The 72,089-nt window shown below is 40.3% G+C and overlaps 1 protein-coding gene across 3 annotated transcripts; it reads right to left on the bottom strand.

Moving 5' to 3' along the window:
• Positions 1-18,813: 18,813 nt before the first annotated feature.
• On the bottom strand, positions 18,814-25,037 carry pex10 (peroxisomal biogenesis factor 10). 3 transcript variants are annotated; one of them, XM_071533928.1, is made up of 6 exons: positions 24,754-25,037; positions 23,916-23,996; positions 22,380-22,795; positions 21,373-21,580; positions 19,872-19,993; positions 18,814-19,190 (listed from the first exon to the last, which is right to left on the bottom strand). In XM_071533928.1, the coding sequence occupies exons 1-6, from the start codon at positions 24,863-24,865 to the stop codon at positions 19,122-19,124; spliced, it is 1,008 nt and encodes a 335-aa protein (XP_071390029.1). In that variant the 5' UTR covers positions 24,866-25,037; the 3' UTR covers positions 18,814-19,121. The 3 variants fall into 3 exon arrangements, with proteins under 3 accessions (XP_071390029.1, XP_071390032.1, XP_071390030.1); XM_071533931.1 differs by having other exon boundaries at positions 19,872-19,991; positions 21,377-21,580; XM_071533929.1 differs by having other exon boundaries at positions 19,872-20,007; positions 21,408-21,580.
• Between the last annotated feature and the right edge of the window lie 47,052 nt (positions 25,038-72,089).

Below are 72,089 nucleotides of genomic sequence, written 5' to 3'. Positions count from 1 at the left end.
ACACACTGCTTTTTGTAAGACGTCAAAAGCCAAAAAGGTTGGAAACCACTGGTTTCATCTTTAACAATGTGTTGTATTTTAAAAGCTTGTTATATTATCCATTGTGTCAAATCTCCATCTGAAAAGAACTAAAGCTGTCAAATAAATGTAGTGGAGTAGAAAGTACAATATTTCCCTCTGAAATGTAGTGGAGTGGAAGTATAAAGTAGCATCAAATGGAAATACTCAAGTAAAGTACAAGTATCTCAAAATTGTACTTAAATGCAGTACTTGAGTAAATGTACTTAGTTACTTTCCACCACTGACATCATAGTGAGTCCTATCAATGTGATGTAAATTATATGAACAGGGTTCCCACTGGTTATGGAATCTGTGGAATATCTTGGAATTTAGAAAGGTGTAGGCTATTACAAACAGGGGAAGTCAGGTTGTTCACCCTGTTAGAAAAACAACATTAACAAAGAAGAAAGGACAGAAAAATATTTTTAGGTCAAGGAAGCATTCTTGACTTAGTTATGGAAAGTCATGGAAAAGGCATGGCATTTAACACCAGGGCCACGGTGAGAACCCTTTATGAAGACTGGGTTGTTAAAAAAATATATATGATATTTGCATGCCTGTAAGATTCCATAGAGTTTCACTTACTTCAGTCATTAAATAGTAAGATCAAAACCACAGAGGGTTCAGGATGTCTACAGGTTTCTGAATGTCAAATTTAAGGATTGACCACAATAAAGAAACAATGCTGGAAAAACCAGCCTGTTTCTAGCTGTGAAACTAAGAAAGAAAGAAAAAGGAAAGAAAAATGAAATCCAGGAAATTAATTAAGGGGCATGAAGTCAAGTACTATTGTACTACTATACTAACCCTGTTCTGTATTCATTTAAGAACGGAAATTAAACACAAAGAAACCTGCCATTGCTTGGTGAAAAAATGAGACCTCGAACAAGAAACTGGTAACACTTTACAATAAGGGTCACTAAGTTAAGGGTTAGTTAATGCTTAATAAGCATTAACTAACCCTTAATTAACAGTTAACTAATGTGTCTGGTAATCATTTACTAATGGTGTTCATGTTAACTAAGGTATTAATTTATTCATTATTTAATAGTCATATTTATAAACAATTAGATAATATGTAAATTAATACCTTAGTTAACATGAACACATTAGTAAATTACACATTAGTTAACTGTTAATTAAGGGTTAGTTAATGCTTATTAAGCATTAACTAACCCTTATTAAGCATTAACTAACCCTTAACTTAGTGACCCTTATTGTAAAGTGTTACCAAGAAATTTTAATAATTTTTAAGGCCTTAAGGTCATTTATGTGCCTTTTCCCCTTGCACAGCTATTTGCACAGCATTTTTCCAATGACACTGGATCTACAGTGTGTATCAGTCTATCCATCCATCTAGCCATCTAGGCACTGCATCTAAACTTTTGAGGAAGAGACAGCAACATAGAAGTGATTTCAAGCTGTATTCAGGCAGAAAGTTGCAGTGCTGGGTGCATGGTATGTTATGGTGGGGAAGACTACAGTACAGAGAGCTGCTCTGAAGCTCCACTCTATAGATTCCTGGTGAGAGTTCAGCTAATAGGCCTCTTTATGGCACTGGTGAACTTTGACCTACAACTGAAAGCCTCATTGTCACTGGTACACTGGCTGTTTTACATAGGGTTAGATCAATATATGGGGCTGATATTGACCAGTGTCATCCACCTCTGATATGATGCAGTGTGATATTTATTGTAGAATTGATCAATTCTACATTGGTTGCCTATGGGAAGACCTTAACCTGAATTGACTCTAGTGAGACATTTTGATCACATTCCACACAAGAATGCATGGATTTGTTTCATTAATCGTATTCCTGTTGTTATGATCATCGATTCAATTGGAGTTCAATTGACAGTTTTAGTATCACATCTAAATGCAGGCTTTTGTCATCTGGTATATCGACAGTGACGAATGGGCAAAAAACAAAAAAGCTTTTGGTCATGTTTAGCATTGAGAGATTCTCAAAATATAAAGTTAGGTGCACTCTCGGTACAAATGTCAGTTATTGACAACTTCAACCCAGCAATATCAGTATCGGCCTTCAGGAGCGGTCTTACCATTAGGCGAAGGTAGGCGACGGCCTTGGGCCCCGGCAGCCAGAGGGCCCCACAAAAGACAAGAATAAAACTAATGTCAACTTAGTTTTAATCAATTTTAAAGAAATGTACTTACTAAAAAACTATGCAACTTCTAGTGAGATTTTGCCACTTGACTTTAAACTCATTTTCCTTACCACTGCATCAGTAGCTGAGCTAGAAGTTAAAAAAAAAATTCGGGGGGCCCATGCTTGCCTTTGCCCAGGGCCCCCAAAACATTAAGTCTGCCCCTGTCGACCTTAAAAAACCTTATTGGTCAAACCCTAGTTTAACACTACATGCAGTTTGAAGGACATAAAACAATATGAGTTCAATTTGACCCTTTGAAGGAATAATGGGCAGATGTGAATTGCCTCTGACTGGGTGGTTGGTTGATTGAGTGTTGCTATGGAAACCCATACAGATGACAAACACAGTCGGTTTCATACCACCCCACAGTATGCACTCGGTACTGAAGAACTGAACTCCACTGGTCTACAAATTGAGTCAAAGCTTAAATATAGCTTCATAGAATATATCCATGCTTTGTATATATACTAAAATGTGATCAACAATATTTTCTACTTTAGGCGACCTAGGCTATATGAAGATAACAACTTTACATATCCTGTTTTCTGAACACTAAGTGAAACCCGTAAGAATTACCTACCTATTGGACTGTAGTGCTCCCGGCTATCTAGAGGGGCTCTACAGTGAATTAGGCCCGGGTGGAAAATAACCAGAATTATCCATAATGTTTTCAAGCATCACTATCTACTGTATGCATATAAAAAATGTAGGCTACTAACAATTACCTCTTAGTTTTTTATCTTGCTGCATTTATGTTTGTCATTCAGTTTGGTCAGACAGTTTTTGTCGCGTTAAAAGATCCCTGGTTTAGTTTTCTCTTTGCTTCCCGTTGCTCGAAGTCATGTTTCTTGGAACACAGAGTGTGGTTTTGAACAAGCAACAACAACAACAACAACAACAAAAAACAATGTGCTGGCTTGATGGTCCCACCTCTAAGATTCCCATCACGGCAATCATGACTCAGGATTTTGGGGTGGCACCTGGGGTGGTAAGTCAGTTTCCAGGGGTGGCCCTTGCCACCCCCTAAACACGCCCCTGAGCATCATTCCAGCATGCAGGTGTTTCTTTCTTTTTCATGTGAGTATTTGACTCAAATGTGAGCAGATTTAGCTATGTTTTGCAAACATTCCGAACTATTAAGGTGAGTCAATTTCAATTAAAATTTTGTGACAAGGCAATGCCGTCGGGTGTAGAGGGAAAGTCATCGGCAGCCTCTGGACAATGGGCTTGAAACCTGATAGTGCTGGCACTATCCTTGGGTGAAAGCCAGGGTCCAGATATCAGAGGTCATCTGTTAGTCTCAACAGGGCCAATAGAATGCCTTCTCCACGTAGCAAAAACCAGCCACCAGTAGACAAAGGTCGCATTTACACTAGAGAATAAAGTGGCATTGACATATTTGGCTTCCAAGACAGCTCTAAGTCAGAGAGAGATATTTTGGTTTGGTGGATGTGAAGTCAAATCTAAACTTCTTTCCTGATATACAGCTTTCTCTTTCTCCATAAAGACAAATGTGAACAGTTAGTGTGGACAGTTAGTTTGCTTGAGTATACTGTGGTTCTCAACGTGGGGTCAGGGGACCATCGGGGTCCTTGAGGGGGTTCCAGGGGGTCCCCAGCAAATTGATGAATTGTTAAACTTCACCATTATTTAATTTACAAGAAGTTAACACAATTAGACAATGTAGAAGAATGACTGTTTTGGTTATAGTTTCACTGTTATTTCTCTACCAACAATACAGATAGTCGTGGAATTCTGGACAAAATCATATCTGACAATAAATATATTCTCAGATTTGTATCCGAGAGACAATATCTCATCAAATGGGGGTTTCGTGGCCCTAATGTGGACTAAATTAGTGGTCCTTGATATGAAAAAGGTTGAGAATAACTGCTGTAAATGAGGCTTTGGGGTCTGGTGCATGTGATTCCTCCATCTGGACTTTTTGATCATGTGAACAGCTAGTAATTCACATATCTAAATCTGCACATCTGACCATGTTATCTACATCTGTATATTCAATATGTTTTATGAGGTATAGTAAGGTATATATAGGAATAGTTATGCATCTGCACGCCTTCTGTCCCGCTACATCATAAACATATGTTGTAAAATTGTTTTCTTCATATTCCCATATTCTCTCTCATTTGCAGGAGTGATTCTGGGATTTGACCTTTAGGGGGGCAAAAAGAATGTGTGCACGCTGAAAATGTTGATTAAATATAATATCAGTTTCATTTTTTTTTTTTACATATTCTAAACATAATGAATGAAAAACAAAACATGCAAATATCTCTTTTAAACAATATTTTTATTTGAAAATAACTGTATGTGCATTGTAATCATGACATCATATGGAAGCCCATTTCCGCCAGTGTGATGAAAAAAAAAGATCCTATAAGTCCATTTAATGAGAAACTTTCTCAAAATAATGACTTAGTATCTCAAAATAATGAGAAACATTCTCAAAATAATGACTTAGTATCTCAAAATAATGAGAAACTTTCTCAAAATAATGACTTAGTATCTCAAAATAATGAGTTAGTATCTCAAAATAATGAGAAACCTTCTCAAAATAATGAGTTAGTATCTCAAAATAATGAGTTAGTATCTCAAAGATACTAAGTCATTATTTTGAGAAAGTTTCTCATTATTTTGAGATACTAAGTCATTGTTTTGAGAAAGTTTCTCATTATTTTGAGATACTAACTCATTGTTTTGAGAAAGTTTCTCATTATTTTGAGATACTAAGGCATTATTTTGAGAAAGTTTCTTATTATTTTGAGATACTAAGGCATTATTTTGAGAAAGTTTCTCATTATAATGACTTACAGGACCATTTTTTCATCACACTGGTGGAAATGGGCTTCCATAACATCAAGACTAGGAAGAATAGGAAAGCATTCCTGTGCTTCATCATCAGTGCAAATGGCCTGCACTTATCAAACCCACATGTTACATTATCTAATGCTGGCTGCAGAATCAAAGCATCACATTAGCTGCAGGACAGTTTGGGCTCGCCGCGTCTCCTCAGGTGACGCCTCGTCCTCTGAGCTCTCTAGCTCTTCATCTTCTTCAAACGCGACTTGTGGATCCTCTTCATCTGACAGGTCTATGTCTGACTCTCCCTCCGCACTTCTCGTTAAAATTCTCTCCGCCTCTGGCTGTGAGCCGTCTCCTACAAGTTTGGGTGTAACAGCCAAAAAAAAAGGGTCAGTGAATCCTGATTTCCACTACAGTGTAAATATTATAGTCTCTTGGTTAGTGTAAAAATGGTTGAACTTCTCTCAAAACTGAATGGAAGGGTTCCTAAGAAGTTCAGATACAAGACAAAATTGAAAATGTGTACAATTTTGTAAAGCCAGGAAGCCAGTTCCCAAGTTCCCACCCCCATAGGTGAGGTGTCATTGAAATGCTTAGGATGTCTTCTTCAAGGTGCAACAGGATGCAGCATGGTAGCATGCGGGTGTTATTTACCGAAGTGTTTATTTTCACTGTGTTAACATTCATAGTTTTCTGCCCCATTATAGCTGATTATAAATCCATAATAATACATATATTATCACCTAATGTTGTGTTAGATCTTTTTATCAACTTCAGTTCTTGTGAACATTACAAGTTTTGAACTTCTATTTGCTATTTATGGCCTGTAGGCCTCATTGACCTGAGCTCATACAACTCGTTTTTGAGTAAAAAAAAAGCATAATGTATGGATTATTTTGACTATAACAAATACTCAGATGAAACATATTGTGCTATTTATCACAGACTACTTTGTGTCAAAGTTTAACAAGGACATTTGTTTTGAAACTATTTCAAATTTTTAAATAGTGGCACAAAATAACATCTGTTGTGTTCCCGGTCAAAACTGACCGGTATGATTTTATTAGTAAAGAAAGGACATAGGCCCAAAACTACACATGAAAACTTTACTGCATCTTCACTGTCAGTTTCCTGGCCTCTCTCATGATCAAAGATAAGATCAAGAGCCTCACATACAGTATATTGTTTGGTCATTGTGTTGCCACAGAATGAATTGTGAGCAAGGCCTCAAAAAAGCTTTAAATACCAGAGCTGCGAGAAAAGTTCTAAGATAAAACACCCAAAATTGAATGAAAGTTATCAACATTTATTTTGTGTGTTCAGACGCCCTGTATGGACAAAGTCATGGAACCTTATGACAATCAGATTAAATGAACTACATTTTTCAGAGAGAAAACTTGCAAAGCTGTGAGCTCCCTCTAGTGGCCGTTCTCCAGTACATCATGATTCTCTGGGTCAACCTGCTGTTCCTCCAGCTGGTTCTCTTCCAGCAGCTCCTGTCTGAGTTCTCTCCTCCACCAACTGACCCAGCAGACCAGCAGCCACCTGGGCCTGACCGCCTGGTGAAGGACACACCAGTCCCTCCACTGTAGGGATGCCAGCTGAGAAGGACACTAGGCCACAAGATACAAGATAGAAGAGAGGAAGAGGAAGAAAAAGAGAGGCCATATACAATCAGTTTTTAAAGGTTTGTGGTAAAGGTGATGAAGAGTGTGCATCTGACTTAGGTATAATTCAATAACTTCTCAAATCCAAACATGACCAAAAGCTCTTTGTTTGTTCGTTTTTTTGCACATACATCACTGTTAATATACCAGCTGGGTTTTTGAAGGCAGTACTGATACCAGTATTTCTGAAGCTGCCGATGGATATTTAATCTTTAAACCACTTTCATGCCAAAACACAAACAAAACAAAACAATGGTGGCCTAAAGCACAAACCATGTCACTCATGTCAATGTCCTGGGTTCAAATCTAGCCCAGGACCTTTGTCACATATCATCCCCTCTCTCTCCCAATCTTTCCTTTCTCTCTCTACTGTGATCTGTCCAATAACGTCAAAAAGTACCAAAAAAAACCCCCATCTTCTATCATCATCATCTTCCGCTACTGGTGGCTTCAATCCAAAAATATCAGTGTCAGCCTTCAAAAACACAAATCGGTCGAACCAATGTGATGGCACGTTTCAAATGTGGGATATTCCATTTTGCAACGAATCTTTTCAAATGCAAATCTACCAGAGGTGTGGCCAAGTCCACTTTGCTCGAGTCCCAAGTCAGTCTCAAGTCTTGAGGCACAAGTCTCAAGTCAAGTCCCAAGTCTAAATGTAGATCACCAAATCAAGTTCAAGTCAAGTCCATGTCATTAATGTCAAGTCTCAAGTCTAAATGTAGAACAGCAAGTCAAGTCAGAACAAATCAAGAGTCCAGTATCAATTTAATATCTTAAAGAAAACTAAATATCTAGGACTTTTCAATGCAATATGGTTTTAATAGGATAAAAACTTGGTAAGAGCATCATGAGATTGATTTCTATTTCAACTTCAATAAATTCAATCATTCCATACAAATTCAGAAAACAGAATTTAAATTCAGTCGTCTGCTGGAACAAATCTCATCACTTTCAATCTAAGTCATTTACACAAACACAAGATCTCAAATCAAGACTTTAGTCCCAAGTCACCAGAACCCAAGTCAAACCAAGTCTCAAGTCTTCTCTTCATGCATGAAGTTGAGTCTCAAGCTATGAAAACCGGGACTTGAGTCTGACTCGTGTCCAAGTCATGTGACTCGAGACCCCACCTCAGGCATCTACGCATGCATGCAAAAGCGCACACACACAGTCACACATGCAAATCACCAAACTCACTTAACATGCTGTATAACAAGCTTTACTCCTCCCAATAGATCCCTGCATTCTCCTTCTCTCCACTAAGTGGCGCCCTCTCTGCACAAATATCTGTGGGTAGCATCTTCCAATGCTTTCCTCTGTTGCCACCTCCCAAAAGACATTCAGTCAAAATTTCTTTTTAGGATGTTTTTGAACACATTTTACAGATACTGGCATATTAATGATGTGAGAGAATGGGAGGAAGGCCAGCAGACATCCATCATCCCTGTGTTTAATTGACGTGATTGAGCTTGGGGACAGGTGCTAGCACCGATAGCATCTGCTTCCGCGTTCAGCCCTATTCGCAATGGGCGGGAAAACCTGATTAGCCCCAATGACAGCAGTGTAAATGAATTGGCTGGTTGTCAACAGGAGGCGAGGTTCTATGTCTAGAGTGTGTTGGGAGTGAAGGTTTGGGACGTAAACACTTATGAGTGCTGTCAGTCGGTCCGGACCAAGAGACCGCTCTAGAAAGTCATTATGCTTCATTTACATGCTATTGTCCTTTTTGGAGAACATCTGTTCGACTTCAGCACACACACATCGCAGCCTGGATAGGTGTGTGTGTGTATGTACGCCAACACTGGACAGTCCTGCTATGTAAAAACGAAGAGATCTGAAGACTGAATCCTTCAGCAACAAACAAGCCAGTTCTCTAAGCTTTGGGCTAAAACTGGGCTTTTTTTTGTTTTGTTTTATTGTTTTATTGTTTACTAAACAAAAATAATAATACAACATAAAAACACACAGAAATGACAGAAAACCTAAACATAACAAATGTAAAAGAAAGTATATTAACTAGACAGAATAGAGATCACAGCCCAGTTATGAAGAAAAAAAGGTAGAGAAAGTCTAACTGATATAAACAAATGCAGGTACAGTCATATAAGCTTATACATAAATAAAATGTATAAAGTTACATAAAAGAACAGAACATAATAAAGTATTATACACTCCATTTACAGTTTTTATAAATAAAGCCAATACACAAGGCAAAAAAAGTCGGTACACAGCTTACAGGGACTTAGAAACGACTATAAATGGGCCTGCGTTGATAAAAAGGGAAATGTTCATAAATCAATATCCATCGGTCCAATAATCATACATTTTGGTATATATAATGCACGATAGGAAACAACTACCCGAAGGCATTTTAGTTTAACTAATATTAAAAAATCTCTTTGACCACCCATGTCAACGATATTGGATTTTACGCCGTTTTGAATAATTTGAAAAACAGTTGTTTAACATGAAAAGTCAGTTTAACATGAAAAGGCGTCTTGATGGAGAAATCAAAACACAGTGAATGAAGTTCTCTGTAGACTTTAGTGACTTCCAGCAGTGAAATCCAGCAAGCAGTTATATCTTGAAAATTGTTCATTTTGTTGATTTTATTTGAAATTAATACATCATTCCCAACGCTTGGCTCCCTTGTTGATGTCAGAATTCAGGAATAAATCGGGGTCCATTGCCAAAACCCAAGTAGTATTTACCATCTAAAAGCTGAGGTGACACTATTTCCTCGTAGGAAGCTCGTATCTACCATCTTTTCCATATCACATGAACCAGCCACGGATTATCCACTGGGCCGATTGGGCCGGTGCCCGGGGCCTCCGACCTCTAGGGGCCTCCAAAACCCCACCAACTGTGGCCTCATCCTGTCTTTGCTTTTTTTTTTTTTTTTTTTTTAAATCAAATCAAATAAATGATTTGAGTGCGTGTGTGTTGAAATACGAACCAATTAATGCAGAGTTACTTTATTTGCTAATAAAAAAAAATATTATGATTGGTTTGCTGGCTGTGTCTGTATCATGATGATGACGATGACGAGAGCCGGTGACACGTGGCCGTGGGAATCTTAGCTAAGACAGAACAGACGACGTTAAAGTTAGCTGCTAAGTAACAAACATGGATAAAAAACGATGGAGCAGCAAAGCGAAAGGCTGAAAAACAAAAGGATAGCAGAGAATTGTACTTCGGAAAAACATACCGACTATCTCAACTCTTTTCAAAAGTCGGCTCGCTAGCAAAGAGCCTGACGAGGATGATGCTAATATTGACAGCGAAGAGGAGGACTGTAACCCAGCAGCCACTACTAGTTCAGCTGTCCCACCTCGACTTGAACCAGACCAGCAACCAAGAGGACCTGAGCATCAGCATGACGCTGAGGCAGAGAACCAGAGCCCTGCGACAGCCACCTGTTCAACTGCCCCATCCCCATCTCCACTTGAGCCCTTCTACACCGACGCGGAGGCCCAGCCCGACACCGAAGCGGATGGCAGAGACCTGGTGGTGGGTACTAGTTAGCAGCCCCACCTCAACTTGAACCTGACAAACCGCAACCAGGACCTAAGCATGGATCACCGATGAAGGATTGGTTCAACAGTCAAGGAAGTACAGGTTACATATATTATTATTACGCAGAGCAGTATGAATCGATCGCAGCGCGCGCGTGTGTGTGTGTGTGTGTGTGTGTGATTGATGGAATAATCTGAATCATAGAACTGTATTGGTGGAGGTGGGGCAGTATGTGCTTGCGTATGCCATTGAGCTGCACGCTGTAGGGTAATTCGTTAATATTGTTGCCGCTGGCCCAGGAAAGTATTGTTGCAATCATGTGGTGTAAATCCTGTATGATAGAAGATATCTACAGGTGTTGATATTGTCCTTAAGGTTGTGATCAAAGGCTGTAGCCTGTCAGTGTAAATCCTGTATAAACTACAGGTATTTCCAACAGATAGTATGCTACTACTGGGGGGGGGGCCTCCAAGAGTTTGTGCCCAGGGGCCTCTGCATTCTTAATCCGTGCTTGACATGAACACAGCGTTAGCCCAGTTCTGCATTCTAGAATGTTTGTCTGAATCTGGCCTAAGTGACTTTGCAAGGTTAACAACAAATATGCAGAGCTGGAAAGTAACTAAGTACATTTACTCAAATACTGTACTTAAGTACAATTTTGAGGTACTTGTACTTTACTTGAGTGTTACCATTTTATGCTACTTTATACTTCTACTCCACTACATTTCAGAGGGAAATATTGTACTTTCTACTCCACTGCCTTTATTTGATAACTTAAGTTACTAGTTACTTTGCAGATTCAGATTATTAATACAAAATATATAATCAACTAATAAATCGTGATGTATTATTATAGATTACTGTAAGATACCCAGCAGTATATAAAGTAGTGGAAATCAGCCCCACCTTTTCCAGCTGCAACATTAAAGTGATGCTTACACATTAATGCATCAATAATTATGATTCAATAATATAATATATACTGTATTATTCTGAAATGGGCCATTCTGCATAATGAGTACTTTTACTTTTGTTGCTTTACGTACATTTTGATGCTAATACTTTTGTACTTTTACTTAAGTAACATTTTGAATGCAGGACTTTTACTTGTAACAGAGTATTTTTATACTGTGGTATTTCTACTTTTACTTAAGTAAAAGATCTGAGTACTTCTTCCACCACTGCAAATATGTAGCCCTGGACTAACTGTTGCCGTGTAGCTTATCCCATAGTCAGGAGGAACAAAGACCCTCCAGACAGACAGATATACAGAATATTTCAGATGATCCTCGATAACTAAACAATCCACAAAAGATGTTGGAACAAGTCTGCTCACTTCCCATTCCTTCCATTGCGCACAAGACACTTAACAGAGTTTCAGACCCGTGCCAAGTTAGTGCCAAATGTAGATTTATTTACATCTAGCCTGAGGACAACAGTCTAAAGACACATGGAATCAAGTTAAAGGATGAAGAACAACATCCTGTTGTAATGCTCTTGGGTTACTGGAAGTTTAACAGCCTATGATTACAGTCTTGTGAGTTTTCTTGACATCAACTGTGAGGAACATCGACAAGTATCAACTAAAAACACAATCCCCATGTCAGTATAGTGCCAACTGTTGAGGCACTGTCACCGCACTGCTGGCTTTGTGTATTTATTTAGTGGTCTGGAGACATTTTTTCACTCCTAAATTGAATGAATGAGCCTTTGATCCAGGAAATAACAATACATGACAGCTAAATACCTTTGAAACAAAAAAAACAAACAAAAAACAACAATGTAGAAGTCAAATTTCTTGGGAAATTTTGGATTGGGGCTTCAAGCCAAGGTGATTTCAACCTACGCCCAGGGATCATATATCATGATAGATAAGAGAACATATACTGTAATGAGAAGTACACTAGATAAGATATTGTGAGAGATAACCCATTTTTATGATCTTGCTTTTAATTAATTCCACCTTTTTATTTTAACACCATTGTTATTAATTCATACTTCTTTCATTTTTCTTATACTTGTTTTATATTTCTTATACTCGTTTTATGCTTTTTATATCTAGGATTGTTCTTTATTATTATTTTTTTTTTTATACTTGTACTTGTTTTATTCTTTTTATATCTAGGATTGTTCTTTATTATTTTTAATTTATTTTATTATTATACCTGTTTTATATTTCTTATACTTGTTTTATGCTTTTTATATCTAGGATTGTTCTTTATTATTATTTTTTTTTTATACTTGTACTTGTTTTATGCTTTTTATATCTAGGATTGTTCTTTATTATTTTTAATTTATTTTATTATTATACCTGTTTTATATTTCTTATACTTGTTTTATGCTTTTTATATCTAGGATTGTTCTTTATTATTTTCAATTTATTTTATACGTACTTGTTTTATGCTTTTTATATCTAGGATTGTTCTTTATTATTTTCAATGTATTTTATACTTGTACTTGTTTTATGCTTTTTATATCTAGGATTGTTCTATATTATTATTATTATTTTTTTGTTCTTTATTTATTTTCTCTGGGCTGCATTTTATGATATGAAAGGTGCTATATAAATAAAGTTTATTATTATTATTATTATTATAACAGAAAGGTTTATGGCTGCTACAGTCAAGCCCAACTCTAGTACAGCCTCGCCTACAGAGGGACAGTGTGACTCTTTCATCAAGTAAATTGTGAAGGAGATAATAAACTTGCAGTGCATTGCAGAGCATTGCATTGCAGAGAACACTTTGAAGATGGACTGAGCAGCTATGTCAAAAATCTTCTGTCTGGAGAATATTTTACTAGGGTCTAGAGATAATTACCAGTAAAACCAGGAAAGACTCTAATCCAGTGACAGGGTTTTCCATTCCATGCTTTTCCCAAACCTTAATTTATGGACTGGATTTGCTTTGGATTTTTGTATGCGTTTCTGAATTTGCATCATTTCTGAAAGATGCAAACAATTTCTCTTAATGCATTTGCATTGGGCCCATATGCGTTTGCACCCCTTGGCCACTGTACTAAAATACATTTTCTACCATGAAAAGAATACAATGAACACTGAATGCTTGGAATTGTTTGAATTTTGATTTTTTTTTTTTTAAACTTTGTTTATTGGGTTTTGCAAGAACATATAATTGTGTCATCAGAGCATTTATAAAAAGTAAAAAGGTACATATTCCTTCTATAAAAAGACATTATAAAAAAGTGACAATTGACATATTGCTAAACACCAAAACAGCTTACAAAGACTTAGAAAACTAAAATAACACAACCACAAACAAACACAAAAAAAAAAGTCAGCTACTAGTAAACTGTCAGTAATAGACACTAACAGTCAGTACAGCAGCATATCACCCACACCACAACAAACACAATATTGATACTCCTCCAGACCGCAAAAGTTGCTTCAATCAGGAATGAGTGGGAAATTTATCCTCTGAACAAATTGGAAGAATGGACCCCATATTTTCCCAAATTTATTGGAGGAGCCACTTAATGAAAGTCTGAGTTTTTTCCAATCTAAGAAAATAAAGAATGTCTCTTATCCAGTGGGTATGAGAAGGAGATACAGTTGATTTCCAATTGGTCAAGATTAATCTTCTAGCCAGTAGGGTGACAAAAGCTAAGACGTCTTTTTTGGATGTAGGGAGGGAAGGCAATGAGGGGAAGACCCTAAGAAATGATCAAATTTAAGGCACAAAATGTTAGCTACTGGCAGTGCCAATCCAAAAATACTGATACTAGTATCGGCCTTCAAAAAAACATATCGGTCAAGCCCTAGTAGGAACCATGCAAAATAACTTGCTTAAACTACATACCTTTCCCCTACATTGGTTCAATAGTGGTGGCCCCCCATTCTATTGGATGGAAATACTACTATAGTTTATACCTGCTGAGGAAGGTATCTGTCTGGGCCTGCTGACAGAACAGCTCAAAGATGACAGCCCAGTGCTCAGTAAGTGCTGTCTGTACTGCAGTCTGTACTGCAGTCTGGCCTTGAATTGGAGGAGCAAAGTCTGGAAGCAATGCAGCTGGAGGCCGAATCTGTGGAAGGCTACAAACCTACAGGAACACACACCAACACACAAAAGTCAAAAATGATAGGTGCAATATGTCAAATTTTACTTTTCCATTACTTAAAATGACCATAATATAGGCTACTGTATATATATCTGTGTGGGGTGATAGGGTTGTCGATACAGAAATACAGTAAAAATAATAATAATAATGATAACTTTATTTGTATAGCACTTTTCTAAAAACAATGTTTACAAAGTGCTTTACATACAATAAAACCCAAAAGCAGTGATGTGAAACTACCACCATGAATGATAGAAAAATAAATTTAAAAAATATAGAAAATAGGAATAAAATGTAATATATGAGGTAAACAGGTACAACTAAAAACACACAAACAAACAGAGATACAATTAAAAACAGATCGAACTTTACATAACAGTGTGTGCTGAAAAAAAATGATAAAAAAATAGGAATAAAAGGTAATACAAGAGATAAACAGGTACAACAGTAGGCTACATGTAGATTTTGGAGTTCAACCAATACAGATTGTTGAAAAGCTGATACCAGTACCGATGTTTTTAGACTGAGGTCGTCAATCTCTGATACTCAGTATCTTTAAATTTGACCTTTAGTATTTAGTATTCAGTTTTTCCACCGGAAGTGTGTTGTTGTCAGGGTGGAAAAGCCTCTGACAAAACATTTACACCATCTTGGGATACCAAAGCTCCAGTGAAAATTCTTTTAGGTGAGTTGGCAGGGTAACCCACCCTTCCTATTCAATAGTAGGGGATCCATTAGGCCTTTAAATGAAGAATGCATTTACAATTAAATGATTGAATGATTTAAAAACACACTTGAATACGTAAATCAATAGAAGGTTCAGGGGGGAATCAACTGATGAAGTGCAGACAGGAAATCTTGTCCCATCTTTCTGCCTTCCACCAGTGGTGTTTCATCTCCACATACATGTATATGAATAGCTGCTATTGTCGACAGATGGGTAACAGCACCCCCCAGGTAATGTTGACATAGGTAATCTTCCTCAACCTCTTTCCACTCTTGCAAAACCAGCTTTGTTGCCCTGGTCCTGTTTCATTCTTGGTATTATTCTTTAGAGGTGCTGCTTTGCCCTTGCGTGGTTCACATGGCCCAAATACTTCTTTCCTGTAAGTTTTTCTTGCAGGGCGGAGGTAGAAAATTGCATATCTGGGTTTCACATGACCTCAGGCACTTTAAACAAAGTGTCCTTTGCATGCTCTGCCTGAGAATAAAGCCTACATGCACCATACACTGAGCTTGACCTAGTGGTTAAACAATCTGCCAAACTGAAAGAAAGTTCTACACCATATTGTGGGAATCTCATCTTTGCTCTTCTCTGGTTTCTAGCGAAGACAAATTTTGAAGGTGAAACATTCACATTCTTCTCTGTCCCTTCTGTCCTTCTATGGCCCTACAAGTTCGGAACTGAAATTTGCATATTCTGTTCCAGCACTATTTAAGCAGCTTCTTGTCCATCACATGTGGGTTTGTCAAAGAACGTCCAACCTTGCTGGCGGAACATTCTCTATCTCTATAATGACAGTGAACGACAGAATATGCATTTTGGCGTTAGAAGGAACAAAAATATGCCTTAGTGCCGTAGGTGCGTAGGAAAATAACCATGTAAATTAAAAGAACAAGACTTCCTGCGCACTGTCACATCATTTGTACTTACTTTATTCAAACGTTTCAGTCAGGGGTTCTTAGGGTTTTAGGGAGGTAGATAAGGCAAGGTCTCCATTGATATTTGGTACCCCGAGGCTGCGTGAGATCCACAGACGATAAGCCTATCTCAATGTCCAGCACGGACCTATGCAGACTTGCAGATGGAATCCAGGAGGTCTTGGGGGAAGAGGGGTAACCTGACGTCCAAGAAAAGTGGATGTCAGTGCAGCAGGGTAGACTTCAGGAGGGGCTTGGTGGAGGTTCTGGGTAGAGGAATGCCCCTCTTTCCTCTCTCTGGTGATGCCCCTCGCTCCACTTTCTATGCCTCATTTGATATTCATCTTCCATTACAACTTTAGAAGTGTCAGTCGCCGCACATACTCTCAGTGTAAGAAACCTTTATGCATCTTTGCTTCCTGGGTTTGGCTTGTTTTCTGTGGTCCCAAATGGAACTGTGACCAGAAACTAGTAGAATCTGTTAGTGTTGAGATTGAGGTGTTGCTGTAATGGACAGACTGCAATTCAAAGCTGTCCCTGTTTACGTTATGGCAGGAGAGGAGCCCCAGGCACATAGCAGCATTGTCCTCAAAGCCAGATAGGATCAGGATCCAAGCCTTTCTGAAAACTAATGGCAGGATACAATTCACAGCACTGACTCAGACAGCAATGTAGCTCTGCTGTTATTCGCACTTTGCAAAACACTATCAGTGCATAATTAATCAAGAAGCTGCTTATCACTGAGGATACTAATATAGGCTAGTAGCATACTGAGGAAAATGATAGGCATGACCAACTTAACCATAAATAAGAACAAAATCAAAGAACATCTATTTGGCCGTCTGCAGCTTCATTGATGCTCATTATAGACACCATGTTTTGCACATAGGTGGTTGGAGCCCTGGTAGCCCTGGAGGACGAGGACTGATTTAAAAGACTGCACAGTACACAATAAGCCTAGCCCAAATGTTTGCCATTCTCTCTTGTATGGAGAAATGTCACATCAAACTCCATTCAAAAATCTGTCAGTTTAATGTTGCCTGGCTTGTCGGTTTAGTAAAGGTAAGGTTTAGGTGTTGTGGTTGATAGTTCACTTGAATTCCACGCGCACATTTCTGAAAAAATTAAAAAATGGCAAACTCCATGCTGGCGATAATTAGAAGAACTTTTCAAAATGTATGCAAGGAAATTGTTTTACCATTATATCAATTCTTGGTGAGATCTCATCTTGAATTTGCAAGTTCGGTTTGGTGTCCTTATAAATTAAAATATATAGAAAAAATTGAGAAGGTTCAGAGAAGAGCTACTAAACTAATTCCAGGTCTGAAAGAGATGTCATATGAGGAGAGGTTATTACAATTACCAACTCTAGTATACAGGAGACATAGAGGAGACATGATTGAGGTCTAATTATTTCCAATAAGGTGTTTTTCTGAAAAGAGAAAAAACTTCTTCACACTTGGTGCTGTAAGAGCATGGAACGAGCTTCCAGAGGATGTAGTGCAGGCTCTTTCAGTTAATTCTTTTAAAAAATAGAATGGATAAATTATGGTCAACAAAAGATATTTTATATAATAATGTATAATTATAAAGCTGATCTGTGATTATTTGTGATTATCTGTGAATTATTGTGATTTAAAAAAAATAACTATATTGTGTTTTTTGTTGTATGGTTGTTTGTTTTGAGTTGTAGAGTCTGGTGTGGAGGATTTATATCCTGTACCAGAAAATTTTCAATAAATTTCAATAAAATAAATAAAAGGTACGTAACATAATAATATATATTATTATTATTATTAATAATATATGACTAAACCTTTTCTGAATCGCTAGGTGCAACTCTTCAATTTAGCTACATGTATTGCACAAAGCAGCATTTATTTTATTAGATTTTCAACTTTGGGAATTGGTCCACACTGCTTGCCACTGCCCACTGCGGTGTATTTTGGTGGAAGACTGTGGGAATAACAGGCGAATCAATTTAAAAGTTGACATAATGTTCTCTCCATACCAGAGACTGACAGAGCTACCATTAATCAGGGTTCCTACACATTTTCAATTAAAAAATTCCATACTTTTTCCAGACCTTGATTTGTTTTGAAGATTTTGTCTGGTGTTCAATATGATTTACGCAGATAGACATCTTGCCCCTGCTAACTAGGTCATATCACTGTATAGATGGAGATTGTTCTTCACAGCGACAAATATCAGAATATGTGAGATGATTAGCAGGGTTCCTACATTTGATTTTGGTCTGTATTTGATATAATGCATGCTGACAGCGGCTGGGTAATAAGAGCGTCCCTCTATCTGAACATTATTCTTCACATCAACAAAAACTGTGGACTCAAAGTGGCTCTACAACAACATAAAAGCTAGAATTATGTGTGTATCAGACCTGAACCGCAACATTTACCATACTTTTCCAGACATTTTTTCAAATTCCCAAACTATTCAAGACCTGGAAATTATCAAATTCATTTTGAATACTTTTCCAGACTTTCCAGACCTGAGTAGGAACCCTGATTAATGTTACTTACGGTAATGTTAGCTTAATGTTAGATTAATGTCTAAGCAAAATGGTCACATACTGTAGCTATTTGCTGACATGCCTAGAAGCAAATCACTGTCATTTTACTTGGATAAATGCCAAACATGCTTGTTTCAACTACTTGAATGTCAACTGACTGCTTGACACTTGTATGCTAGTCGTTGACGAATGTCACACACAAGAATGGAAAACATCAGTATTTAAATAAATCAAACCACATAACACACATGCTAGGAGAAATTGTTGGATATTTTCTGCATTTTATTACAATGTCTTTGTTGTAAGCGTAAATTAACAGCATTATTTACACAATTAGACTGATACAATCCAACGTTCAACAACAATGAAGAACTTTCCTCAAATAAGCAAAATAATTAAATTAGAAAGAATTAAGAGAACATGCTCAATGCTTCCCTCTATAATTTTCTATAATAATCTTAGCCCTAGTATTGGCAGTATATTTTCCATGTGACTGCTGGAAAAAAGTTGTTGATGTCTTCATATGTTCCTGAGTGGCGTTATTAAAAATGCAATATAGTCCAAGATCAATTTGCATTTTTTGAATGCATGACATGCCAGCATGCCACGTCTGTAGTATTTGGTGTTGTCGGCCTAGTCGTAATTCCTCAGGTATACAAGTCTATGAGGCTGGAACTTCTCACGGCACAGGGGGCACTCTGTCTGAAATAAGCAAAACACAAAAGCGTTTATTACATGGGATATCGGCTTATAGCTTTCAAGTGGATTTTTACAATTTATAATTATTCCTAGTGGAGTCTGCACAGAGTCAGCTGGAGATATCAGAGCTTGTTTTCCTACCTTAAGCAGAAGCCATTTGCTGTGCGTTCTTGTCCAATATAAAAAGGAATTCCCCAGACTTGAAAATAGCCTGAGCTGAATAATCCATCACAGTAAACACAAATCCTTAATTTGGTTGTGTTAAAGTTTCTGTTTTATCGTTTTCATCGTGCCTGTGTTGAGTTTTTTTCATATAAGTGTGCACATTATATTACACTCTGCTTACTTGACACCCACAGTAAGAAATGGAAGTCTCTGCCAGGAAATAATCCCTCGTATGTCAACCTTTCATTTGACACAGAAATGTTTGTATTTGAAAAACCAGTGAATGTTCAAATACTGAATTTGATGCGGCATGCATTGCAAAATGATTGGGGAGAATATAAAACTAGTTGTAGACAGTAGTAAATGAGATATTAGTCTAAACAACATCGGTATTGTCGCTTAGATCAAAATGTTTGGTACAGAATGAGTGATACTAAAGTCATTAGTCTCACAGTCATATGGTATGACAGTTATATCATGGAGTAACTCGTGCTACTCACAATAGCAGCTAAGCCTAACCTTGGTGTTGCACCATTCGGTGATGCACTCCCAGCAGAAGAGGTGGCCACAGGGGGTGGAGGTGGAGTGCCTCCTCTCCTCGAGGCAAAGGATACAGCGGGCGGCCCGGGGGCAGGAGCTCTCTGCATGCTGGGGACTGGATGTAGACACAAAGCAAGGAGCTGATCATTAAAAGTAAAGTCATGTAGGTCAGTTTACTACAATGCCTCCATTAAACGCTCCAACAGTTCTTGAAGTGGTCTCTTCGGTGCTTCTGGATAAACTGTGAGGTGTGGAAATCTTGACCACATTACCATCAGTGTCCAAAATGAACTTTTTGGCTCACATGCCAAGGGGCTGGTAAACAAAAAGAAAATCACCTGACAATTTTTTTTTTTACAGACATTTATTTATATATTTAGAAATATGTCATCCTGCTTGTCAAAGCTATTTCATGTACAGAACCAGGTACTGTGTGAAACATTCAACAACATTCAGACAAAAGCAGAGTTTTCATTTAATCTAAAACTTGCTCACTCGCTTATAAATAGGGCAAGGCATCGTTTGATTTTTGTTTTTTCCGGTATCTTGATTTCGATACTGGTGCCAAATCAATATTTCTTTCGGGTAGTTTTCATGAGGAAATTGTAGGTTCTGGTTTGTGAGTGCGCAAACTAGAAGTGTGAGTAAGCGCAGCGTATGGGGAGGCTTTTATTTTGAAGTTCTGCTTCCATGCGCAAGATGCGTTTACACTGGGAAAGACCTTGGCTAGTACAGAGCCATACAGAAAACTGTCTTTTCTCCATACTTTGTTTTTACATCGCCATCAATACATTGCGGGGAGAGAGACAGGACCCACACACATCATCCCAGTAAGTCAAATCGATTAGTTGTCAACTATTAATCTATTAATCGCCAACTATTTTGATAATCGATTAATTGGTTTGAGTAATTTTTTAAGAAAAACAAGTCAAAATTCTCTGATTCCAGATTGTTAAATGTGAATATTTTCTGGTTTCTTTACTCCTCTATGACAGTAAACTGATTATCTTTGGGCTGTGGACAAAACAAGACATTTGAGGCTGCACCAAGTTATTTTAGTGCTGCGTTTGTGTTGTGCGTGAAGTATTGAAAATTGGCACTGTTTACCTCATGTACCACATGTTTCGGTACCGTCGTGATTCAGTCGCTACTATTGGCACCGACCTCCGGCACCCAGCCCTACTTATAAAATCGATCTTTTTTTTTTGTCTTTGTCACACCTCATGGGAATAATATTAAGTTTCAACTAATGTTAGGTTAGTTAACCATCCAAGACATTGTTTTGCTTTGATGTGACTGGCTCACGGTCAGAGGGACAAATTTTACCAACATTTAGCACCTGGCTGATGGTCATTTTGGAACCTGCAGCAAGAAGCTACTGGTCAAAAAAGGGTACAGCTCTAGGATTTGCATGTTGTGAATCAAATACAACCCTGGGACAAATCTGAAAGACTATACCCCTGCAGAACGCGCCAAATGCCTACAGTCGCTTTCGGTCTGGCCCTGGTACTGTACCTGGGGGTGAGATTCCTGTAGAGCTTCCACTCCTGCCTGGCTCTCTGTCTCTGCCTGAAGTTGTTGAGCTGCAGAACCACGGTAATGACCAGCTGGATGAGCGATACAAAGCCCAGTATCCTGTAGCTAGTCCTGATGGCCCGGTCATCACTGCTCATGCCCAACACATGCAGCTAGGGGAGAAACGACAATATATTAGCTTGCAATAACCTACAGTGATATCATTCCTAAAGGCAGTGGTTCAGGGGTTCACTAGAACTTTTCCGAAGTAGAGAATGTAGAAGAATGACTGTTCTAATCATAGGTTTCATTCTCATCAATATGATCACCCCATGTACAGTGTAGACCAGTGATTCTCAACCTTTTTGATATCAAGGACCCTAATTTAGTCCACATTAGAGCCACGGACCCCCATTTGATGAGATTCTGTCTCTCGGATCCAAATCTGAGAATATTTTGATTGTTCGGTATGATTTTGTCCGGAATTCCATGACTGTCTTTCTTGTAGGTAGAGAGATAACAGTGAAACTATGATCAAAATAGTCATTCCTTTACATTCTCTAATTGTGTTAACTTCTTGAAGTGAATGAATGAATGAATGAAATAATGGTGAACTTGAATAATTCGTCAATTTGCTGGGGACCCCCTGGAACCCCCTCAAGGACCCCTGGTGGTCCCCAGACCCCACGTTGAGAACCACTGCTGTAGACAATTGCACAATTCAATACTAAATCAACAACTAAAATGTTCCCATATGGGTCCCTGGGACTAAATGTTATCAAATGGAGGTTGATGGCCCTAACGTAGATCTTTTGATTAAAGGGAAGCTGTGACATTTTCAAATTTGGTCTTACGTTTCACTTCAACAGGCAAACAAACTCTAAACTAGCTGTAACTATCTGCTTTCTATCAGGACTGCTAATGACACCCGGTAAATGGGTCAAATTGTCCAACATAGAATAAAACACCTACATAGCTGACACTGGCCGACCTCTTGGACAGGTGATAGAAAGCCCCGTGGATGTAGAACAGAGCCACGTGGACTCGGTGGAAGAGGGCCAGGCCCTGCTGGAGGGCGAACACCGCCGGTACCGCCGCCCTCCTCTGGTGCTCCGACAGCAGGCCCACCGCCCTCCGGACGCCGCTCCTCAGCCACGATCCCGGACTCCAAGGCCCGGATGAGGCCGCTCGCCGCCGACCGCCCCCGCCCCGGTCCTCCTCCCCGGCTTCCAGCTCGTTCTCGAGGCACACCAGGACCTTGTCCAGGAGGTACGGCACAAAGGTGTGGCCGAGGACCAGGAGGCCTCGTCTGAGCGGCGAGGGGATCCGACGTTTAGTGGGGTCCACTTGGACGATGTTGACGTACTCCTCGCCCAGGGTTTGGTAGCCTGGGGAGCACAGTGGACAGTGCCATGAGCGAGCCAAAGCTTTATTATTTGAGCTTTGTTATTTTATTATTATTATTACTACGATATTTTGCATGGTAATACATTACCTTTTCACAAGATGTTTTTGTTGTATCTCTGCTCTTATTAGCTAGCTTACTCCTCTCTATTGTGAAAATGTGACTTTATTATTTGTATCAATTACAGGCTACTGTAAGCTAGGGCTGAACGTTTTTGAAAAAATATCTAATGGCGATTATTTTGACTGATACTGCAATTGCGATATGATTTGCGATATTAGAGGGAATGATCATTTTTACATCATTATTCTCATTTTCATTGAAAAACGTATTAAAATGATTAAGGTGTGATTTTTGCGGGGATCTGTACCAAACAAAGATGTTTTCTTAAGTCTGTAGAATATGATGTGTAGGCCAGGACATCTCTGCAGCACCACAATATTTCATTTAAAATGGTATTTTGACACATTTCACCTTTAACAAATATTGCGCCTCCTGCGATTTGAAAATTGCATTAGGCCATATTGCGATTTCGATAAAATTTCGATTAATTGTTCAGCCCTAATATATATACCTTTTCACAAGATGATTTTGTGGTATCTCTGCTTATTAGCTAGCTTACTCCTCTCTATTGTGAAAATGTGACTTTATTATTTGTATCAATTACAGGCTACTGCAAGCTAACTATGCTTCTCTAGCAATTGTTTTAAAACAGAGTTGACAAAGTCCTTAAACAATCAAATGAGAGCAAACATCAAACTCAAAGTAAATGAAAGCCAAGTAAAATAACAAACCGCAACAGGGTAAAGGGATAAAATCTGTAATGTCACACAATATGTAAAAACAATAGGATAAAATGCATCATATAAAAGCAAGTCTATAAAAATAAGTTTGAAGAACCAGACCTAATCATACTTTAATGATCAGTAAAATCTTAAAACCAACTCTAATAACATAATAATAAATAAAATGTGAGTCAAATCTCCTGTTGATCATGTCATAATGTGACAGAGGACAACAGGCAGGCTTGCTCCTGAAGACCACAACGTGTCCATTGCAAGTTTTCTCCAATGTAAAGATTAATAAAAAGGTATGGTAACTACCTGAGAATGTAGTCAAAACATAGTATGCAAGGTCTGACAACAGTTCTATCTCTTTCCTCCAGTCCAGCCATCTCTTGGATCCTACAGGAAGGGAAAAAGGGTTAATAAAGTTTAATTTTAAGAAAAAGTAAAGGTAAGCAGCTTAGGGGAAACTAGAGCCATGATATGTGCCATTCTGTCGTTGACATTCATGCAGTTAAAATAAACAGGTTTGGTGTTTCCCAAATAAAACTAGTGCTTTTTGCTTCCATGCATATCAATAATAGCTACAATATGTGACCAGCTACCACACTGCTAGCTAAGTAAACTAATATTACCATCCGAAAAGTAACTAACGGTAAATCAGCCCCGATACGTGAATGAAGAGAACGTGACACCAAGCTCCGTTACAAAATCTGCCAGTTTAGTGTTGCCGGTAGAACATTACTTACAGCCTATTACGAATCAATAACATTCAATGTTCAATTCGGCGTACATCTAATATACCAAGCAGCATGTATTTAAATACAACTTCAACTTTTAGATTCGGTTTACTCTCAGTCTTCCACCAAAATACATTTGGACAGCGGTAGCGAGCAATGTGAATTCATTCTAAAAATTGAGATTTTATTGAAAAGAAGTGCTGCTTGGTGTATTTGATGTATGCCGAACTGAAAGGTGTCTGGTTTCTATCCGGAAAAAGTCTTTAAAATGTTTTAGGAGGTGTGTTTATTTGTCTGTAAGCGAGGGAACATAAAAACTGCTAACTTTTGGAATGGCGTTTGGTACGTATCCGCGAATAGCATAGCGGAGACATTGACCGATAATTTGGCAGTGTGTTTAATATGAGCAGACTTACCTGCAAGTGTCTGAAAAGCCTCGTTGGCGTTATTTCTCAGGAAGGTTTGATAATGTTCGTCCTTTTGACTGGACCGAATCAACTGGGCTTGGTTTGCTGGGACGAGAGGCATTGCAAGCTAACATCAGCTGCTAATTATTTGAAGTTGCAGTGTACACACAGAGTAAACATGTTAGTTTTAATGAAAACGGAGTAATAATGTCCAGCTGTCCAAATGTTTTCAGATAGCTCATTGAAGCTTCAGAAATGTTGCTTCTATATTTTCCTAAACTAACTGTATCAATTCATTCCATAGGAAGTTATGATTATCAGTCCCAAAAAAACCCACCAGTGTCAAGTCAGCCAGAATAAAAAATAGGACTTCCGGTCATAGCCTTAAAAATAAAACCCTTATTGACCAACGTGTCAAGTTTTTTTTTTTCTTTTTGAGTACTACAAAGTACAGAACTGAAGGTAACGGATTAATAAAGGAGGACTCTGCAGTAAATGAAAACACTGTTTTTGCTTTTTTACGATTACCCACATAATCCTTCTTCCAGGAGTGACACATTCTAGGCTTTTATTTTGAAGGTAACATCGCCTCCATTCCGACACGATTCTAGTGAACTCTGGTTAGCTTGACGCATCTCCAGGAAAACAAACTGATGCTGATACCAACCTGATGGCAGCTACAGCGCCGCTTGCTGGTCGGGGGTATTACAACTCCACTTTCCTTTGACGTCGGCTAGAAAGGGACAATAAAGTCAAAGCTTACTGGGCTGTATTTTCTTGTAATGTGCAGCTCTTGCCTCTCCCAATCCATTTCCTGTTACTGATAAGAAGACATTTGCAAGGGAGATGGGAGGTCATCCCATAATAATATCCCATAATAATACGTGAGCTTAAAGATGAACGCATATTTATGCAATTTATATCTTAACCATAACCATCCTGCGCATGTTTTTCATGTGATCTCATTTTCATTTAACCCTAGTCTCAATGAGATCAAGATCTGTTTTTCAAAGCAATCAGAAACATCATAGAACTGATAATGTAATAGCTGTTTTGATAGTGTAATAATTGGTCAAAATGTAATCAAATGTCCTTCTGAATGGGTTGAAAATGTATTAAAACCTGTTCATGTGATAAGTTACCAGATAATGTAGTGACATCAGAGTGATATTTTACAATTATTTTAAGAAGTTGCAACTCTTAATAATGTAATAATTACAGGTCAGTGTAATCCTGTAGATGATTTCATGATCAGCTTTTGTTACATTTTGACTCATTTTAGAGATTTTTGACATGTTATTCACATCCAGCAGCTATTACATTATCAGTTACTGCTGTAAGTGGGTTAAGTGCATTCATTCATCGCCCCGGCACTCCGCTGTAATCTACCTGAAAAGCTGCAGAACCAGTTTCTTTGTCTCCTCAGCGCTGCTCCCTGAGCCAGCTAGGTGTACTATAACCGCTATAGTGAACATCTCTTCACAAGTCCACTGATATCCACCCATTTACAGCGTCCTTTCTCCACAGATACCAAACCCTTGGAACAGTCTGGACAGAAACCTTAAAGGGGCCGACCGTCCGACAGACCAGGAAGTTGAACTTTGCCCGCAGTTTGAGAGGAGGAGGTGGGGTTTTCCTTCCCTTCTCCTCCTCCCTTGAAGTTTTACGCTACTTGTGACTGAGATGGAGGTTTGATGGTGTGGGGAGCGCTCGCTTCTTGGACTAAACCACTCAGGACCACGGGGGGAGAGTATAGAAAGGTAAGTCACAGCTTAACTACCTGTATGTATAGTGTGTGTGTGTGTACCTGCAGGCTTCAGAGGTCTAAGAACTAACCGTGCTACTTGTTGGCCGAGCCGGCTTCAATCTCGGTTTTGACCCATAAGGGTTTTTGAAAGCCGATACTGATCTTTCTGGATCAAAGCTGCTGAAAAAGCCGATATTTTGTGCTGATATTCAACATATTCAAATTTCACCATTTGCATGCCAAAGTCACTCCCCCGACAAATCCAAGTATTCCGTGTTTAACCCTGAATTTCATTCTTATCAGGGTGGAAAAGCCTCTGAAAGAGCATTTAGACCATGATGGGACACTAAAACTCTCCACTGAACTCCCCATTGGACAGGACAGGATCTTCCTTGTAAAAGAGAAACTTGTTCTCAGTGGGATTTTCTACTAAAACAAAGCTTAAATAAAATAAATAAATAAATGGAACCCAGGATATTCAGTATTCAGATATTCTCGGAAGCCTCTGAAACAGCATTTAGACCAAAGGCATTCATCATTTGACACAAAATATTGATTTAAAATGATTTTCATGAGTTAAAGTAACTGACAAGCTTCCACCAAAAAAAAAAAATCGAAAATCAAACTGCATCATATCCATTAGAGGTGGATGACGCTGACTGGACCAGATCCCATTTTTGACCATCCTTTAAGGACCCCACAGAGACAGACAGACACACACACACACACACACTCTCTCTCTCTCTCTCTCTCTCTCATAAATGCTGCTTCCCTTACATCAGTGCTTCTCAAAGTGGGGTCCGGTGATTCTCCACAGGTCATTCAAGCAGTTCCAGGGGTCCTTGAAAGGGTTCCAGGGATGCTTTGGGAGGTTCCAGGGGTCTTTGCGGTGATGTCAGTGGTCCTTGAGGGGGTTCAGCAGGTCCTTGTGGGGGGGGGGGGGGTTGCATGGGTCCTTGAGGCGGTTCCAGGGGTCCTTGAAAGGGGTTCCAGGAGTCCTTGAGAGGGTTCCAGGGGTCGTCAAACAGGTCCCAGGGGTCTTTGAAGGGGTTCCAAGGGTCCTTGAGAGGGTTCCAGGGATGCTTAAGGGGGTTCCAGGGGTCTTCAAACAGGTCCCAGGGGTCTTTGAAGGGGTTCCAAGGGTCCTTGGGGAGTTGGGGTCCCCAGCAAAATGAGGAATAGTTTAATTTCACTGGTTTAATTCAGTAGAAATTATTCCAGTTACAGAATTTCTGAGAATGACTATTGTAATCATATATTTCACTCTATGTACAGTGCAGACAGTTCTACACTTCAATACCAAATCAACAACTAAAATCTTTCCACATACTATAGATCCCTGGGAATAATGCTGCATTTGCATGCTAATTGGAAGTACTTTTCTCCACGTTGTGAAGTCACACACCCGACTTTCTTTGTGTGCTTTTCGTTTGGAAATAGAAAGAAACATGGAGGTGATTAAACATCTGATTTATGTCTGGTTGCTCATTTCTTAAAAAACACCCATGCAAGCGTTACCAGTACCTGTGAGAGAATGAGGAGGAAAGAAGACGCATGAGGTGATAAGGTCATCGCAATGTGGCCAATTTGTGTACCATCTATATAGAATCAGGATTTGCTCAACTTTAGTGCCCGACTAGGGGGGACATTCAAGTGGTACTTCCTAGTGGGGAAGTTGTATATCTCAAAATGTCAAAAACATATGCACAACAAATCTGATTAAGCCTGTAGGATAATGTGGCCTATTTTGGTGTCCGTGACATGAAAACATTAGAGAAGCCCTGACTTTGAGTGCAATGTTCCACTCAGACTGTTTGAAGACAGGGAATAGGCATGGTACCATATGACTTTTTATGAGGCCATCACGTAAAACAAACAGCAGTTTGTTTGGTGCTGATAGGACTGTGCATATGCAGCCTGGCTGTATGAGTTGTATGAAGACAAGCACTCCATGCAACTTGGTCAAAAATTAGGCTTCTTAAGGCGAGGCACCACAGCTTAATGGGGAAAAAATACATATTTTCATTCAATCAGACACAAATAGACACATTTTGTTTCCAGCACCTTGGCATAGGCTTTCCCAGGGAGGCTAAACTGTGTGATTCCACAATATTAGGAACACACCCTTCGGTCCCTTTTTTTGAAAATGGGGACCATCAGAGCCTTCAGCATTTCAGGACAAATCTCGTCCATCCCTGATGCCTTGACACTGATCAGCTTTCTAACTACCTCAATGAACTCTGCCGAGGAGATGGGCTGTCACCCCCTGAATCTTCCAGCTCTGCTTCTTGTCCGGAGGGCATTTCTATTGGACCATCGATTGGATGGCCTCTGCTGAGAAAAGCCTGGGTGATATCCTGCCTTCCCCACCTGAGTTGCCAAATGGTCTTCCAGAAACTCTTTGAGGCCGTCTGAAACTCATCTTCCATAGCCTCTTCCATCCTTTCTGGCCTGCTAGTACCTCTCTGCCAACCAGGCCCGGAGAGCCTCTTTCTTCAGATTGACAGCTCACCCTCACCGCCGGTGTCCACCAGCAGGTTCTTGGGTTGCTGCTATGACAAGTACCGACCACCTTCTGGCCACAGCTCCTTGCTGGTGCTTCCACACAACAGAAACTCCAACTGTGCAGCAGCCAGTCAGGGGCCTCTCACCCTGTTTAACTCCTGAGTAGGAGAGAGACCACCCCTATCAAGAAGTTTGGCTCCAGTGCCAATGCTGTGCATAGAGGTGAGCCCAGCTATATCTAGTTGATACCTCTCAACCTCATGCACCAGGTCAGGCTCCATCACCTCCAGAGAGCTATATATTTCACGTTCCAAGAGTCAATTTCTGTTGCCAAGGTCCACAATGCCTAGAATTTCTCTGCCTCTGCCCGACGGGCATTGCATCCGACCCCGACCCTTTGCTTTGCAATTGGTGAGCCCACAAGGTAATTGCCAGATGCTGCTTGTTCGGACTGTGCCTGGCCAAGCTATGAGGGTCATTCAGCCACCAGGCTTAAGCGCCACTGGAGTGAAGTGGGCCTCAGTGTCCCTGGTCTGGGCAACGCTGCTTTAGTTCTTGCTGCACTAGTCATAGAGGTTTTACTACAGTAGTTATAGGAACTAAATATTATATAAAAATTGACCAATTCAGCCAAAATTGACATTTGTACCAGTTGTGCTTTGCCATAAAGACCCCATGAAATTACATCTTCACTTCCTTGATTTGATGTATTTCCTGTTGAAACAGAATGTTATGGTGGGTCATTCAAATGTGTAAACCAATGGGATATCACTTAGGGAAAGAAAGGCCATTGTATTTGATGGGAGGGGCAAGACTGTTCAAAAATTTGATGGTGTTATTGGTTGGAATTTTTATTTACGCCTACTAGTGCAGCATGAAGCCACCACTGAAGATAATCTGTTTTCCAAGAAGTAAAAGTAATGGGAGTTCATTTCATAGGGACTTTAAGAGTATGTATATATGTGTGTGTGTGTGTGTGTGTGTGTGCATGATTGGGAAAGCTACTTTCAAAATGTATTTTGTAACAGGGGACCAATTGCCTCCTGAAAATTATGGTGATTAATGTCATCGACATAATTAGATGACTTTGTTACTTTGCCACCACAAATCCGTGCAGCTCTTTGAATTCACAGATTGCAGTGTGTGTGTTTGTGCATGTACTCTTCAGTAGCATAGCCCACCATTCATTACATTAGACAACCTAAAGCTGCTTAAACAGTAAGCAGAGGGAATAACAATTGTTAAGGTCGCTGAAGTACATAATGACCTACTGCAGCATATTCCCATATGTGAATGAAAGTGGCAGTAGGTTTGAACAAAACAAAACAAGATTTACATTCTGAGATGTAGAGATTACACATCTTTGAGTATGTCACGGAGGGAATATTATTAACCTATGACGTAAAAAAAAACCCTCTACTATCTCAGTGTCTCTATAACTTTGGAACATAATTCTTGACCTTTTCAGAGTTGCGATGTATTGCATTTTTCCACCAAACAATTTCTACATTTCATCTTGTGCATCTGGTTGTGAGTCTGAATGACCTTTTCAAGTACATTGGCCATGCTGACTCCCCTGAACAGACCGTTCAGCCATATAGAAAGGAAAACCAAATCTGACTTGGAAATGAGCCATAAGAAAACGTCCCTTTTGACTGTCAAATTGCTGTGGTTGGAGTTAAGTCTTGCATCTCCAGAGGAGGAATTTTTTAATCTTTATTTTGTTGGTAGATCCACGCTAGCTTTGCTGAGCAATACACGCTTCACACTGATAAGAATAGAAGGCTTTCAGGTGACATAATGCACTCTTTGGTGACCATGTTGAAGGTCCTCAGCACTTGGGCAAAAGCGGTTGAGAACAGCTGATTGCATTTCTAAATAGTAGCGACTTGTTTAATTTTTGTGTGGTTTTGTGTGATCATTTCATCACTGATACAGCTGATCAATTTTGTGTTTAGATAATGTCAGTATGCGAGTTACTTAGCTAACCACAGTGTCTGCTATCACTCTCTTCATCACGGTGTAGTAGAGCAGTGGTTCTCAACGTGGGGTCTGGGGACCACCAGGGGTCCTTGAGGGGGTTCCAGGGGGTCCCCAGCAAATTGATGAATTGTTAAACTTCACCATTATTTCATTTACAAGAAGTTAACACAATTAGAGAATGTAGAAGAAAATACTATTTTGATTATAGTTTCAGTTATCTCTCTATCTACAGAATACAGATAGTCATGGAATTCTGGACAAAATCATATCAATAAAAATATTCTTAGATTTGGGTCAGAGAGACCAAATCTCATCAAATGGGGGTCTGTGGCTCTAATGCGTACTACTCTAGGGGTCCTTGATATAAAAAAGGTTGAGAATCACTGTAGTAGAGCATGTCAACAGTTAGTTGCTTTGCTAAGTTAGCTTACTGGCTAGTTGTTAGCTAGCTAACAAACCAAAAATCAACAGTGTGTTCAGGTCAGACTCTTCTCAAGCTACAACTGTGAGTGTTTCGTTGTTGAGACTAGGGCTAAGACAGTTTACTGTCACAGTAAGCTAAATTTGGAAACAAATCTACCATATGAGACTATTCACTTAACATCAGGGCATCCAGGACAGCATATGACCAAAAAATCACAATCATATACCAATATATTTCATCCTGTACTGTTTTCGCTTAAGTTTCTCATAAATTAACAATCCTCCATCTGTCTTTTTTAAAGTTTAATATCGCTTTTACCTTAACTTGTAATTGATTTTCTTCCAGTCCCTGCAAATGGATGATAGCGCACCTATTTTTGAGATTCAAAATTCGTATCCAATTCCGGACACTTACTTTCGGCCGTGTCGGTGTATTCAATATACTCGATATTAACCCTTTATTAACCCTTCCTGTACCTTCACAATGTTACAGATACTTGTAAGAAGTGCAGGCTATGTACTCAAAGCTCTTATTTTTCCATTTATCAGCCAATACCGACATGAAGTAACTGTCGCCCAAAGTGGGATTTAAGGCTTCCCGCTTCTTGTTCGTGACTAAGTTCGTAACTTAGTGTTTTATATGCTTAAATGTGCATAGATATTTATAAAATTTGATACCTAGTTTCTGAAATGTGTATGAATTTACGTCATTTAGCTTTCGGTTGGGAAATGCCGGTAAACACCGGAAATTGCGCGAGTGACCGAGTGGCCGGAATTGGATACAGTGTCCGGAATTGGATACAATTCCGTTACATCATTACTGAATTGACCTACGCGCACACTACCACTGTCTTTTTGAGGCATCTCTCTTTTTGTAGTCCAGTTGTTACATATTTAGCCATGATTAGCTTATGGCTAATTCTCCACTGGACCTTCATGATGGCATCAGCTGTAGATGCTGAGAGATGTGTGACACAACTGCAAAGCCTCACTTGTCCAGCGGCAACCTTCTACTGTTGGTCACTCAGTGGTAGAGGTTAAGTGCCTTGTGTAGGGGAAAAATGAGTCTCACCCTTGTGGGTCAAACTGAATGAGCAAAGGTTCAAGAGTCTTCTGTGGATTCTTTATTCAGACATGCATGGTTCAGTTCAGTGTTCCAGACAAGCAACAAAGAAGTGACAAAGAAAAGAGTGGAGACGGTCCACTTATATAGACCTGAGTAAACAACAACATAAATCTCGGCATAAAGCCAAACCCACAGTTCAAATTTCTTGACTCAAAGCCAAAACCCTCACCTAATATGGGACACACGGAAACACAGGTATGAATAGCATAAACTATTATTCACCTATAAGCACACTCAAAATCATTTCATAACCATATATAGCACACGTGCACGCATACATGCACTGATTACCTCACCATGGTATGTAGAGAAAAAAAGACACTCTACTCTGAGAACAAAGAACAAAAGAACAGAGTGTTATTCATAGAAAAAACACAGTATTCATTTTATTTCTTACACTTGCTCAAGAGCACTTTACTGGAGCATCCAGTAAATAAGCTGTAAATTCATCTATTTATTGTTTCCTTCCTATTCCCATTCCCATTTTTCACTTATTTCATTGTTGTACATATATATCATTTTTGGTATATTTACATTTAACACGTTTGCCTTGTTTTGTCTGTCTCAGTATGTTGTACTACTGTATGTTGTACATAATATTGTACACATTTTTGTTTGTCTGTCTGTTTGTTTGTCTGTTTGTTAGCAGGATAATTCAAAAAGTTATCAATGGATTTGCATGAAACTGCTGCAATGACCCAGTTTCCCCACTTGGATTGTTAAAGTTAGGAAGAGGCTAATTTTACAAAAGTGTGGCTAGTCATGAGACTATACAGAGAATATCATGCCTTCATATTATAGGGCAGATATTTTGCACATGCATATAAACCGTCAACAGGCTCAGAGCCAGTTTGCCCATCCTTAAGTAGGCTGGACTAAACACTCAGCCTAATCCACCTTTCCAGGTAAAGACCTTTCTACACTCTCTGTCTCTCTTGGTGTTGCCTTCACATGTTCTGTCTTTTCATTGATGCATTCAGGAGGAAACGCCCACTGTGGGACAAAGAGTCTTTCAAGTGGCAGGCTGCGTAATGCTGCATTCGTGTCATATGGGAAAGACGGTAGATACAAGCTTCCTACTGGAAAGTATCATTCACCTCAACTTTCAACTGGTAAAAACTGCTTGGGAACTCAGGGTTTGGTGATGGTCCATGATTACTTTGAAAAATGGAAATATCCATCATTAGGTGCAGGGAATGAAATAAAATCAAGAAAATGTACAATTTTCATCACTGTCATTATGTCATCACAACTCTTGCGATGTTTGGTGCGCTGTAAAACATGAACTCAAATGTATCATCACTAATTTCCTGTATGCAAAGTGTGAAAAAGCGTCTTTGATGGCTTCACCGTGTGAACACTTCCAAGCGCTTGCGTGGAACCGTCAAGATGTTCGGATTTTTTCGACATGACATGAAAGCAGCGTCACTCCTGCCAAGCCTCACAGTGATGTGAGGCTTTGGGAAAGTGGTGAAAGTGGGTGGATGTGAGCAGATTTGATGGTGTCAAAGGCTGTCTGCTAACCCTAAGCGTACATAGATACATAGAGTATGCATCTATCTGTCTCAGCCTTATCCTTATCCTTACTTGGCTTCATTACAAAAAATAGCAGGATTGACAAACACTCCATCTGATCCAACACTGACTACTTTCCTCATGTTGCCTCAGTCTGTTTCATCTGAGCTAGATCAACTTTACAAGAAGTACAATAATTGTGTATGTGTGTGTGTGTGTGTGTGACTTTGACTCCCGTGGCCAACACACCACTCAAACAAACACACTCTGTGAACTGCTGCTGGCCAACTGTATCACCCGACCTTGCCTCCTATTATTATGAAAGGGAGCATGGTTTGATGGGAAAAGCCGGTTCTGAATCCCTTTGTGGAGGCTTGTTTTTGGGCAGGGTGTTGGTTTTCAGCTCCGCGAGGGGGGATTTACCAGCAGTGAAACCCAGCACCTTACCTGGAATAAGACCTGTGAGATCGAAAAACAATCGAACCCCACTGGAAAGTGGGCTGTTGCTGCTGTCGGTGTTGTGCGTGGGTGTACATGCATTTGTTCAACAGACTGGAATTTTTTGAAATGAGTAAGCATTTGAAAGTATACAACAACCTCCCCCCAATACTGATACTGATATTGAAGCTACCGATAGCTGATATTTTGTGCCAAAATTCAATATCTTTCAACATGTGAAACCATGGCCTCACACAATTTCTTGAAATCGGCACAATGTCTTAAAATGCAAATAACGTGCTCCTCTGGCGGAATGAAATCTTCACATAATTCTGGGTTTCAGAGTTTGTGCTCATTTCATGAAATTTTGTGAGAATGTAGGATCTGTTGGGTAAAAGGGAAATTGTCATTCTTACTTGCCTAAGTACTGTACCTGTTAAATAGAGAAATTCTATACTTACTTTCATAACTCACCTGCTGTCAAACCTGTCGAAGAAATGTTGTAATTAACTTCATATAGAACCTATAATAGATAAATATATTTATATCTCAGAATTCTGACTTTATTTCTTCCACTTCTGACTTTATTTCTCAGAATTCTGACTTTTTTTTTCTCTCGCAAAAAAAAAGAAGTCATAATTCAGAGAAAAAAAAGTCAGAATTCAGAGAAATAAAGTCAGAATTCTGAGATAAAACGCCAGAACTGTGAGGAAAAAAAGTCAGAATTCGGAGAAATAAAGTCACAACTGCGAGGAATAAACTCTAAACAACTTTTCTTCCGTTGATGTGCAGGCGATGATGCCTTGCTGAATGGCAGGAAGTTGCTTTAATATTTAGCTGTGGAATTGGCTGAATCTGCCTCGAGCCTTTTCGCTGGAATCAGGTATAGTGCTGGTGAAAGCCTGTATTGTGAGGATCCCATTGTGGTCATAGGTGGGGAAAGGTAGAAGAAAGAGTCATTGTGTTAGTTTTCCTCTGAGCGGTGGCCTGTAACATCTGGCTTCTGGCAAAGATACTGTATGTGCACAAGCACTCTGGGTGCACGTACATAGACACTGACATAAGCACAACAGCAGAACACAACAATCTCAATTTCTCAATTCAGTTCCGATATTATCGCAACTGTTGTTCATCAAAAACAGGTTCTTGAAAATTGCATATGCCGGTTTAGTAATATTGTAATACAGTTTACAAGCTTGAAAACATATACTATACAGCAGTGCATAATTACCAATATCTGTAATAACTTTTAATCACCAAACAAACTTTTATTAACAAACCTTATAGTACACAATCAATGTCTATACAATATGTACTATACAATAATGCATAATTACTAATATCTATAACATAAAATAGCTTAAAAATGGAAAAAAAAGTAGTTACAAATGTACAAGCCATTGGAAAGCCAGTGTGTGTGTGTGTGCATGTTTGCCTCCTCCCTCTCTCTCTCTCTCTCTCTCTCTCACACAAAATATCTCTTCCACACACACACACACACACACACAGAAGCAGGTTAAGGAACCAGCCAAGTCTGGAGAAGATAGACTGCCTTCATTTAGCGGCAGTGTGCTTGCCTCAGTGGAAGCAGCCAGTCACAACAACAACACACACACACACACACACACACACACACACACACACACAGGCCGTCCAAAAGCCACAAGCTGAAACACACTCTCCAGAGCGCTGAAGGAGATCGACTCACTCTCTGACACCCGCCGCTTGCTTAATGCATTATTCAAGGCCGTCACTGCGGCTGTGTACTTTTTTTTTAGTCATGAGTGTTGGGTGTGTTGTCTTGTGCTCTGCGCTCGGAAGCATATAAATTACACTTTTATGGCAGCGGGGGGGAAACTTACGGCCACGCGGGTGACGTAATGTCTTTTTGTCCGTTGGGTACACGCCTCGCTGTATCTCAATCACACTCTGTAAGCAAACGCTCTCAGTGAGTTTAGTCAGGGATCGGGTTGTGAAACAGAGGTTAAGTGCATGACCGTGCTTCAGCTTGTCTGTAGTTACTTACAAAACGGGCGGTAACCGCATACAGTTTAATGTTACCGCCTCGAGGAACTTTTTTGTTTCGATTCAGCGTAATTACCCGTGATAATAGCCCCCCCCGTTCAAGATCTGGCAGTGAGGAGGTTAGTCACGGCACAGAGTGTATAGCACAGGCTAGTAATGAGGTCAGGTAGAGAAAGTACAAGCACGCTTGTGACAGCAAATGTAAAAGCTTTCAAGAACTGGCTGTTATGGAAGCCCATTTCCGCCAGTGTGATGAAAAAAAAAAAGATCCTGTAAGTCATTATAATGAGAAACTTTCTCAAAATAATGAATTAGTATCTCAAAATAATGACTTAGTATCTCAAAATAATGACATAGTATCTCGAAATAATGAGAAACTTTCTCAAAATAATGAATTAGTATCTCAAAATAATGACTTAGTATCTCAAAATAATGACTTAGTATCTCAAAATAATGAGAAACTTTCTCAAAATAATGACTTGGTATCTCAAAATAATGAGAAACTTTCTCAAAATAATGACTTGGTATCTCAAAATAATGAGAAACTTTCTCAAAATAATGAGAAACTTTCTCAAAATAATGACTTGGTATCTCAAAATAATGAGAAACTTTCTCAAAATAATGAGAAACTTTCTCAAAATAATGAGAAACTTTCTCAAAATAATGACTTGGTATCTCAAAATAATGACTTAGTATCTCAAAATCATGAGAAACTTTCTCAAAATAATGACTTAGAAAGTTTCTCATTATTTTGAGATACTAAGTCATTATTTTGCTTGTCTGTACCTCGCTCTGCGTACTTACAAAATGGGCGGTAACCGCATACAGTTTAATGTTACCGCCTCGAGGAACTTTTTTGTTTCGATTCAGCGTAATTACCCGTGATAAAAGCCCCCGTTCAAGATCTGGCAGTGACGAGGTTAGCCATGGCACAGAGTGTATAGCACAGACCAGTAATGAGGTCAGGTACAGAAAGTAAAAGCACGCTTGTTTTCACAAAATGATCCAACGTCAGGAAAGTGGAAAGAGGAAAAGCTCTTTGGCAAGTCTTAACATACCTCACAACTTCAATTTAGTTTCATTATGAGATTTACTTTCATGCCAGTAATCACTTTGTGAGATGAAAAAATGAGGTATTACATTGCTCATATAGGGAATATCTCATTTTGGAATTAAACTGGATATCCAACAATGCACTAGGGCTGTACCGAATGTCTTTTTTTTTTACATTCGAAGCTTCTATTGAGGTTTTTGAATGAAGCTTCAAATGTCTGCCGTCATATTTTATGACATCATCATTAAAAAAAAAAAATCCTCGTACAAAATCCTCGATTTGAATAAAGTGATTCATCGGATTTAATATGAGTTAGTCTTTTCTTTATTAAATCAACTTTCTTTAATGAATATAACTCATCAGTTTCGTCAACATTAATACATGTAGGCTAATGCAATAAGGGCATAAAATAATAATGAAATAATAATCGCGCCCTTAGGCTTTTAGCAACATTATGCTACGACAGAAATGGCAATAAACAATGAAAATGACTTTTGCAAGCTGACTTAAACCAAATATGTTAAAACAAAAGATATATTCACAATTTTTCAAGTCTGTCTTAATAGTCAGGTACCCATATGTAGATATAAAAAAAGCTACGCATTTGAATGTTGATTTAAAATTCAAATGTCAACGTTATGAATGAAGCTTCGAAGCTTCAAACTATTCGGTACAGCCCTACAATGCACATGTGTCGGTCTGCTGATGTTGGCCTTTTGTTAAATATCAGATATTGACAGATATCGAGTCTACTTAATGCAGGCTGCAGCTAATAAACGATAGCGAGACATACCAGTCAAAAAGTAAAAGAGTTTTACTTTTGGCTCAGAGATGGTTGCTTTCTTCTTTAGCAGCTTGCCTTCCCCTGAGCAATTCATGTTTCTCTTTCCTTAGATTGTCTTTTGAGTTTCTGTAGGTGGCACTCTTTCCTTTGTCTCTTTGACTATTGCTGCTCATGCTAACTACACAGTTTTTCGGGATAGACCTACCTGATGCCAGGTGTTTAGAACAGCAAATGTAAAAGCTTTCAAGAACTGGCTATTATGGAAGCCCATTTCTGCCAGTGTGATGAAAAAAAAAAGATCCCGTAAGTCATTATAATGAGAAACTTTCTAAAAATAATGACTTAGTATCTCAAAATAATGACTTAGTATCTCAAAATAATGACTTTTTATAATTTTGAGATACTAAGTCATTATTTTGAGAAAGTTTCTCATTATTTTGAGAAAGTTTCTCATTATTTTGAGATACTAACTCATTGTTTTTAGATACTAAGTCATTATTTTGAGAAAGTTTCTCACTGTTTTGAGATTCTAACTCATTGTTTTTAGATACTACCTCATTATTTTGAGAAAGTTTCTCATTATTTTGAGATACTAAGTCATTATTTTTTCATTACACTGGCAGAAATGGGCTTCCATAGGGCTATAGCTTGAATAACTATTGTGTTATATCAGTTCCAAAAAGCAAATGTAGTGTTAGTTCAGCCATGTGTCTTGCCTTCCTTCTAGGAGGCATTGTAGGAGTGACTGAATGACTGGAACCACATAGAGGCCTGCTATTGAGAAATCTCTGCCCTCCAAATGAATGAATGGGGAAAAATACTTCCGGCACCTTGTTGGCGTTGGGATTACCACTTGAGATTCCAGCTGTAGAGTCACACACACACACACACACAACCCCACCCCCCCAGCCCTTCCATACACACCTTTCCCCTGTGTCCAGGTGGAGTGTGTGTGTGTGTGTGTGTGTATCTGTGTGTGGTGGTAACAGGAGCGTGCCCGGGCTTGCTGCTTAGGCAACCCGACGGCCAACAGTTCTCAACACGTCCTGCAGCCGGCCCACCACATCTACCCGACCTCACTCCCCCACCCTACCTACATCACACACACACACACACACACACATTGTTCAGTCCTTGTAGCGGAGCGGCACATCACACATGCAACCTTAAAGCCTTCGACTTTAAAAGGTGATTTACAGCGGCCTTTCAAGCTGAGGAGTAACTGGGACTTTGGGTTCATCCACACTTTACGCGGATATCTTTGAGGGATGTGTGGCCGGAAGGTAAGGTAGGTAGACAATGGAAGTTTAGGTGAGGTGTGGTGAGGTGTGGAGTCACGCCTGCATCTGTCATGCTGCGTTATATGTTGAAGTTTGTGTAACTGTTGTGTCAAAACTTGTTCAAACTAATGTCTTGAAGCCTTTTAATGCTTTACATTATTCTTTCAAAACCTTAAATCGTGAACTTTCATTTCACTTTCATTTTTAACCACTGCTCCCTACATTCTATCTTATCTTATATCCCCGTCTACAATTTTCTGTTGCTTCACTATCTGAATCTTTTAGTGCAGTTGGTTCTCAACGTGGGGTCCGGGGACCACCGGGGGTCCTTGAGGGGGTTCCCTTTACAAGACGTTAACACAGTTAGAGAATGTAGAAGAATGACTGTTTTGACCATAGTTTCACTGTTATCTCTCTGCCTACAATACAGATAGCCATGGAATTCTGGACAAAATCATAGCTAACAAAAAAAATATATTCAGATTTGGGTTCAAGAGACAAAATCTCATCAAATGGGGGTCCGTGGCCCTAATGTGGACTAAATTAGGGGTACTTGATATGAAAAAGGTTGAGAATCACTGTTTTAGACCATGGGACACTAAAACGTTCCATTGCAACCTAGGACAATATCAATCAAAATGTCACATTAGAATCAATTAGTTCCAGGGGGTCCCCAGCAAATTGATATTGTTGTTATTGTTAAACTGTTAAACAACAGCAATTATGTTAAATTTCACCAATTATACAGCACAAAACAAACATAACTACATGGCAACTGTTGAACAAAATATAGTAAGTAGACAGAATAGAAATCACAGCCCAATTATGAACAAAAAAAAACTTCAACTTCTTAAACATCACCATTATTTCATTTACAAGAAGTTAATACAACTAGAGAATGTAGAAGAATGTAAAACACTGTTTTGATTATACTTTCACTGTTATCTCTCTTCCTACAATACAGATATTCATGGAATTCTGGACAAAATCATATCTAACAATAAAAATATTCTCAGATTGGGGTCAAAATCTCATCAAATGGGGGTCCGTGGCCTTAATGTGGACTAAATCGGGGGTCCTTGATATGAAAAAGGTTGAGAATCACTGTTTTGGTATGTCTGGCTTGTGCTTTGAGGTCTATAGTGTGAGCAGCCGGGCGAATGGAATTTGAGGTCAAATGAAGTTTGAAAGAACACCAGACGGCTGGGAGTCAAACCGAGGAAACCTAGTGGTCTTCAGTTCAGTGACCCCTGTTCATCAACATGGGCTGTGTAGCAAGAGGCAGCATTTCCCAGGGGTGGATAAAGTCGATCATAACGATGTGCTCTCTAACTCTATGTGGCACATAGAGTCGCACTGATGCACGACATAGACACAACAAACACTTACGTGCCAGGGTTAGACTGATAAACGGGGCCGATATTGGCCTTTTGTGAAAAAGTCAGTGTTGTCCACCTCTGATGTGATGGATATGATGCAGTTTGGCTGATTACAAATTTATTGTAGATTCGATCAATACTACACTAGTTGTCTACAGGCAGACCTTAACCTGAATTGATTCTAATGTGACATTTTGATTGATATTATCCTAGGTTGCAATGGAACGTTTTAGTGTCCCATGGTCTAAAACAGTGATTCTCAGGCCACGGACCCCCATTTGATGAGATTTTGTCTCTTGAACCCAAATCTGAAAATATGTTTTTTTGTTAGCTATGATTTTGTCCAGAATTCCATGGCTATCTGTATTGTAGGTAGAGAGATAACAGAGAAACTATGGTCAAAACAGTCATTCTTTTACATTCTCTAGCTGTGTTAACTTCTTGTAAATGAAATAATGCTGAAGTTTAACAATTCATCAATTTGCTGGGGACCCCCTGGAACCCCCTCAAGGACCCCTGTTGGTCCCCACGTTGAGAACCACTGGTCTAAAATGCTGTTTTAGAGGCTTTTCCACCCTGCCATTTGACACTAAATCTGAACCATAGTGGAAAAGTTTGCTTTGTTGCATTTATGTACTTGGTTTCGGTCCACAATTACAAGCGAACCAGGGCTTGTAAACAAAAGTTACAACTAGCTGGTAACCTGCCATCCCACCCAGGTTAGAGATCTTTGTCGTGATTTCCCTTCTTTGGTGTTCGTACTAGTTAAGAACTGTCCAGACTCCCTTCATTTTATTGTGCTAGGCTCAAGCATGAGGAACTGCTGGCTGTCAGATGTCAACATCCATCTCCTTATACCCATAAAACATTGCGTTATAGGATTGTTTCCTGTTGGTTTGGATTACACTCTCACACTCCTCACTGATCGCACCACAGTTCTCTTGGAAGATGACCCAGACGCATTTCCAGGCATCTGGGTTCAGATAGCTGGCTCTCACCTGGCCAGACAAACCAAAGTAAAGGAGTAAATGCTTGAGAGTTCAAATAAGCTAAGGAAATAATTATAAATACTCGATAACTCAAACAGACTGTATCATATCCATCAGATGCAGTACGACACATGAATTCTCAATTACAGAAATGTGTTACTTTCACCTTTGGCTACAGTATGGGTATTACCATTTTCAGATGTATGTCCTGCATCATGGGATTGCTGCAACTTTAACTGAATAATGCCACATTTATTGGATCATCTACCAGAAAATATGTGTATTGTTTCCACGGGATGTTATACTGTTAAACCATGGGACTTTTCATGCTTCTCTTAACATGTGAGCAAATGGCCTTCGTCTTGGGTTTGTTGTTTTGAAGCACTCATATCCCCATGTGTCTCATCTCATCTATGTCCCTTTCTCTCTCTCTCTCTCTCTCTTTCTCTCTCTCTCTCTTTAGGTGATTGTGGCAGCTTGGCCTGCTGGCGATTAGCTTTGGTTTGGACCCAGACTCAGAGACACGATAGGTGATGGCATTGGATAGCCGTTCACCATCATCTACTCTTCACTAAGAAAGGACTACCAGTTTCATGACCACTACTGAACTCTAATTGGAGGAACTTCTCTTCCATTCTGTCTGGACACCTGCATTCAGCCCATTCAACTCAGGCTTATACCTATGAAAGATTTCGCAGAACATTTTTGGAAAATGTCTTTAAGCTGAGGTCGACATTTCTTGACTTTTATTCCTGGTCACGATTTTGGATTGGATTGTACTTCCTGACGGGCACTGACAGGCTCTTTGGTGTGTGAGGTCAGCAGCTAAGCCCGGCAACGCTCCGCACTTGTCCATCATTTTACATCCCCAGTCATGGAATCCGTGGCAGCTCGAATCGCCATGGTAACGGACTCCCCCAACCCATCGCTAAGGTCGAGAGTTACCGTGATGACAGACGGCGACTCTTTTGTGAGCACGGCCAGCCTTCCCTGCTGCCACTTCCTCTCTGCCAACATCATTCATGTCGGTAAGTGTTTGAGGCAGTGTGTGTGTGTGTGTGTGTGCTTGTTACAAGAATATAAAGCGACTGTCAAGTGTATGTATTGGTAGGCGAGAATATCTGCCTGTGTGTGTGTGTAAGTGAGGACCAGTTTGAATTCAGGACATTGGAAATTAGGACTTTTCAGGAGTAGTTCTTAGTACTTTAGAGGTTATTTTATGGTTAGGGCCAACTCTTTGGGTTCAAATTTTGGTTGGGTTAAGGTTAGGCTGTTGTGTTGGTGGGAAAGATTACTGTTATGTGGCAGTAGATAACTTTTCACAGCTAGGCACCTAAGAATACTTAGCAGCCAAATGAAAAAGTTGGTCCAAGAAAAATTGCGTTCTTACAACTACCATGTCAGCACTAGGGTTAGATCGATATATGGGGCCGATATTGACCTTTTTAGAAAACAACAAATATGGTCCAGTCAGTGTAATCCACCTCTGATATGATGTAGAGCTGAATGTTTCAACAACATTGAAATTTTATCTAAATCGCAATATGGCCTACTGCAATTTTCAAATCGCAGGAGGCACAATATTTGTTAAAGGTGAAATGTGTCAAAATACCATTTTAAATGAAATATTGTCATGCTGCAGAGATGTCCTGGCCTACACATCATATTCTACAGACTTAAGAAAACATCTTTGTTTGGTACAGATCCCCGCAAAAATCACACCATAATCATTTTAATACGTTTTTCAATGAAAATGAGAATAATGATGTAAAAATGATCATTCCCTCTAATATCGCAAATCATATCGCAATTGCAATATCAGTCAAAATAATCACAATTAGATATTTTTTCAAAATCGTTCAGCCTTAGTCCTTGACTTGTTTCAGAGGGTTTTCACCCTAACAAGAATACAATTCTGGAGGAAACACTGACCACTTATTTGGCATGAAAATAGTCAAATTTAGAGGTAACAGTTTTGATCCAAAAATCTCGGCAAAGTATTGGCCTTTAAAACCCATATCGGTCGAACGCTAGTCAGCACATGAAATATTTTGGTAGTACACATCTTGGATCCGTTCATGATTGGAGCTGCAAAGTCAGTACATTTAAAATTTCGATGATAGCCTAACAATAGCATTTTTTGGCAGACCAGGTGATTGGCATGGTGAGAAAGCAAATAAAGCCATGTGAGATTTGAGGGAGAGATATAACTATTGTCGATTAAATGCAAAATAAAATTGGATAATGCTTTTTACTCGTTATCGTGGGTAATTTCTAGATGGGATTAGAATACAAGAAAATAGGCTTTGGATCTGCACAGCTGGTGAAGAATAGAGGTAGGTTGCACACAAAACAATAAGTGATGCTTATCTTCTTTATTTCTTTGGCACAGGAGAACAAAGAAGGGCAGTCAGCCTGAAACTTTTGTGTCTCTTTGTTCTCCTGTGCCAAAATAAATGAAGAAGATAAGCATCATTTATTGTTCTGTGTGTGACCCTACTTACTTATAGTTTTCACGAGTTGAAGGTTGAAGGAAGGTGCTTATACTAGCATCTGTCTGCCTGTCTGTCTGTGTGCACAAGTGTGTATGTGTGTATATAGGGAATTTTGTTCTCTTCATATACATGGCCTCAGTCAACAGTGTTGACGTTCATCATATTTCAAGCCCCAGTCTCACTGAGCCTCCTTTGTTTTGCCTCAACTCTATATGTGTGTGTGTGTGTGTGAGAGTGACAGAGAGAGAGAGAGAGAGAGAGAGAGTGTCAGTATATATTCATGGTCGTAGGGCATGTTTGATCTTTTGAGCTTCCTCATCCGCTGTGATGTGCCAAGCAGCAGCCTCTTCAAGTCTCTCTTCATGGCAGTCATGGCAAGTTGCCTATTGTCTCTGCTGTCTTGCAGCATCCAGCGCTGCTATTTTCCCCCCTGCATCATGCTGTTTTGTTGAAAACAAAGAGAAACATTACCATTCCCTATACCTCTAAGGCTGAGAGCTGCTCTGTCTATTGTTTTTTGTAATGTTCGCCTAACGCTCGGAGAACCCGAAAAAGTCTTAAAAATGGCTTCTATTGAATTATCTACGCTCAAGTTCAGTTCAAGTTCAGTTTTAGAGGTGTGAAATGTGGCGGTTTCTTAGTGCAGTGGTTCTCGACGTGGGGTCCGGGGACCACCAGGGGGTCCTTGAGGGCATCCCAGGGGGTCCCCAGCAAATTGACGAAGCGTTAAACTTCATTATTTCCTTTACAAGAACAATTATAGAATGTGGGAGAATGACTATTTTGATCGTAGTTTCACTGTTATCTCTCTCCCTACAATACAGATAGTCATGGAGTTCTGGACAAAATCATATCTAACAATAAAAATATTCTCAGATTTGGGTCTGAGGGACAAAATCAAATGGGGGTCCATGGCCCTAATGTGGACTAAATTAGGGGTCATCGATATGAAAAAGGTTGAGAACCACTGCCTTAGTGTACTGTTTTTCCAGTGAGAAATCTGCCCTACCACAGAGGCCTACTGTATTCTGATTTGCCTACAATTATTGTCTTCATTTTCATATTTGTTTTTGTCACGCAATTGGTTGTATCTTTCATTCTAGCTGGCATCTTTCAGGGTGGCACTGAGCTGACGGAGACAATTTGTCCTGCTAGTCGAGGGTTTGTAAAATGAATTCACTGAGTTCACAGCGTGTCACCTTTTCAACAGCTTTTGATGCATCCACTGCGGCCAAAGCAGTTGGATCGAAAACTGGACTCTCCTTTTTCAAGAGGGAGCCGACTCCAGAGTAAATACCAGTCATGACACTGGCCCTGCATCTGATCCCAGATCGGTCGCTCACACTGATATCCACGCCTCTCTGCTTGAGGGTCTCCACCACTTTGTTGTAAATGCACTGTGCGGTTACCGAGTGCACATCATAGTTGCCTAGGAAACACGGTGAGGGTTTCCCCACCTTTTCCTATTTCAGATACAGTATGAGTCTTTTGTTCATTGTAATGTTTACAGTTTCATCAATTTTGAGACCTAGATGGTAGGGCTGTAGTCGAGACCGCCTTGGTTGAGTCCAAGTCCAGATCGAGTCATTGGTGAATCGAGTCCGATTCAAGACCAAGACCGAGGGGGATCGAGACCGAGTCAAGACCAAGACCGGGGTGGGGGGAATTGAGAGGGTCGAGACCAAGACCGAGGGGGGTCGAGACCGAGTCGAGACCAAGACCCGGGGGGGGAGTTGAAAGGGTCGAGACCAAGACCGAGGGGGTCGAGCCCGAGTCGAGACCAAGACCGAGGGGGTCGAGACCGAGTCGAGACCAAGACCGCAAACTATGAGTCCAATTCGAGACCAATACCATAGCAATGTGTTATCCAAGGCTACCATTGTATTTATTGACTAAAATAGCATATTTTTGTTTATTGCCTAAAATAGAAGGGAGGTTTCTAAAGACATTTCATGTTTTGAGGACAAAATTAATTGTAGGCAGGTTGTTTATGGTCATAACATACAGTAGTTGCACCTTTACTAGAACTAGAAATGGATTAATCTATTTCACCTACTTTTTCTTACTGCTCCACAACCACATGCTGCTCTCAGCACCGCTTGGCTGAAAATATTCTTACCTGGAATTTAAGAAGGCGAAGACGAAGGAAAAAAGACAGAGAAAGACAGAGCGAGAGCAGGAGTAACGTTACATATGGACATTTTTTTTTTTTTTTGAATCAAAACAAAGTCATCGGTTGGGTAGTTGGCATATCACCAATCAGCAGTCACTAAACCTTTCGGTGGGCGCATAACTTTATCAACTGTGAGCTGCTGGTCACTTTCTTAGAAGAGATTATAATTATAAAAACAATATTATTATGTAACGTTAATTCATCCGAGACCGATTCAAGACCGAGTCATACTCACTACGAGTCCGAGAGGAGACCAAGACCGTCAAAAAGTTTTTCCCAGTGCCATTTCCATGGTGTTTACCGAATCACTGTGCCTGTATATGCCTGCGTCTGTTTCAACATCACAGGCTTTTAGTACATTCTGGTAAATCTGTCAACCCGGTGAATTGGTGGCATGGGATGTCATTTTTTTTTGCCATGTGATAAATGACTTTCAGCTGTGAGATAAAGCGCATCGTTCTTTGACTTGATCCCGTTATCACAGTGCTGTTTCACGGCATTTTCTTGTGTAAAATGAACAGCTGATGTGCGGTCAATGCATTGGCTGTGCTTTACAAGGGCAGAGAATTTCATCTGGTAAAGCCATTGATTTGAGCCATTGATTGATTGGACCTCTCACAAAAGGAGCAGCACTTTTTGGTCGACTCCATCCCTTCATGCTGTAACCATTTGAACTTCTTCTTCCATCTCTCTTGTTTTGTCACAGTCACGTTTTCATCGGTTCTTTCAGTGGGGGCTTCGCGCTTTTCTGAACTACCGGTCTGCAATGCGCTGCACCGATAATTTGGTCTTTTTCAAAACTGGCCGAGAGATGTCTGTTTCGACATTTCGAAGAGAGTAATGGAGACAGCTGTTTCACGTTTGACGCTGGAGCGCGAAGCCAAGCCTTCTTGTTCACTCGCCCACATGAGCAAAAGTGGGAAGGAATAGTTCCTACTCAGGGTGACAATGTAATGTAATAATAATAATCATAATGATGATAATAATAATAGTTCAAGTTCAAGTTTAGGTTTATTGTCATATGCACTCAAAATGTATCACGTACTTTCAAATGCAACAAAATGAGTGTGGCCCGGCTCTCTCAGCCTTAAAGGTCCCATATCATGTAAAACAGGATTCCCCTTGCCTCTTTGATTATAAAAGAGTTGGATGGTCTATCTAAACATTGTGAAAGCATCAAAACGCATGGTAGCGAACTGAACCCACACAATCCATATTAGAAAAGCGAGCCTCTAAACGAGTCGTTTGGACTTCCGTAACTTTGTGGCGTCACAAAGGTTCGCTCATTATCATTTTTGTAAGAAATAATAGACTAACAAAGTGTTTTTTTTCAAAGCGGTTGAGCGGTTGTCATTGTTTATTACCGGAGAGTTTTCCCTACCTGTAGCTGCCGGGCTGCAGTGTCTCATGTTTCACTCTTGAAACAGAGGGGTCGTTAATATTAATGAGCCTTAAAGACACAGTGACAGAAACAGCCTGTTCTTGGTAAGGCTCAGAGAGATGCTGGAAAATGAACGTGTAGAAATGGACTGAGAGTGTTTTTGGTGCATGACACCACACACACAGCTTTGAATGGACCTCAAGACATAAAATAAAACACTGGAAAGTGTAGAATATGTGACCTTTAAAAACAGTAATAAATAAAATGGTAAAATACAACAAGTGACATACAACAACATACAACAAGTGACATACAATTAATACAATAAATACAACGGAGTGAATAGTGCTTGTGTGCACGTGTATGTGTGTGAGTGTGTGGGTGCGCACACTTCAAGGACTGCTCAAGAACTGTATTTTCTGAAAGTGGTGGCTGGTATTGAAGGACCAAGAGAGGGAATTGGAAATATGAATCCCTAGAAATTTGAAGCATTTTGTAATTTCAACAGCATTTTCTTTCTTCACACCATATAAATAGATCGTTCACCTCCATCCTGTAATCATCCTCATTATTGTCATTTAGCAATCCTATCACAGCGGTATCATCTGCACATTTTACAATGCTGTTATGATACTTAGCAACACAGTCATATGTGAACAGACTATAGAGTAGTGGACTGAGGCAGCAACACTGTGGTGCTCCTGTGTTAAGAACCATGGTGGATGAATAGCTGGTATTTACTCTCACTGTTTGAGGTCTGCTTGTCAGAAAGTCGTATAGCCAATCACAGATGGAGTTACAAAGACCAGAGCTCCTGAGCTTTAACACCAGTTTAAATGGAACAATGGTATTAAACTTGGGTTTATAATCCGTTATCGCTTGTAGCCCCTTCCATATGCGCCTGCAGTCTGTGCCATTGCGATCATGTTCCAGCTTATTGTCTTGATGGCTTTCCTGAGGCCATACCTGGGGGTGAAGTTAATCAAATGAACCTGTTCCGAATCGATTCATTACCGACTCGTAGCGCACAGTTAGTGAACAGTATGGCATTCTGATTAGGTCATTTTGGTGATGTAACGTGCTCTTCCCTGCACTTCCCTCCCCACACTTTTTCGTGAATCTGAGCCCCGAGTAGAAACTAGGCAGACAAGACAGTTTACTAGGTCATGGTAGCCTATTTTTTACATTACACCATTCACTAGCTAGAACATTACTCTATCAATCCTCACTCACAACATTGTAAGCAGCCAACGATTCAATATTTGAATTTGATTTGATTCAGACCGATCAGCCTGCAATGCGATGCGGTGTGATACAATTAGAGTTGTTCCGATACCGATACTGGTATGGTATTGGAAATGCCTCCGATACAGCCTAAAATGCTGGATCGGGTATCGGCGAGTACGCGAGTCTATCCGATATCACGTAATCTATAAGCCCTGAAAAAATCAACTTTAAAGTAGTTTCACCCGGATAAAACGTCTGTTTTCCCGGAAATCTATACCTATATACTAAATTTATACTGTTACTGTAGTATTTAAAATTGTAAATGTCTTTTATTTTACTAAATTGTGGCTGCAATTTAACAATTTTTAAAGGAATTGTTATTTATTCCTAGATTTATTTATTTATGTTCTTTTTCAGTTGATGACTGAAAAATGACTGACTGTCAAACTAGATAATAAAGTTCTATGGTATTCATTCTCTGTATGTATTTGTTCATGTTTTACAAAGGGTTTAACCTGAGCCAGGCCATACAACAATGATAGCAATCATACCACATCCATACAGGGTTAGTAGTATACAGCTGTTAAAAAATAATAAAATATATATATATTTTTAACGCACTGGTATCGGATTGGTACTCGGTATCGGCCGATATGCAAGTTCAGGTATCGGAATCGGTATCGGGAAGGAAAAAATGGTATCGGAACATCTCTAGATACAATGCGATATGATATGATGCAATTCAATCATGCAAATAGTTAAATTTTACTCCTACTGTGGTTTGCAAGAAGGAATCTTAAGGGGAAGCCACATTGGTCGATTGAGTCTGTCTGCGTACATTCATTGCAATTAATTTTTAATGCGAGCTGATGACATTTGGATGGACAGAAAGTTACCTCACCATCCATTTAGCCAATTAGAGTTTTGGGAAAAGTGGTTATGAACACCAGTCTGTTTTACAAATCATCATCAAAGGATTACAAAAACAAAGATAAATCAGAAATATAGCCGCATGCGGCAATGACGGGGTCCAAGCATCTGGTGACCTCTAGGGTAAATGCGTGTTATAGACACCAAATTTTGCACATGGCCCCAGAGTTGATACCTGCACAAGTGCACCAACTTTGGTTAAGATAGCACAAGGCGTTCATGAGTTATGGCTCATTTTGTCACATATGTGCCACGCCCCACAAATGATTGGCCTATAGCGGCCAAACGATATGGAGTACAGGAAATCTTTTCATGACTTTTAATCAGGGGAGGCCAGAGATCATGCATACCAAATTTGGAGATGATTGCCTCAACGGTCTAGGAGGAGTTTGCAAAAATAGGTTTTTCAGAAAAATCAAAATGGCGGAAAATCTAATATGGTGGGACTGGGCGGGGCCTATCACAATGATGCGGCTTTACCCAAGGAATACAGGAACCAAAGAATTTTGTTTCTATGATGTATAGTTACTGAGTTATGGGCATTTATAATCTGAAACGTTGCTGTAGCGCCCCCTATGGGTGACATGACAGGACATTCGGGCTGGTATCTCAGAGTAGACATCTGCACATGTCTACCAAATTTGGTGCAGGTAGCATAATGCACTCATGAGTTACGGCAGTTTCTGTGAAATAGACCCCGCCCACAACGTTTGATTAAACTTTGGAAGCTAATTAAATCAGAACGGTAGGGAATATCAAACCGATTTCCATAACTTTTAATCATGGGGATTCAGAGGTGATGCACACCAAATTTGGAGATGATTGCCTCAACGGTCTAGGAGGAGTTGGCAAAAATAGGTTTTTGAGAAAATTCAAAATGGCGGAAAATCTAGTCAGACGGAAATGGGCGTGGCCTATCTGGATAGATGCATGGGGATCCAGGGAATCCAGGAGAAGTGGAATTTTGATTCTGTGACTCACGGTTCAGGAGTTATGGACCAAAACGTGCAGGGGGCTGTTATAGCGCCACCATCAGGTGGATTGGTGTCATTTTTGTTGCCTGAGTAGTGGGTGACATTTCCAACCTATGTGGAAAGTTTGGGTGCTGTGGGGCTTATGGTTTCTGAGGTGCAGATACTTTTAGGGCACGAGAAGAAAAATAATAATAATCGGAACAATTACAATAGGGTTCCTCGCACTACGTGCTTGGACCCCTAATTACAATAGGGTTCCTCGCACTACGTGCTTGGACCCCTAAAAAGCCTGGTATAACATTGGGATGACTGTAGGTTTTCCAGGTCAGCACCGTTCTTCACTGTCCTTTTAATTGTCCTTTTAATTTATTGGTTTGTTTTTATTTTACATTGATATTTGTAGAATAAATACGAGGGTAAAATACGGCTGTATGTTGAGTCACGATGGAGAATGAAAGTTCCAAAAATTGATCTTGCCAAATAAATTAGGGATTGTGGCTTGAAAACACAAAAAAAAGTATTTTTATGCCACAGAGTTGCATGTTACGTAATTAATGAAATAATTGCAAAGGTCAGGGGGGGCAGCAGTGACGTGCCTCTTTTTGATTTGGATTGATTTTTGTGCATTGCAGACCCGGCAAGAGCTGCTGAACTGGCTTGGCTATATTTGTCTGCATGGCTGAAAAGGACACAAATGTCACCGACTGAGAGCTTGTTGCAAAGTCACAAACACAATTCAGCAAGCCAGACTTTCTAGACTGTATTTCCCCAAACCTTTACAATTACATTTCAACTTTCTACTGTCATTTTCTGTGACAAAGAGATTTATTGACATGCCAGTTAAAAGCATACAGAGCAGGATTTCCCCCCTTGAAATAGCATAAACTCACCCAAAAATGATCCTACTTAATCATTACTTGTGATATGATTGGTAGTGTGACAGTGTGTGTGTCTGCAGAGACGCTGCCTTCTGCCTGGATTTTCATATTTCTGAATGTTCGGGATGTTTCTGGGTGTAAACCTTTTGGCAGCGGGTCACAGCTGCAACTAAAACCACTGCTGAATCATTTTATATCTAAAAGCCTCGCTGGCTGCAGTAGTAGTCCCAAACTCTAAAGGTGCGTTCACACCAAACGCGAAGCGAATCTTCGCCTCGCGGGTTGTGTACTCGCGAGTAACACGACTACACAACCCGCGAATATTCAAGTAACGTTATGCCGGGAAAGCCAGCTGTGCTAACGGCTGTGCTAACTGGGGCTAATGCTTGTGCTTTATAGTAAAGTAAACCAATAGCTGGAATAAAGTAACAGACACATATGTTCAGAATTTACCAGGTAGTCCAACTTCCTCGCTGACTTTTCTCCAAGCCCTCTCCTTTTTGTTACGGTCTCTGTATGCCAGGAGACTTGTGTCATACAGCTCCGGGAGCCCACAGACGGCTACTATTAGCTTATCCTCCATTTTGTGACGTTGGGAGAATCTCAACACTGATAGGCTTTCGTGACACAGCGTCACGCGAATTTTAGTCTGTTCGCATCTTTGCATTGACTTTGTATGTAATTGCGGCGTGTGAAAAATTCACTTCGCATTTGGTGGGAATGTACAGTAAAACAGTTAGCGTAGCTTCTTTGGAGTAGAAAAGCTGATAGCTAGTCTAACTGGCACCTACTTGTCCAACAGAAAACAGGCCAACTCAAACGTTGCTCTTCTTCCCTCATCCTCCTCCTCTTTCAGTACTCTGCAACAGAGTATCTGTCGGTATTAGGTAATCTATTACCTTTATGTCAATAGAATTTGCCTCCTCCTAAATCTCTGGCTCAGCCTCCCCCTTGAATTACGTGAGCCTGTAATTGCCACAAACAATAAAGTCACATCTGCACAATAGACGAGTAATCTAGCTATTACATCAGAGATCCAACAGAAACATCTAGTGAAGGGGCAATATATCACCATGCTAAATACTGGAATAATAATAATAATACTGCTTTGTCCTTTGCTTTTTTTGGTTTAACAACAAAATGTTTTAGCGCCACCCCCCACTGAGCAGTTGAAAATGCGAGTTTTTGTTCCAAAAGTAGTAGAGTATAGGAAGAAAGTGAGTAATTTTTGAGTCATTGAGGATGTTTACATGCACACCAATACCCTGGTTACTGGGAGTAAGCAGGCAATATTTCTATTAGAAATGTTTACGTAGTTCAAAGTAACCCGATTTCTCTAATTACCCGGTTTCCACGTTACATGTTATTGCACCTGGGGGCTGTTCCACAAAGAAGGCGGGGAAGAAAAGCGGGACTTACTATGAAAATCCTGACTTGAGTTCACCTAACAAATCAAATAAACCGTTTCATCTGCCATCACGACCAATGTTGGGGCCCCCCAGGGTTGCCTGAGTTCAGCCATGCTTTTCACTTTTTATACCGACGATTGCCGTACAGATACACCAAATCAGTATATTTTAAAGTATTCTGATGATACAGTTCTAATATCTCTGTTAAGTAACTCAGGCAACCCTGGGCTGCACCAACTTGGCGTGAACAAAGTGGTCGAGTGGAGTGATAATAATGCTCTTGAGATTAACACTAAGAAAACGGAAGAGATTGTATTTGGCTCACCATCTGGCTCTCATAAAGTTTCTATTGTTATCCATAATGAAAAAATCAAGCAGGTATTTTCATATAAATACTTGGATGTAATGATAGACCATCTGTTATCTTGGAAAGACCACATTGTCTGCAAAAGGACAAAACAAAGAATTCTGTTTCTCCGCCGCCTTATGTCTTTTGAGTAGACAGATTCTTCTTTCGTTTTTTACTTCTGTGATTATGAGTGTTCTACAGTATTGTAATAATACATGGTACAAGTGTTTGTCCACTACTTTAAAGTCACAACTGCTCCACCAAATAAAAATCTGCTCAAAGATCGTAGGCCAATCACTTGAGAAACTCTATGAATCAGCCTACCAGTCAATCCTAAAATTAAATATGGAGCTTAATCCCAGATCAAATTCACGTTGAATATTGTCTTTTGTGATTGTAATGATATGTTGAATGTATGTATCTTTGTGTCCTGTCTTAATTTTTGTCTTTTCTGTGATGTTGCAAATGGAGCTGCTGTGATGCAAGAAAAATTTCAGACTGGATCTGACAATAAAGTATTATCATCATCATCATCATCATCAGATTGATCCGTTCACATCAATTCACAATGGAGAAGAAAGAGTCTTAAAGGTCCCATATTGTGTAAAACTGGATTTCCCTTGCCTCTTTGATTATAGCTGAGTTGGATGTGCCATCTAAAAATCGTGAAAGTATCAAGGCACAGTGACAGAAACAGCCTGTTCTTGGTAAGGCTCAGAGAGATGCTGGGAAATGAACGTGTCAAAATGGATTGAGAGTGTGTGACAGAATTTTCATTTTTGGGTGAACTATTCCTTTAAAACATCAACTGTGTTTTGTTGACCAGTTACATGGCCTCCCGGAACTTGGGATTTATTCCTCTGGGCACACACTCCTTTCATTTGTAGAGAAAGGGATTATGGGTAATTACTCCTAAAGCTGGGAGGCAAATCGGGGCCTTGCTAGAGGGGGCGATTTGATTGGCGACATCAGCAAAACATCTGCGGTGCAGGAAGTTTGGCGTTGGTCGTCTGTCCGGAGGATTGTCAGCAATGGAGACTTTAGCCTTGTTATTGCTTGTTTCATTGATGCCGATGGAGACTAGAACACTGAAGTTAAGCCCTTTTAGTCGATGTCCGATCAATCATTGGTCAGCTATTTGTTTTCTTGCAGTGGTAATTGCAATTAGCTCATTGATGTATTGATGGGGACTGATGCACATCAGTAAAGCAAAGAATTATGGATGGTGAAGGAGAATTCTTGAGGAACCTAGAAATCTTGACGAAGGACGGGGGACCAGGTTGAGCTTCAAGTCTGGTTTTAAAGGAAAAATTCACCCTGAAACACACTGGCCCATTTTGGTGTTTGGTTGTGTATTTTTCTTATTCAGTTTAAGTGGCCAAACGTAGCCTCTAGATCAGTGGTTCTCAACGTGGGGTCCGGGGACCACCAGGGGTCCTTGAGGGCATTCCAGGGGGTCCCCAGCAAATTAATGAATTGTTAAACTTCATTATTTTGTCATTTTAGAATGACTATTTTGATCATAGTTTCACTGTTATCTCTCTACCTACAGTAGGATAGTCATGGAATTCTATACAAAATCATATCTGACAATAAAAAATATTCTCAGATTTGGGTCCGAGAGACAAAAACAGGACATCACTAATTGAAATAAGTAAAAAGTAAAGTCAATTATAACATCTCATCAAAAAATAACATCTGGAATGCATTGAACATCACAGATTAATATCTGACTAAGTTTCTGAGTGTGGATTTTTTCTGGAAATATAGCCAGCTAGGCAACTAGTTAACCCATTCAAACTCATTACCAAAACTTTCAAAACACCAGTATTGAAGTTTTCTGTAAACTGGATGCTCCTGATCAGTTTTTGAACTTAGTAATGACATAGAATTCAGGGGGAAGAGGTGAGCAGTATTTTCTAGTTGGATTGTCTTTCCCATAGGAGATTAATGCAGCATCATTTCTCATTCTGATGGTACAGTATGCTATTCATTTGGTAACCTGGGGCCGGATTCACAAAAATCTTCTCAAGTGCCATTTTTTTCTTAACTTTAGTCTTAAGAAAAAAAAATAGGGAAAAATGCTATTCTCAAAAACAGTTCTTATATATTTTCTTAACTTTCTTCTTATGTTTCTTCCTAAGAAAAAACTTATGAACAAATGGTATTCTTGAAATGAAAGTTCTTGATTTTTTTCTTAACTTTAAGACAGCCCTTCACCTGTCTTAAAACTCCTACAGTGAAAAGGTAAGCCTCTAATATCATATATTTAAACACATTTTAGACAAGTAGGTTATAGTTCAAAGTCTTCATAGGTTCCCCTACACCTAACATTAAGATGAACATTTATTGTAAAGCTTTATTTGGTGTAGGTCCAAGTAGGCCTCTGTCTCATGTTTATTGAAAACTGAAAACAGCAACTTATGTTTAAATCTTTGCTCTAGTTGCCCTAAATAGGTTTTTCCCCAATTGTTTTGTAGATGGAAGCACTTTGGGTTGTCTCCTAGCCTTGTCTCCTAGCCCCAATGGCAGTAAGAACTTCCTAAAATTTCCCCGTATGTCATTTCTTAAGAACTATCATACATTGGTGAATCCGGCCCCAGTTCTGCGAGAGACGCCAGGTTCAGCTCACAATATGCACCAGGAAATGATCTGCAACAAGACATCAGCACCTTTCCTGGAACCGAGCCCTTGAATCACTAGTCCCGCCTAGACTCGGCGAAATGGTCATTTAGTCTGAATATCAGGTGACTCAACACTTGGAATTCCATGGAAATCCTAAACCAGTGCAGGCCCGCTCAGCGGCATGTCCCAACCGGCAAGGACTTCCGGGCGGATGTGGGGAATGAATGTGTGGGAATGAAGGATGGGAGGAGGGGCCTGGAGATGTTTGAAGTGGGCTGGAAAACAAACGCTGTGTTTACCTGAAGCCCAGCTCCTCCAATTTAACCCCAGTTGCCGACTGATTTACCCTGCAGAGGCAATTAGAAGCCATCTGCTAAGTCCCAGGCTGGGTGGGGGGCCGTCACTCAACGAGCCTTGTGTGTGTGTGTGTGTGTGTGTGTGTGTGTGTGTGTGTGTGTGTGTGTGTGTGTGTGCGTGTACAGTGTTGGAAAGTAACTAAGTACATTTACTCAAGTACTGTACTTAAGTACAATTTTGAGGTACTTGTACTTTACTTGAGTATTTCCATTTTATGCTACTTTGTACTTATACTCCACCACATTTTAGGGAAATATTGTACTTTTTACTCCACTACCTTTATTTCACAGCTATAGTTGCTAGTTACTTTTCAGATCAATATTTTATATTTAAAATATTTGATCATCTTTATAAAATAACTATAAAATAGCATTGTTATAGATTAGACTACCCAAAAGTATAGCTGAATTGTTAAGATTAGCTTCACGTTGACAACTTTAAAATGCTGCTTACATGTACATGTATGTCAATAAATCAGTATTAATATTCCAAAAATTTATGAAAAATATAACTCTCTAAATGGGGACAGTTTGCATAATGAGTATGTTTACTTTGATACTCTAAGTGCATTTTGCTGCCAATACTTATGTACTTTTACTTAAGTAAGATTTTGAATGCAGGACTTTTACTTGTAATGGAGTATCTTTACATTGTTGTATTGCTACTTTTACTGAAGTAAAAGATCTCAGTACTTCTTCCACCACTGTGTGTGTGTGTGTGTGTGTTGAGATTAAGAGTATTGTAGCAAGTGCAGGGAAGAAAGAAAGTCAAAGACAGAGAAAGAGATGATGATGATGATGATGATGATGATGATGATGATGATGTTATACTGATTCATGTTGGGATTGCCACATAGGGACGCGGTGGGGTAAAAGCAGCGTTTTCCCCTCCTTTTCAGGCTGAAATCAATCTTTATCAATCTTCATAGTATACATCATAGTAAGTTTGATCAAACTTATGCAAATTGTGAGGATAGCAGCGGTTCTCAACGTGGGGTCCGGGGACCACCAGGGGTCCTTGAGGGGGTTCCAGGGGGTCCCCAGCAAATTGATGAATTGTTAAACTTCACCATTATTTAATGTACAAGAAGTTAACACAATTAGAGAATGTAGGAAAATGACTGTTTTGATCATAGTTTCTCTGTTATCTCTCTACCTACAATAGAGATAGTCATGGAATTCTGGACAAAATCATATCTAGCAATAAAGATATTCTCAGATTTGGGTCCGAGAGACAAAATCTCATCAAATGGGGGGTCTAATGTGGACTAAATTAGGGGATCTTGATATGAAAAAGGTTGAGAATCACTGCTTTAAAGGACAAAAAAAAAAAAGCATAACTATAACTGACATCCAGAAGGGGGCAGTGCAGCTCTCTTCCCACGAATCCCAAACTTCCCATCAGAGCCACGGAGGAGGAGGAGAGCGAGGGGCTCGGCTCTGCTCTGGACCACTCGCCGTGACTTCCCTGCAAACGGGAGAGTCTTAATCAAGTCGTTTTCTTGGCCGTGATCGGGCCTTCCTCATAACGGCGAGCTGATTTCCTGCGAGACGCTTTTCCCGTTCGTCTCTGCCTTAGTCAAAGTGAAGAGGTTCTGGGGGTTAATGAACTCATTTCCTTTCCTGTTGGATCTGTATTCTGATGGGACGGTGATGGCGCGTGGCTGGAGATGGCTGATTTGGTGATATTGAGATAAGGGAATTGTGCTTTAATTGTTGCTCTTGACTGGAAATGACAAAAAGAAAAAGACAAAGAGACGTATCTGTGTGTCTGCATGTCTTTTTTTTAAGTACAGAACAATGGTTAGCAGTACAATATGCATCCTATCTGCTTTACTGAGCACAATTGACTTTGTGTTCTTCAGCAATTAAATTCCTGGTGTCCTTTTTGTCTTATTCAAACCATTTATAACTCTGGGATTTTCATTTGCTGTGTTGAGTCAGAAGTAGGCTTTGTTTCTTTATTTAGATGTTAATTTGGCCTTGAATTCAATTCCTGGTACCATTAAAAAGGTCTTAAAAAGCTTTCCGAAACCTGCAGATGCCCTGGGATGTGTGTGTAAAAAAAAAGTCTTAAATACTGCACCTGCACCACTTAAGCACCTGCCTCCTAACTATACCTATGACTATTTACAGTAGCCTACATCAGTGATTCTCAACCTTTTTCATATCATGGACCCTTAATTTAGTCCACATTAGAGCCCCCATTTGATGAGATTCTGTCTCTCGGACCCAAATCTGAGAATATTTTTATTGTCAGATATGATTTTGCCCAGAATTCCATGACTGTCGGTATTGTAGGTAGAGAGATAACAGAGAAACTGATCAAAACAGTCATTCTTCTACATTTGATGACCCAACGATTTGACTCTGGACCCCCCTGGAACCCCCTCGAGGACCCCTGGTGGTCCCCGGACCCCACGTTGAGAACCGCTGCCCTACATTATATCATATCGAGTGGATAGAAATAGAGGAACTGAAACGTGTCGGTGCCCAGAACCACGATGCAGATGTGTGGTTTTTTTTGCCTGTAATGGATGCACTAGTGCACACATGCTTAAGTAATGCATCTGCTGTGCTGTTTCCTAATGGTCATGTTTCAGCCCGCATCAACAACACACACCAGCCAACACGGCCTCATCAAAATATTCCCTTGCGTGTGTGTGTGTGTGTGTGTGCGCGTACTCACCCCCCCCACCCCCCCCACCCCAAAGGACGGCTCGCCTTACATTTACTCTCATTATCTATCCGAGGCAATTAGCGCCAATAGCACCTCTGGCTCGCTCCGGCACAACTACTGTCATTTAGCAACTGCCACACGCTAAGCTAATGAATAATATAGCATAGACGGAGCGGTGGCAAAATATCCTTATGTGCAATATGGAACGGGGTGGCGGTGTGGCGGGAGGCCCGGTATCGAGGCGATAGGGACGGATAACGAGGATGGTACCATGCAATATTGAATAGCATGTCGAATTAAGGGGGGGGGGGGGGGGGTATACATACAACATCAAAGGCTCCGAGGAAATTTTAATAGAGAGAGAGAGAGAGGAGAAGGGTGCTATTGTGTGTGTTTACGGTTGGGAGTATGTGTATATGTGTATTAGGTAGGGCTGAACAATTAATCGAAATTTTATCAAAATTTTATCGAAGGGCGATATTTGTTAAAAGGCGAAATGTGTGTCAAAATACCATTTTAAATGAAATATTGTGGTGCTGCAGAGATGTCCTGGCCTACACATCGTATTCTGCAGACTTAAGAAAACATCTTTGTTTGGTACAGATCCCCCGCAAAAATCACACCATAATCATTTTAATACGTTTTTTCAATGAAAATGAGAATAATGACGTAAAAATTAGCATTCCCTCTAATATCGCAAATCGTATCGCAATTGCAATATCAGTCAAAATAATCGCAATTCGATATTTTTTTCAAAATTGTTCAGCTCTAGTATTGGGTGTGTTGAGGTGGGTACTGTTTGTATTTTGTTTGTACATTTTGTTCTTCTCAGGGAGGGAAAGCCTCTGAATCAGCATTTAGACCATCATGGGACACTAAAACTCTCCACTGAAACCCAGGATAATGAAATTCTTTAAGTGGGTTAGCAGCTCCTTAAGGCAGAGTAAAATATTAATTCATATTGGAGGTGGATGACACTGACTGGCCAATATCCTGTTTTTAATAAAGACCGATATATATCGGGTTACAATAGTGTATCGGTATCTCAGAATGTCCTTAATATTAAAATCCAATAACAAGAGTGACAGGAAACATCTGAAATCAAAGGAAGCAACCTTTTCACACATGATGTATTATCTCTCTAATGGAAAATCTTTTTCAGTCATTTTTGTCCAATGACCCCAAACTCATGGCCTAAGTTTCTATTGTGCATCGGTCAACTGTCCTTCAAAAAGTGGAAAAAAAGGAAAAAGTGTCATCTCTCCATACTCCTCTTTTTTGCTATTCTTACCACTGCTGCCCTCCAAGCCCTGATTGTCATGTTATTAAAGCTTCCAGGCCTTTATTATGCTAAAACCTAATCTCACCTACCTAGTTCATTACAATCTTAAATTGAGTGCTGACATATCAAACAGTGGGCCACCGAGCATTAATGTCATCGCCAATGACAAATGGAAGAGGCTGACGAGTGTGTCGCCTGAACACACACACACACACACACACACACACACACACGTACACACACTCAGGGGCTAACAGGAATCACAAAGCATTTTTCAAAGAGCCAAAAGCCATGATTCTTAGCTGAGAAAAGAAGAAGCTTTGCAGTTACGTCACAATACAAATATCCCGGCAACCTCGGCTGACACCAGGTAGCGATATGAATTTTAATGACGGGGCAGTCGGCTGAGCGTCAGTTATCGGCTGATGTAAATTCTAGGTTGAATGTTGCAGGAAGAGCGACCTCACAGACCATGGCCCAGACCGTGAATTCTGTATTCGGGCTAGGGCTGGGCGATAATTCAATATTATCGTTTATCGTCTTTCAGTGGAATCATATCGTGATGATATGAAGATATTTTGATATCGTGACACACATTTCTGCTGTCTGAATTGATGACGACAAGCACATTTTACTTAAAAACTCTCATAAAATGAGGTATGGTAGGAATATTATTTGAATATTTCTGTTTTGTTTGACATCACACCTAACATTACCATTCGGTTCAATGAGATGAACATTAATTTGATTATTTAACATGATTTTGCATACATGAACCATATCATGATATATATTGATATCGAGAAAAATCCTTATGATTATCGTGATATTGATTTCAACCATATCGCCCAGCCCTAATTCGGGCCAATGCTGGCAAATACACAGTGGGCAACTTTTTTTCCCCACCCCAGCAACATCAATGGAAGAAACTCAAGAAACTCAAAGTGGTGGAAAGTCCAAGTACACTGATGATCCTGGAGTTTGTAAATTTGTAGAGCAAGGATAGCTGGATATGTGCGCCAATTTTCATGTCATTCAATGTAGAAGATATCATTGGTTATTAAAATGTTTACTGATTCTGATCGGTAATTGTAGTGCACCCCTTGGGCCAATCAGTAGGGCTGAACAATTTTGAAAAAATATATAATTGCGATTATTTTGACTGATATTGCAATTGCGATATGATTTGCGATATTAGAGGGAATGATCATTTTTAGATCATTATTCTCATTTTCATTGAAAAACGTATTCAAATGATTATGGTGTGATTTTTGCGGGGATCTGTACCAAACAAAGATGTTTTCTTAAGTCTGTAGAATATGATGTGTAGGCCAGGACATCTCTGCAGCACCACAATATTTCATTTAAAATGGTATTTTGACACACATTTCGCCTTTAACAAATATTGCGCCTCCTGCGATTTTTTGATAAAATTTTGTTCAGCCCTACCAATCAGTGAAATTTTGAAAATGCCAGAGCGCAGTGGTGAGATGCATCACTCCCCGAAATTTTGTCCAAATCAGATCAGCGGTGTCGGCGATCGAATGAGCCAATCAACGGATGCCGACTGATCAATAGTCAAAAAATGGTTGAGAGAATGACAAAGCAAGAGGGAGGACGAGGACAAAACGAGTATGAGAGACAGCGAAAGAGGGAGACAAGAGACGGAAAATATGAAACAGGAGCAAGGAGGGAAAGAAGGGAAGCCAGACAGAGAGAGGGAAAGAGAAAGAAGAGGGGTGGATGTGGGTTTATCTGCAGTGTTCTCCGCTGGGCTGGAAGGGATGTGCAGCATCTGCAACTGGAGCAGAGAAAAGCGATTTGTCCTCAGCTGCACCGTTGCCTTTATGTGTCCACACTTACAGAATGGGACTGCATGCCTCGGATAGGCTCCTCTACCACCATGTGTGTGTGTGTGTGTGTGTGTGTGTGTGCGTGTGTGTGTGCACGAGGCAACAGAGTGCATTCCCTTGCAGCATTACATTGTTGAAGAGAGGGTGTGTGATTTAGAGAGGGAGAGGTGAAGAGTAAAACAGGGTGATAAGGACGTGGTGATAAGGAAAAGATAACACTAAAGGTGCTACGTGCATAGAATTTAAACATCAATAAATAATTACTACATTCATTTTGAGATGTTAATATTTTACCATAAACAAATGAGACAATCGGCGACAAGATTGGCAGCCTCTACAGTCTACACTGCATTTTACATTGTGAGCCACCGTGTTGAATTTGGCGGGAAATCTGCTGGATTGCTTTACGGCACAAAACAGGAAGAGGGCGCTGTTCTTCCAGAGCAAACAGAGCTAAAGCTTTCAGAGTTTCTGGCAATGGCAGATGGTGGAAGGAGTTGAAGGCCAATGGAAAAATCACTTCATAATATTGAGAAACACTAACAACTGGCGTGAGATAGCCAATTGTGTCATCGTCTCGACTGTATGGTAATATATAATACTATATTGTAATATTATTATATCATTTTAGTGTGATCTAAATGCTTTTTCAGAGGCTTTTCTACCCTGACAAGAACTAAATTCAGGGGGAAAATTTTTAAACAAATTGTTAAAAATTTTTTGGTTTGAAACTGGTTAAAGATATTGAATATTGTAACAAAATATCGGGCATCGGTGGCTTCAATTTAAAAATATCAGTATCTGTCTCACCTTCAAAAACAAAATATTATAGTTTTAGTGTGATCTAAATGCTTTTTCAGAGGCTTTTCTACCCTGACAAGAAAACAATTTTGGGGGGAAATTTTTAAACAAATTGTTTAAAATTTTTTGATTTGAAACTGTTTAAAGATATTGAATATTGTATCAAAATATCCGGCATGAGTGGCTTCAGTTTAAAAATATCAGTGTCTGTCTCGCCTTCAAAAACAAAATACTAAATTTGTGTGATGAATGGAAGGTTGAGGTAGGCGTAGACACACAAACACACACTGCACACCCTCATTTACATTAGCACACGTCTGCTCTTCCATGGTTTATGTATGTGTGTCCTGTCTAGTTTGGCCACTATTGTAAATTTGTTTCAGTGACTTACCTCCAGTTGTTCAGTGTTGAGTTGCCATTTATGTGTTATCAGTTCTAGCTCATCCAATTCCTAAACATTATCATTATCAACATTATCAAAACAGGAATCGTTTCTACTGTGGCTGTTCATGAACATAAAGGGGTCGAGGTAGCGCCAAGGTGTGGAGCCCCATTCAGATGGGATCGGTACTGCAATTGTAATTATTACTAGAGCTGTTCATTAATTTTAATCCAGAGTGACCAAGAGTAATTATCTAGTCCATGGAGACATCATTATCACTCAATAACCTCTGGAAAAGGGACTTAAGGTCACCTGATAATTAGCTGGCATAGCATTTGGAGTAATGGTTTTGTCTCTTCAAGAAATCCAAACCATCAAATTATCCATGATAATTTGAAAATATCTCACCTCTAGGAAATGACGAAGTTCAGCGATTTTGGACCTACCGTATTTCCTCTAATATTGGCCCGGGCCTTTATTTACCTCAACTGCAGAGGGTACCAGGCCTTTATTGGAAGCAGGCTTATATTAGAGACAGGCCTTTATTTCTAATTCCCTCTGTTTGATAAGTATATTTGCTCATATTTTAGTACGAAGCCTCCTTGTTTTCTGATCTGCTTCTGTTCGGGTTCGTTAGGTAGCTGTTTTTTTGTTACTGCAATGCATTACCGATAATTACAGTAATCGACGACGGCACGCTCAGAGACTTCCGCCAGCCGAGCCATCTTGTGGCATACTGCCATCTTGTGGCATACTGCCATCTTGTGGCACTTGTACGTTACTACAAACTACAGTTACATTATATAACAGGCACCAGGAGTTTACCGGTATCCACCGTTGTTTTTTCCTTTGTTTTTTCCCCGGCCTGTATTTGGGGCCGGCCTTTATTTGTTTGTGTCAACCCTGAGGCCCGGCTTTTAATTGACTACTGGCCACTATTAGAGGAAATATGGTATGTATAATTTGTCTCTTACATACTTGTAGTACTTGGACTCACAGAGAATATTGGCTCCAGAGTCAGCTGTCGGTTGAAACGGCGAGCTTCTGTTGCCTCTTGCTGCTAACAATGAGTCCAAACCAGATTTGTCAAAATATCTCCAAAAAAGCCAATTGTAGGCTCCACAGGGGAGTTGAGAGTAAACATGACACATGACACTTTCACAAATCAGGAAATCACAGAACTATTTTTCTCTGCTGCAGCACAGGTTGCTGTGGGGTGAAAGTGCATCACTGGCGGAATGATCTAGTTTTGGACGGTCAGGTCAGATTGTAAACGGTAGAGTTCGGTAGAAGACAATCCACTGGATGGAAATGGTGCAGTGCTGCCCTTATCCACATGTACTGGCTGTGCCCTCATTTACAAAACTTCTGGAAAGCCGTGTTTCATACCCTATCCAACATCTTAAAGTGGAATCTAGACCCGGACCCTCTGGTAGCTCAGGTTTGGCATTACTGATGAAGATAATCCTCATCTGGCGTTTGCAGAGCGCCGCATGGTTTCCTTTGCCTCACTCTTGGCTAGACGTGCAGTCTTGCTCAAATGGAAAGATGCTGCCCCGCCCACACTTAGTCAGTGGCTTCGAGACATAATGTCCTGCCTTAAATTGGAGATGCTACGCTTCTCAATCAGTGGCTCTTGGGAGAAATTCTATAAGACCTGGGGACCCTTTTTGACATACTTTCATAACACCCAAACGACATAGTGTGACATGCATTCTAGCCCTGCCCTTGACACGAAAATAACACCTGACTTCATGGAAATAGCTACATCTTTAGTTTTATTTCTTTATTTCTAGATACTGTGCCTCGTACCTATTCTAGGTCATCAAGGGGGTGGGGGGGTGGGGACGTGTTACTTTATTACTGTCACTATTGTCACTGTTTTTATTTTCATATGATACTACATTGGTGTATATTTTATAAGAATGTGGAATATGCCTGCCCAAACCTGGGAACTTTTGTTGAAAATCTCAATAAAAAGATTTTTGAAAAGAAATGGTGCGGTGCTGCTGCTTACCAGGCTTATTAGGAGATATTTTAACAAACCCCATTTGGACTCATTGTTAGCAGCAAGAGGCAACAGAGCTTGCCATTTCAATTGACAGCTGACTCCCGAGCCAATATTGTCTGTGGGTCCAAATACTACAGGTATGTAAGAGACAAATTATATATAGGTCCAAAATCGCTGTACTTATCCTTTGAGCTCAGACCATCTCCAATTGCTATGCTCTGGCATATGTCCCTGCAACATTTATCTACACTACATGGTTTCGAAGCGCTCTGCTCTTTACCCATTTTGGCAGGATGTTGCGATAATCCTTTCTTCCTTTTTTAGGGGCAATTATGCCCCATTCACCGTCATTATTTTTACTCGATACATCCAACCTCAATCTTTCCATTAAAAACAGGCAGGCTCTCTTGGCAGGGATCACGGCAGCTAAGAGGATGATTGTGTGCCATTATGGGTGGGGACAATGGTAGAGGGTACAGGGTTATGGAACGTAGAGTTGATTATTGTGTAATACGTTACAATATCCTGATGTGAAAGAACGACATGGTTTGAATTCTAAACTAGTTGTCCCTACCTCATTGTGTTGTGTTGTATTATACATGCTTTGTCCACTTGTCTTAGAGGTGAGATATGACTTCTGTTGTTGATGCCGTCATTTGCCACCTCTCTGTATTAGATATTATATGAAATTAATGAATAATTGATCCCAAAGAAACAGGGAATATCTGATGATACTACAGGCCTCTTTCTGCAAAATGGGGGTCCAAATGGGGTTTTAGAGACAGAGAGACAGAGGGAATTGAAAAATTACTGTGTGATACTGTGAGAGTATCATTAAACAACCACCGTCGAGACTCGCATATGAATTAAAGTTCCGCCCTCGTCTCATCTACTTGCGCAAAAACAAAAGAGAGGCGAAGCTGAGAAAACAATCAAGTTACTTTCGGTGAGGTGCGAATCAACTGAGGTGAATCTAAGAGCCGGAGAAGAATGGAGAGAGAGAGAGAGTTACTCAGTGAAAACGTGAGTGAGGATGAATAAAAATGAAAGATAATGAGGGGAATTAAAATGAAAGTTGATAGTGGCTGTGGAGTTAAAAATGAGTCTGCAGCCTCAAAAGGAGTGCATCTCTGCAAAGTCTCTTCTCCACTTCGACGAATACATCAATGCCTTAATGCTCCCCCCCCCCCCCCCCCCTTACCCAGGTTACATCTGGCTGCTCAATCAGATCCATAGCTAATAAAGTCAGAGGGGCAATCAATGTCCTCCCCCTCGCCCGCTGAACTGCATCAAAGCTAATTTGGGAGATACACGAAGGGCAGCTCGGGAAACAAGGGCTTTGAAAAATACATAAACATCTGCCGTGCGCACATGCATATTTTTTTCCGCTTGCATGTGATTAAAAAAAAAAAAAGAAAGAATACAGATCACCCACTGGAAAGCAAACAAATGAAAAGTCACACCGGAACAAAACGAGCGGCTGCCCTACATTACAGAAATACAGAAAAGGTGTTTCAATCCAAAAACATTCTCGGATTGAAACTACAGACAGAATATTTGTGCTGATATTCAGTATCTTTAAAACTGACCATTTTCATCTCCAGTGTTTCCCCCTAGAATTGTATTTTTGCTGTGCTGGGAAAGCCTCTGAAACAGCATTTAGACCACAGGACGGTAAAACTCTCCATTGAAACCCAGGATAGTCATAATAACACAAATTCATGCACACGTGTGGAATCTGCTCAAAATATCTCAGTAGAATCAATTCAGGTTCCATAGACCGGTGGTTCTCAACGTGGGGTCCGGGGACCACCAGGGGTCCTTGCCCCCTCAAGGACCCCTGGTGGTCCCCAGCAAATTGATGAATTGTTAAACTTCGGCATTATTTAACTGACAAGAAGTTAACACAATTAGAGAATGTAGAAGAATGACTGTTTTGATCATAGTTTCACTGTTATCTCTGTACCTACAATACAGATAGTCATAGAATTCTGGACAAAATCATATCTAGTAATAAAAACATTCTCAGATTTGGGTCCGAGAGGCAAAATCTCATCAAATGGGGGTCTGTGGCTCTAATGTGGACTAAATTAGGGGTCCTTGATGAGACAATGGTTGTCTATCTCATTTTAAAGTGTAATTCTAATACACATTTACACACATCCACACACTGCCTTCTTCCACCTGACTTTCTGTTACTTTGATCTATCCGCCTATCCATCCACTCAGCTTTCCCCTGATGTCAGTCCCAGCTCTCCTTCCCTCCCTTTATTCGTTGCTAACATCCATTCATCATCCAACTCCATAGGTCACTGGTGTGTGTTGTTTGCAACATTAACCCTGTGTTTATCTATCAGTCCGTCTGCCCTGATTGTAGTAAGGTTAAGTGTTATTGGCTGAAACCAGCGGTGGGGTTTGAAATGAATCATTGGCTTTATAACAACCCATTGGGTGTGTAGAATGGCTTCATTAGTTGCTACCTGGGATACCAACAGGCCAGTTTGATCTCTCAAGCATTGAGCTTCTCCTGCTGATTTGGACACACACACATACGCACACATACGCAATTTTCTCAGCATGACTGTTTATTAGAAACAATATTGCCAAAGCACATTCAAACCTTACTGAGATGATATATTTGGTTTGGAAACAATTTGAAAGGAAGACACACACACACACACACACACACACACACACACACGCATGAGCACACATTCAAAATCATTACCTCTCTCCCATTCGTTCACATACACTATGCGCCTGAGAGTCAACCCGAGTCCAATCCTCCAATGCGGGGAGGCTTTGATTATGTTAGTGTTTGAAGTGTGGTCAAAAAAACCAAAAAAAACCCCCAAGATGGCCTTCTTCCCTGTTAAGCCCTCACCCAGCAGGCCGGCTTACACAAATTCCAGAGGTAGGACCATCCGGGCTTTGGCGGAATCCCCTCCCTGTTTATGTAAGCCAGTGGTTCTCAACCATGTGTTATCAAGGGCCAAGAGTCTGCAAGTTTTACAGCGGTGTTGGCATTGGTTACACTGGTGCTGGCATTTGCATTTTCACACCTACAGTATGAAAATGATTTCTACAGTATGACCAAAATATGATGTGGATAAGTTTCCATCCTGCAAATCCTGTCAGTAACCAAATCTTAACCCAATTTAAGTTCTGTATCCGAGGCTCATTAAAGAGTCACGCACACTAAACCCCAAACCCAGATTTGTGGTGAAGCCTGACACCTAATGGTGAAAAGTACCGAGTACCGAACTGGCTATCTGCTATTGGCTGATCTTTGGCGCCACGTGATGTCACCACCTGTTGTACTCTATAGAAGGTATATCAGGCTTCATGCAGATTTGGGTTTGAGGTTTAGTTTCTTTAATCTGCCCTCTGCTCACTGCTCATTGCAACAAAACACAGCGTCTAATAGGATACGGCTTGAACAGGGGAACACCATCTGAAGTGGCGTCGGATTCAGTCCGTGCTCTGTGATTAACCGCCTCTCGCTGAGTACCTGCAGGTGTTTGCTGAAGAAATAAACCGATGGGAAGTGAAATACTCAGGGAAACATAATTGAGGCGTCTGGGGAGAGTGAGAGCTGTGTTGGCAGGCCTGTGTGACATTCTGCGATATAAATGGCATCATTTCATCCTTGAGTATTGTGAGTGTGTCAGTTGGTGTGTGTGCACGTGTATGCATGTATGCATACATGTATGTTTTTTCTTTCATTTCTGTGCAAAAATGGCAGTAATACGGTCAGTGGATGGCACGACTCACCCCCGGCTAACCCGACTCACCCCAACTTACCCCCGACTAGCCAAGACTAGCCCCCGGCATGCCCAGACTCACCTCGATTCACCCCGACTACCCAAGACTCAACCCGACATGCCCAGACTAACCTTGATTCACCCAGACTAGCCATGACTCAGCCCGACTAGCCCAGACTCACCTCGATTCACCCCGACTATCCAAGACTCAACCCGACATGCCCAGACTCACCTCGATTCACCCAGACTAGCCATGACTCAACCCGACATGCCCAGACTCACCCCAACTTACCCCGACTAGCTAAGACTCACCCCGGCATGCCCAGACTCACCTCGATTCATCCAGACTAGCCATGACTCAGCCCGACTAGTCCAGACTCACCTCAATTCACCCCAATTTGCCTCAGCTCAGCTCAACTAGCCCAGAGTCACCACGATTCACCCAAACTAGCCACGTCTCAGTCCGTCATGCCCAGACTCACCTCGATTCATCCAGACTAGCCATGACTCAACCCGACATGCCCAGACTAACCTCGATTCACCCAGACTAGCCACAACTCAGCCCAACAAGCCCAGACTCACCCCGATTAACCCCGGCTAGCCAAGACTCAACCCGAAATGCCCAGACTCACTTCGATTCACCCTGACTAGCCAAGACTCAACCCGACATGCACAGACTCACCTCGATTCAACCCCGATTAGCCCCGGCTCAGCTCAACTAGCCCAGACTCACCTCGATTCACCCCGACTAGCCTCAGCTCAGCTCAGCTCAGCTAGCCCAGAGTCACCATGATTCACCCCAACTAGCCATGACTCAGTCCGACTAGCGCAGACTCACCTTGATTCACCCTGACTAGCCAAGACTCAACCCGACATGCCCAGACTAACCTCAATTCACCCAGACTAGCCATGACTCAGCCCGACTAGCCCAGACTCACCTCAATTCACCCCGACTAGCCCCGGCTCAGCTCAACTAGCCCAGACTCACCTTGATTCACCCCGACTAGCCTCGGCTCAGCTCAACAAGCCGAGACTCACCTTGATTCACCCCTACTAGCCAAGACTCAGCCTGACTAGCCCGGACTCACCTCAATTCACCCCTACTAGCCAAGACTCAGCCTGACTAGCCCGGACTCACCTCGATTCATCCCAACTAGCCACGACTCTGCCCGACATGCCCAGACTCACCTTGATTCACTTGACGAGCCACAACTCAGCCCAACTAACCCAGACTCACCTCAATACATCCCGACTAGCCAACACTCAACCCGACAAGCCCGGACTGACCTCGATTCACTTGACGAGCCACGACTCAGTCCGACTAGCCCAGGCTCACCCTGATAAGCCCAGACTCAGTCCAACTTCTGAGTCACCCTGACTAGTACAGACTCAGCCAGAGACAGACTCAGACAAAGACAAAATGAATGAAAAAGATATGAGAATTGACCAAAAACATGAATTATGTGTGATATGAAATAACAAAATGTACCTTACACCCTTGATAACAGAATGTATCCTACCTGCCTATAACACTGGGCTCTGGGTTCTGGCTCTATCCAAATTTGTCCCATCTCTTATCATTTCTCTGTACTCTGTCTCACACACGCACACACACACACACACACACACACACACGTACACAAGAGGACAGGCTCAGGTGTAAAAGCATTTCCTTGTTCTCACAATCACAGTTGTGTGGTTGATTGGTACATTTGCACGCACACACACATGCACACACAGATACACACACACACGGAAGACTGAAGTTATAAATGATAGCTACAAATGAGTTTGAGACCATGTGCTATATGTATCTAATTACAATTTTCTTCAATTTTTCAATCTCTTATATAGCTTCCATCTTCTCAGTTTGAACAGCTCTCTCACTCTTAAAGGGTAATTCCAGTTATTTTCAACCTGGGCCTTTCCTTGTCCTAGTTTTTGCCATCGTGATGATTAATTGTGTTCATAGTTTAGTTACCTGCTTCACTATAGCACTTTACATTCCTCCACACACATAGTCTCCAACAGCTGAACCCAAAATGGGTCTTTAAATAGCTGCGATTGCACTATAATCACAACATTTCAGTTTTAATAGTCCATTTTACCTAGTGCTGCTCACACACTTCCCTGTTTACTTTCCTAGCTGCCAGTTTCCTGCTGCGTTCAGGTCACATTGGAAGAAGCGGGAGAACGGGATTTCGTTGCTTCGGCTCGAAAGTGTTTTAATCGCTGGAACGCTCACATCTAAAATCATTCGTATTTATGAATTTAAAATCCACCGTAAACAAACTACAGCAGATATTCCTCGCTTTTCCTAAGTACGGTTGGGTGTATTAGTGTGCATATAACTGATCATTTCGCTTTTTAATAACTTTGCACCATCGACATCAGTGCATGTGCTGCTATGTTTAGAGCTTGTAACGACACACTTCCACAATTTATGATGCCAGGTGGGAGATACTGGAGCCTGCAGTAATTACCACTAGGAGGTTGACGTGAACGTTTATTTTCCCAAGTCAGCAGT

Source organism: Centroberyx affinis, unplaced genomic scaffold (assembly GCF_046629955.1).
Source record: "Centroberyx affinis isolate AG114_WGS23_722 - 3 ecotype Tasmania unplaced genomic scaffold, CSIRO-AGI_Caff_v1 ptg002466l_1, whole genome shotgun sequence".
In the NCBI taxonomy this organism is placed as follows: Eukaryota; Metazoa; Chordata; class Actinopteri; order Beryciformes; family Berycidae; genus Centroberyx; species Centroberyx affinis.
Note: the sequence above shows the minus strand (reverse complement) of the source record. Positions and strands in the feature narration are given on the sequence as shown.

Excerpts from the sequence above, each read along its gene's own strand:
- pex10 (XM_071533928.1), bottom strand. The coding sequence starts at position 24,865 with ATGCCTCTCGTCCCAGCAAACCAAGCCCAGTTGATTCGGTCCAGTCAA. Across the intron at positions 21,581-22,379 it reads GGTCGGCCAGTGTCAGCTAT|CTGCATGTGTTGGGCATGAG; the intron begins GTAGGTGTTTTA and ends TTTCTCCCCTAG. Across the intron at positions 19,994-21,372 it reads CAGACCGAAAGCGACTGTAG|AGAGCTCCTGCCCCCGGGCC; the intron begins GCATTTGGCGCG and ends CCCAGCATGCAG.